At 47.7% G+C, this 60,948-nt stretch overlaps 2 protein-coding genes and 2 long non-coding RNA genes across 7 annotated transcripts; all 4 read right to left on the reverse strand.

Moving 5' to 3' along the window:
• Nucleotides 1-19,886: 19,886 nt before the first annotated feature.
• LOC115849895 (C-X-C chemokine receptor type 2) lies at nucleotides 19,887-28,838 on the reverse strand. 2 transcript variants are annotated; one of them, XM_070045847.1, is made up of 2 exons: nucleotides 28,783-28,838; nucleotides 19,887-23,541 (listed from the first exon to the last, which is right to left on the reverse strand). In XM_070045847.1, the coding sequence occupies exon 2, from the start codon at nucleotides 23,435-23,437 to the stop codon at nucleotides 22,562-22,564; it is 876 nt and encodes a 291-aa protein (XP_069901948.1). In that variant the 5' UTR covers nucleotides 23,438-23,541; nucleotides 28,783-28,838; the 3' UTR covers nucleotides 19,887-22,561. The 2 variants fall into 2 exon arrangements, with proteins under 2 accessions (XP_069901948.1, XP_030707465.1); XM_030851605.3 differs by lacking the exon at nucleotides 28,783-28,838 and having other exon boundaries at nucleotides 19,887-23,636.
• Nucleotides 28,839-31,008: 2,170 nt separating this feature from the next.
• LOC138842762 (uncharacterized) lies at nucleotides 31,009-31,872 on the reverse strand. The gene is made up of 3 exons (XR_011377597.1): nucleotides 31,809-31,872; nucleotides 31,535-31,617; nucleotides 31,009-31,251 (listed from the first exon to the last, which is right to left on the reverse strand). It is a non-coding gene; the product is annotated as an uncharacterized lncRNA (long non-coding RNA).
• Nucleotides 31,873-33,923: 2,051 nt separating this feature from the next.
• Nucleotides 33,924-35,465, reverse strand: LOC138842760 (uncharacterized). The gene is made up of 3 exons (XR_011377594.1): nucleotides 35,413-35,465; nucleotides 34,347-34,553; nucleotides 33,924-33,939 (listed from the first exon to the last, which is right to left on the reverse strand). It is a non-coding gene; the product is annotated as an uncharacterized lncRNA (long non-coding RNA).
• Nucleotides 35,466-36,429: 964 nt separating this feature from the next.
• RUFY4 (RUN and FYVE domain containing 4) lies at nucleotides 36,430-57,461 on the reverse strand. 3 transcript variants are annotated; one of them, XM_060301451.1, is made up of 13 exons: nucleotides 56,776-57,461; nucleotides 56,499-56,643; nucleotides 55,214-55,338; nucleotides 54,989-55,095; nucleotides 53,630-53,755; nucleotides 53,180-53,286; nucleotides 52,496-52,639; nucleotides 51,953-52,022; nucleotides 50,138-50,785; nucleotides 49,307-49,413; nucleotides 43,486-43,632; nucleotides 37,925-38,035; nucleotides 36,430-37,360 (listed from the first exon to the last, which is right to left on the reverse strand). In XM_060301451.1, exons 3-13 carry the CDS (start codon nucleotides 55,257-55,259, stop codon nucleotides 37,258-37,260), a joined length of 1,716 nt encoding a protein of 571 aa, XP_060157434.1. In that variant the 5' UTR covers nucleotides 55,260-55,338; nucleotides 56,499-56,643; nucleotides 56,776-57,461; the 3' UTR covers nucleotides 36,430-37,257. The 3 variants fall into 3 exon arrangements, with proteins under 3 accessions (XP_060157434.1, XP_060157435.1, XP_060157436.1); XM_060301452.1 differs by having other exon boundaries at nucleotides 56,499-56,670; XM_060301453.1 differs by lacking the exon at nucleotides 56,499-56,643.
• Between the last annotated feature and the right edge of the window lie 3,487 nt (nucleotides 57,462-60,948).

Consider the following 60,948-nt stretch of genomic DNA (forward strand, 5'->3'; position numbering starts at 1 on the left):
GTACTGCCAGGGAAGTCCCAATGCTTGCTGATTTTAAATTTTGAAAATTTGCTTTGTGGGCTTGGTTAAAATGTTCCAGCCTCCAAGTAATAACATTGAATTATACTATTTCCCCCTACACTGTTCCCCTTCTTAGCAACCACAGCCTCTTCACCACCCCTTGCCTCCCTATCAAGTGGCCTATTCTTAGTGGTTCCAGCAAAAATATTAATGGATAATCTGTATTTTATTCCATAGGGGTTTAAGATTGCTCCTTTCCCAGCAACTTGCATTTTAATTAGGGTCTTCCAGTGGCTGAAAAGACTCATAGATGCAGATGAAATAAATCGACCGTCTCCTCTTTGGTCTAAGGGTCTTCCCAGAGATATATTCCAAGAGATAACCATGAACCAAGAAATAATGAAGAGTTCAGGCATAACTTGGAGATATTACAAGTTTGGCTCCAGACCACCACAATAAAGCGAATATAGAAATGAAGTGAATCACCTGAATTTTGTTTTTTTCGGTTTCCCAGTGCATATAAAAGTTATGTTTATACTGTAGTCTATCAACTGTGCAATCGCATTATGTCTAAAAAATGTACATATCTTAATTAAAAATACTTTATTGCTAAAAAATGCAAACCATCATCTGAGCCTTCAGTGGGTCATAATCTTTTTGCAACTGTAACAGCAAAGATCACTAGTGAGCAAATGCTGTTGGAAAAATGGCACCAATAAACTTGCTCTGGGTAAGGGTTGCCACCAACCTTCAATTTGTGAAAAACGCAGTATCTGTGAAGAGCAAAAAAGCGAAGCACGGTGAAACGAGGAGGTATGCCTGTACAGCCTTTGCTATTTCTATGCAGAGGTTGGAGAGGCCAAAGATCTCTGGGTGTGACCCAGAAAGCCAAAAGTGGCTCACAGCTGAGCCCTCACCACGACTGTTTTTATCTATCCTGGTATTCTGTTTTTAAACTCAGGATTCTTCTTCCAAGCCTGAAGGTAGAAATGAATTAAAGAATTAAAAAAATGAAAATAAGCGGAATATGTTAATGCAAACTTTCTAAATTAGTTTTTCTTTTTTATCAAAGTATTTCACCTACATTGTTTAAAAAAGTGAAATAGCTTTATAAAGCTTATAATGAAAACCAGAAGCAGCCCTCCTGCCCCACTTCCCCCAGGCAAAGGCAACAACTTTCTTCCTGTAAAATAAATTTATTTATTTATTTTTGGTTGTGTTGGGTCTTCGTTGCTGCTCGCAGGCTTTCTCTAGTTGCAGCGAGCGGGGGCTACTCTTTGTTGCGATGTGTGGGTTTCTCATTGCAGTGGGCTTCTCTTGTTGAGGAGCATGGGCGCTTGGGCTTCAGTAGATGTGGCGCGCGGGCTCAGTAGTTGTGTCTCATGGGCTCTAGAGCGCACGCTCAGTAGTTATGGCGCATGATGGGCTTAGTTGCTCCACAGGACGTGGGATCTTCCTGGACCAGGGATCGAACCTGTGTCCCCTGCATTGGGAGGCAGATTCTTAACCACTGCGCCACCAGGGAAGTCCAAAGGCAACAAATTTCAACTCGCATAGCTGTTTCATTCAATAGAGGTCTACATATTTCTAAATATCGTGCTTATTCTGCTAGCTCTTGAGGTTTTTTTCTGAGTTTTAGATATCATCTATTGACTTTCAATTTTGGCTTATGAAGATTTAACACTCTCTCACACTCTCTCTTGCTTTTACTCCTGTCCAAGCAAACACAAATACTGCCTCTTCCTTTCTTCCAGGACATGGATAATACACTTTTTTGGTTAAATCAGCATTCAATGTTTTAGTTAAAATGACTATATAAAAAAACACTTCACAGTTGGGTGCAATGTTTACACTTCCTTTTTTTGTCCAAGTTTTGTTTTCCTTAGAATTAATGATAGGATTTGTCCATGTACTTTTCATTACATCACTCTCAAATGTCTCCCTCAATACATTCACAGTCATCAGATAATCAAGGTAATAAACATCAGATAATCTATAACTTTTTTTTCTTTCTTGGAGAGCCCTTGCCTAGAGCCCTTTATACCCCTGTTCCAATCTGGGCAGGTTACTATGCCTGCTCTTTTTTTCTAAAAAGCTTTAACTACATTTCCAGATAAATTTTAGAATCTGATTGCTAATTTCTATAAAATGTCCTGCTGGGATTTTGATCTGCATTATGTTGAATCTATAGATCAGTTTGGAAAAAGTTGACGTCTTAATAACATTCAGTCTTCCAATCCATGAGCATGGCAGCTTTCTCCAATTATTAGGTCTTTTCTATTTTGTCTTGGCTGTGTTTTGTAGTTTTCAGTACATAGATCTTGTACATATTTTGTTAGATTTATCTCTAAGTATTTTATGGTTGTTTAAATGCTATTATAAATGGTATTTAATTTTTAAAAATTTTCCAGGTTTTTCTTATTATAGAGAAATATAATTGAGTTATGCATATTGACCTTGTATTCTGGGATCTTGGTAAATTCACTTATTAGTTCCAGTAGTTTTATTTTTAAAGATTCTTTTGGATTTTGTGTGTACGCAATCATTTCACCTGAGAATAAAGACAGTCATTTCTTCCTTTTATTTATGCCTTTTATTTACTTTTCTTGCCTTATTTCACTGGCTAGGTCCTCCAGTACAATGCAGAATAGAAGTTGTAAGAGTTTGCCCTGTTCCTAGTCTTAGGGTAAAGCATTCAGTCTTTCTCTATTAGACATCATGTTAGCTAAAGATTTTTCATGGAGACCCTTTATCAGGTTGAGGAAGTTCCTTTCATGAGCGGGTGTTAAATCTTCCTCTTTCTTTAAGGGCATGGCCTCTGGAGCCAGACTACTGCTGCTTACATGCTTTGTGACTAAGGGCAGATCATTTAACCTCCCTCTACTACCTTGTAAAATGTGGATAATGATGATGTTCAGCTAATTCCTATGAGGATTAAATTAAATGACCACACACACACACACACACACACACACACACACACACCATTTAGAAGAATGTCTATTATACCATAGGTGCTATATAAATGTGAACTATCATAATTTTGGTTTACTCCTTTATTTTGTTGTACTACTGGATTTTTCTGAGAAAAGATATATAGTGGATAACTTTTTAGAAATCCTGAATTTTCAGAAAAGGCTTTATTCTACTCTCACATGTGATTGGTATTCTGGCTGAGTATTGAATTCAAGGATAGAATTCATTGTCATTCAGGCTTTTCTTAATTTCATTTTGCAGGCTTTTCTTAATCTCTTCTAGCTTGTAGGGTTGCTGTTGACACTTATGATGTTATTCTATTCCTAATCTATTTTATGTGACTGAATTTTCTCTTAGAAACTTTTAGGATATTCTCTTTATCTTTTCAGTATTAGAATGCAGGATGATGTGCCTTGCTGGGGGTTCTTTTCTCATTCATTTTGTTGGGCACCTGGTGAGTGCTTTTAATCTGGAAACTCAGGTTCTGTGAAATTTTCTTGTATTATTTCTTTGATATTTTCCCTCTCACATTTCCCATTCTCTTTTTTTCCCCAGGATTCCTTTTATTTTACTGTTGAACCCCCAAGGTTGATTTTCTAATATTTTTTCAATTTTTCCTGTTTTTTTAATCTTAATCTTTTCACTTTCCATGAAATTACCCTTAACTTTATTCCTCAGCTTTTTAATTGGAACTTAAAATTTCCACTATCATATTTTAAATTTCCAATAGGCTTTTTTTGTTCTCTAATGTTTCCTTTTATGGCACTTCTTTTTTGCCTCATGGATGTAATATTTCCTTTTATCTTTCTAAGAATATTATGGTTTTCGTGAAGATTTCTTTAACTCCCTTACTGTCTCTGTGTTTTTCTTTTGGTCTGATAACTCAGTTACAACTTGACTTCTACTTTCTGACTTCCATTAAAAAAATCTCTTATCTTTTATTTTCCTTCACGTTCTCTTTTTTCTTGTACTGTGTGAGAGTATGCCTTAAATAAAATCTCTTTAGTGTAATTTGTAGTGGATTTTTGAGAGGGAGCAGATATAAAAACATTTCTCCAGTCCTCCATTTTTGATATAATAAGTCCCCTGGATTTAAAAAACATACTTATTTTTAAGTCTCATACAGATTGTCTTATTTTAACTTTAGTTCCTCAGGTGTGAATTCTCCTTTTTGTTATGTTGGCTGACTGTTGATTGTAGTTTTTATTAGTTCTTTGTAATATTCGATTATGAGCTCATCTATCGAAGAGCACTTTTTTTTCCCATGGGAGTCTTGCATGTGTCTGGGATTATGAAGAAATCTACACAGGGGCAGTGTCATGGCTGTCCTTGCTGGGGCCCTACTGGGTCATATGGTTCATAGCATTTTTGGTAATTTTTATTGTTATTTCTTTGTCCTAGGTTTCCACATCATCCCAAAGGGCATATTTGGATCCTCACCATTTTCTACTCAGGACTTGTAAGTCTGGATTGTCCCTCAGGTGGCCATCTTTCCCCCATGTCTAGGGCAGGCTGCTCACTTTGGGGTCATGTCTCATAGCTGGCAAATGTTTTTCTATCCCCAGGCAAGGGTGGGTCAGCTCTTCTCTGGTTCCTGGCTTTTTGCAGGGAATCCAGTTCCAGTTCCCTGCTGTACCAGGGTCTGTAGACCACTGGTGTTAGCATTCTCATCCTTGAGATGCACAACCATTTCTAGCATCCTCTGGGTTCCTGTGGCTTCAACTCCTGCTTCTTGATTAAGTCTGTACATCTCTAAGTTCCCTTTTCATATCTGGCATTTAGAGAACCCCTTTTGCCTTTTTTTTTTTTTTTTTTTTTTTAGGTTTTTTGATGTGGATCCTTTTTAAAATCTTTTTTGAATTTGTTCCAATATTGCTTCTGTTTTATGTTTTGGTTTTTTGGCCTCAAGACATGTGGGATCTTAGCTCCCCAAACAGGGATTTAACCCACACCTCCTGCATTGGAAGGCAAAATTTTAACTACTGGACCACCTTGGAAGTCCCTCCCCCTTTGCTTTTGATCGCAGATATATATTTTAAAAATTTAAAATATATGTTATCTAACATTTCAATGTGTGTGTGTGTGTGTGTGTGTGTGTGTGTGTGTGTACTGTTGCTTCCCCTGCTCCTCAGAACAATATCATAATAGGATATCAGTAAAAATTCAAATAACACATAAAATCAATCAGTCTCTTCCCATTCATTATTTCCTTTCCTTAAAGATAAGTGTAGTTAAAACTTTCTCCCAGTGAATTTTAATGTCAGTCTGGAGGACACATTGACCAAATGTCTAGTTAACTCACAGCCTCTATGTATCTGCTGCATATGCCCCTGTGCATGTGTACGTATGTGTTGGAGGTGAATGACCCTGCAGTATCTCAGTATTATCATGCCCTTCTCTTAGCCAGGTTCAAATCAGCAGGGTGAAAGAAGTAAGATATAGAAGGTAAGTGGGGAGGTGCTTCTGGGGAAATCCAGTCACTTCCGACATGGGAAGAAATCGGATTGCCCAACAGAAACCTATGAGGCCACATCCGTACTTCTCTTGGTTCCCATGTTGTAAACAAGACTGTTTTCCCAAAAGAGCTGGCTTTGCTCCAACTTTGAGAGTGTTGAAGGTGGAAAGAGGCTAAACAAGTAAGGCCTAAGGGCCACACAGTGCAGGGCTCCCCACTTTGCCAGCGTCCTTGTACACTCCCCCTAGCTGGGATCCTGATGATATTCTGCAGGCACTGTCCCCTGTGCCCATTCGCCAAGATGTGATAGAAAAACATATGTTCATAAATAGGAATCAAATGGCCAGTTAGCTGATTATGTATCAAATGCCTATTATGCACCCAACTTTGTGCCAGACCCTTAAAATAAGGACAGGTACTGTAGAAATGAAACTTAGGGGACAAGGAAACTTGTGAATGGAGGATATGTGAGGAGTTCATGAAATTTCCTGTAGTGTCAAGGTGATCAGGACAAAGAGATCTGTCTGGGGGTTCTAGTGAGCCACAAGCTGAATCTGAAGATTTGGGAAAAAATGTTTCTAATTAAATAAAAGAAAGAAAAAAAAGACTTAGTCGTTGTGTGACCTAGAATATTCATTTAAACTTTCTGCTGGCACATAGGAGCTCAATAAATATTTGCTCTTTTAGGAGTAAAAAGAAACAAAAAATAAACAAACAAAAAACCTTTCTGAGCTCAGTTTCCTCTTCCATGAAATGAGGTTGAATTAGGTTTCTAGTTCTAAGACGAGATGCTCTATTGAAGAATCTATACCTCTACAGATGTGAACTTGATATGAAACTTCTATCCTTGCTCAGAACATGAACCTTAGTAATTAGGTGCTTCATAGAAGATCACTTCTTAGTGTATGCTTTCTGGGCAGCTGTTGACCAGGCTTGACATGAAAATTTCTAGAGAGGCCTCCTTCCTTCCCCCTCTCTTTCCTTATTCCTCCTTTCCCCCCGCAACTCACCCTCCAGCACCTTCCTCCCTCAACTGTCAGCAATTCATTCCTTTGTGCTTGGCAGGCCCCTTGGAAAAACAGCAAATACCCCTGGTGAGGGGAATACATTTCTTTCAGTTATTAAGCCTAGAAACATAATGGGTTTTTGAAATCATTCTCTTGCACAGAAGAGCCTCTCTTTCTGAGCCTTCAGGGTCATGAGCAAACTTGCACACTACAATCCAACACGTCAGCTTAGCCTCTTACTAACAGATGTGTCTGCTGGTAACTGCAGACCTAAGATGTGCCAGGCTCTGTGAAAAGCATTTTTTACATGAATTATTTCATTGAACGCTTACCAAGACCTTACGGTAGGAATTATTATTATCCTGTCTTATAGATGAGGAAAATAAGGCCCAAGGAGATTAAGTACCTTGTCCAAGGTAACACAGCAGCAGATAAGTGGTAAATTGGAGTTTAAATCAAGGATTAACTGCTTTCAGAGTCTGGGTTCTCAACTGCTCATGATACGTGAAGCACTGGTGGAGTGAGAGCCCCAGGGGGCTTTGAGTCAGGTTGGATCTTAGTCTGTCCTGAGTTGTATGGTCTTGAGCAATCACTTAACTTCTCTGACCCCTGGTTCCTTGAAGGCTCAGTAGCATTAGAAGCTTGTCAAGGTTCAAGGTAATGGATGCCAGGTTCTTGGAATAGACTAGGGCCTTGAAAAATGGCAGACATTATTATCAGAGCAGAGAGTCTTAGAGAGTTGTGTCAGTTGAGGAACAGGCAAGTAATCCCAAATCTAACTTTAAGGGTAGTGCTTCTGCATGATATCACAGGGTCAGGGGCTAATAGGAGAGATAGGATATACTGCTTTCAAAGACATCGGGCTGTTCTGAGATGAAAACACAGCTGGAAAGGGGACCAATGGTCTTCCTTCATGTTCTTCCAACATCCATTTTTTTCTTCTTCTCCCAGGTCATTGCCATTAACATACAAGCTCTCATCTTATAGTAACTCTTGTTGACCCCACAGCGCTATCAGCTATGGTCCTATTTCTCTGCTCCACTTTGCAGCTAAGCTCTGAGTCTCACTGCTCAAAGGCTGCTTTAAGCCTGTGAAGGGAGCTGAGGAACATTTAGCAGAGTCTCAGCTGGATCCTGACCTGGGCTGACTCTGGGGTTGGGATAAGTCCGGGCACAAATGAAAGGAATGAATGGTCAAGGGCCCTTTAGGGAATGAGCTCATCCCTAGGGGACAAGAATAAAACTCATGGGTCTGCAGAAGGCCATCACTCAGAACTGGGGGCAGTGGGAGTGGGTGCTGCAATTAAGACCAGCCCTGGCCTGTGGACTCTCGCCTGAATGTTAGGGAGGTGGGGCTGGGAGTGAACATGAGAAAAGCCGGGAGACTTTGGCAGTGCAAGCAACATACGTGGATAACCTGGCCCTGTTCCCTTCCAGGTGGCTGAGCTGGAATTGGCTGAGGGTGAAGGCCAGCTTGGCAACATGGCCCGGGAGCCTCAAGGGAGCAGGTGGGAAGAGGGTCCTGGAGAACTTTCCTGAGGTGCTGAATCACTGCATTCTCACTGGCTGTACACAGACAGGTGTAAACAAAGAAAGAGCTCAAAAAGAGAAAAGGAGTCAGATTTCTGTCCCATGAGGAGTGCAGAAGAGCATCACTGTTATTTCCCCACTCACCACACACTTCCTCCTTCTTAAAGTTCTGTTTTCTCTGGGCTCCTGCTTTCCTCCTGCATCTTTGCCTTCTTTTCAGTCTTTTTGGAAGACCCCTTTCCTCTTTCAGTCCTTTAAATGCTGACGTTCTTCCAAATCCTCTTCCTCCCCCTTTTCTGCCCTTTCCCTATTGTCTGCTTTCCCTGAATGACATCATCTACTTCTGTGGCTTGAATGATCTGCTGTCTCTGTGAGAATTATCTCCCCAAAATGTGGAGATTGTAGCCCACTTTCCCTGGGCTTCCAGAGCTGGATTCCAATGCACACTGACATGCCTCCTTGTACCCGCACCATAAATTCAAAGTTAAAGCAGCGTCTTCCCTCCAAAACCTGCTTCCTTCAAGCCGTTGGTCCAAGTTATAGGTTGAAGAATCCTTTTGACTCCCTCCTTCTCACTACCCCACCCCTATCCAATTCACAGCCAAGTCCTGTTTTTTTTTTTTGCGGTACGCGGGCCTCTCACTGTTGTGGCCTCTACCGTTGCAGAGCACAGGCTCCGGACGCGCAGGCTCACTGGCCACGGCTCACGGGCCCAGCTGCTCCGCGGCGTGTGGGATCTTCCCGGACCAGGGCCCGAACCCGTGTCCCCTGCATCGGCAGGCAGACTCTCAACCACTGCGCCACCAGGGAAGCCCAAGTCCTGTTGTTTTGCCCTTAAAGATCTCTTAAACTCAAGCCCTGATCTTCACCCCCTCTGTCATTACTTTGCCCAGACACTCACCATTTCTTCTTCCTAACTGGACTCCTGCCTTGATCCTCAACCCCTCTCGGTCTATCCATATACCACTCAGGGAGCAATCTGATTGCAGTGTTCATCTGCTTAAAGCTCCTGTTGCCTGTGGGATGAAGTTTCCACACTTTAGCACAGCACCAAGGCCCTCTGCCGTTAGGCCTTGCCTGCTGGCCCAGGTCTCGATATGGCATACCCACATCTGGTATAGCCTTTGCTTTGGCCATACTGGATTCCTTAAATTTCCCTGAATACCTCATATTGGCTGCCTTAGGCTAGATTTCTTTGGTTGTAAGTAGCAGAAATATGCTTTAAAGAGGCAGAAGCCTAAAGGGAATTTAGTGACAGGATCCCAAGGGTATCTGATGGACCCCAAGGGTCATGAGATTCTAAGAGGGACCAGTACTAGGAGAAGCAGGAAGGTGGCTCCTTACTTGGGATCTCTCTTTTTGATGAACACACTTCTTCATCTCTATTTCATTTAGCAGGTCTATTTCACTCCTCTTTCTAGGTACACCAGCTTTCTCTGCTGCTTTCTGTCCACAGCTATCCATGAATTTACATCACCCCAAATCAATTGAAAAGCTCAGGTAACATCCCAGTCTCCCATTTCCAGGAAAGCAACTCTGGTTAGCTCTGCTTTGGCCGGGGAGGTAGAACACACGTAGCTTGGAGAAGTGAGGCTTGGGTTAGAGACTTCTGTATGACCCATACAAAAGTCTCTAAACTGTAACATTGCTGAGCCTTTGCATATACTGTTCCCCTTTGCTGCATGTTCTTCCCTGCATCTCCAGTTGGCTAAATTCTATTCATCCCTCAAAAGGTAGGTCAAGAGTTAGACCTTCCAGAAAGCCTCCCCAGGCTGAGTTACGAGTCCCTCCATGTGTTCCCATAAGATCGTTGCATAACTTGTCTCTAACGCTTATCACATTTGGGTTGTGTTAATTGATTTCTGGTCTATCTCTCCACTACACCATGAGGTCACTGAACCTTTCACCTCTTTCCCTCTAGATTTGGAGGAATAGCTAGGTCTAAAATGGGGATAGGTTCAACTTTTAAATGAATGAGTGAAACAGCCCATTAGTCTCCATCCACCACATGCAGGTTTTTTGAGGGGCTGGATTCAGGCATAAGATGGGAAAAAAGAAAATACCACAGTTGGCTTATTCTGGTGGCAGCATGTTCCTCACTGTTCATCAGAGTTCCATGAATATCAGCCCTCGGGAAACTGCATAATTTAGGCTTAGTTTTCTACAAGTTTACAGGGTTGTGACTTCCTAGATGAAAAGTGCCTAATTTCACTTAGTAGCTGATGTAAATAAGTGAATGGCTAAAGGCAGAACACATCAGATTTTAGAACAGATTTGAAAAACATCACCGCCTTTATATGACAGGCAAGTGGATGGTGGCTGTGTACGTTTTGTATTAACACTATAGCTAGGAACTCATTTGAACTTTATATGAAAATTGCTATGCATAAAGTTTAGTCCAAATTACTACATCCATAAGTTGGAAAAAAATTAAAGATTTAAATAAGTATTAATAGCTAACTTTTTTTTTTTTTTCTGTCCTTGCTGTGTGGCTTGTGGGATCCCAGTTCCCTGACCAGAGATTGAACCCACGACCTCGGCAGTTAAAGCACCAAGTCCTAACCACTGGACCGCCAGGGAATTCCCTAAGAGCTAACATTTATTGAAAGCTTTCCATGGTCTATTATTGAGCTAAGTGCTTTATATGTAGTAAATAACTAATTTAATCACTAGACTACCCTATGGGGCTAGCTCTCGTTAATTACTTTTTAGCCCATTTTACAGAGGAGGAAACTGAGACACAAGAGTTTAACTAGAGTCGGGATATGCATGCAGGGATTTGACCCCAGGGCCTACCCCTTCAAGCACTCTGCTAAACCACCTCAAGGTACGGGTTGGTACCTTTCTTCCAATACTTACCTGTTAATGATGGTTACTTAATTATGCCTTGTTTCACCATGCTTTAGTTGAGTTTTTCTTTTGAAACGTCCTTTATGTTTATGCTTTTAGGTAAAAAAAAATCTCTCTGTGCCTTACAAAATCCATGTTTGGAATTTCAATTTCTCCCTTTTCTTCCTAACACTGGTATAATAAAAAAATTAACATTTTCTAATCTGCTGGATTGAAAAAATGCATCTCAAAGATGAATTAGTTATAGAGATCTGCTGTACAATATAGTGTCCATAATTAGCCATATGATATCGTGCACTTAAAATTTTGTTAAGAGAGTAGATCTCAAATATTGTGTTCTTATCACAAAAAGCAAACAAACAAAAAACAAAACCCAAAACAACAAAAAAGCAAAAGCACAGAGGGACACAAGGAAATTTTCTGAGGTGAGGGATACGTTTATTATCTTGATTATGGTGATGGTCATGGGTGTAATCATATGTCCAAACTCATCAAATTGTTTACATTAAACACCTGCAGCTTTTTTGGTATGTCAGTTACATCTCAAAGAAGCTGTTAAAAGAATGTAAAAAACCCCCTCTCTGTGTGGCTGTTAGGACTTCGTGGCATTAAAAACTCTTGCAAGAAGCTTTAATCATGTTAATGTTTACCACTAAATGAGCTCCAAACGTTTACCTGCTTCACGTGATGGTTGGGAATAAATGAATAAGTGACGGAGCAACTTTGGAACTACCCTCTGGGTCTCTCTCAAAACCAGGTCTTATTTCTCCCTGAATCTTTATCTACACGTGTGGAAGGAAAAGGTCATGGGCACAATGGCGAATCCAGCAATTTGTCCTGTAGGAATTAGGTTCCCCAGCGACTTGCGAGGAGGTGTCCCAGTACAGCAAAGAGGGGAATGAATGAGGAACCTGGAGACCTGGGTTCAGCACTGCTTCCATCACCTGTAGTTCAAGACCTTTGGCAAGTGTCCACCTGTTCTGGGCAACAAGTAGCTCACCTGTCAAAAGGGGAGGTCAGTCTATAAGTGAATTTTTTAAGCTCCCTTCCACCCAGACAGTCTATATTTAGGTAAAGCAGTTCAAGGCCACCACTCCCAGATGAGCAGGTTTGACACTGTACAGCCCTAGCAGGGTGCCATTTGCAGAGAGCACAATGTGACAAACACACTCATTACATGTATATGTCCGAAGCGGAATTAGTAGAATCTTCCCATAAACAGAGGTATTTTATGCAACCTTGACCCTGGTACCTGGGAGCTACTATGACACTGAGACCCTGGAAGCTTTCAGAAGCTCCCTGGGAGTCATTCTTATTCATTTTTGGCAGTTGACTTGGACACTTGGGCAAGGGAGTTAGGCAGGGGGTAGCAGAGGTGTCCAAGTACCATAGCCAACTGTATAGTCTAGTGAAGTAAATCCCTTAGCATAATGCTGGACCTCCAAGCAAGTCCTCTAGAAACGCCAGCTGGTATTATTGCTGTAGTGGGAATAGAGCACAAAACAGGACATCTTGTGGGAATCAAGAGTTTGACCCAAACTCTGGGTCAGCTTGGCACAGAGCCAGCTTTGCTAGGAAACCGGTGCTGCTGTTTATGGTCAGGGGAATGTGTCTGACGTCAGACTTTGCAAGGCTCTGTTGGGAAATCAGTGATGCGTCTGTCTTCTCCGGGAAGGTGCCTTGTGCATGTTTCTGAAGCTGCAGGGGGAGGGGACTTAGGTTGGGGCAGTGATGTCTGCACCTCCCCGCATCCCCTCCCCACCACCACATCTGCCCCAACTTGGGCAGATGGAATGGTCAGGAGGAGGCCCCATGCAAGGCCACCTTGCTTTTGGCTAGAGGTCAGCTAAGGGGAGTTGTGGGGGTCTTAGAGAGCGGGTGTATGTGGAGAGAGAGAGGAAGTAGAATACGTACCCGCAAGGGAAAGAATCATCCTCACAGACAGTTTTAATTCCAACAGGACATCTCTCATCTCCAGTTTGAAAAGCTTTGCCACCATTGCTTCTGAGTCAATGGGTTTTAAACTTGAGTTTTTGTTTTTAATAACATTGACTTTTTGAAAATTTATTTTTTATTGAAGTATAGTTGATTTACAATGTTGTGTTAATTTCTGCTGTACAGCAAAATGACTTAGTTTTACACATATATACATTTTTTTAATATTCTTTTCCATTATGGTTTATCCCAGGATATTGAATACAGTTCCCTGTGCTCTACAGTAGGAGCTTGTGGTTTATCCATTCTATATGTAATAGTTTCCATCTACTAACCCCAAACTCCCAGTCCATCCCTTTCCCCATACCCCCTCCACCTTGGCAGCCACAAGTCTGATCTCTAAGTCTGTAAGTCTGTTTCTGTTTTGTAGATAGGTGCATTTGTGTCACATTTTAGATTCCACGTATAAGTGATATCATATGGTATTTGCCTTTCTCTTTCTGACTTATTTCAGTTAGTATGATAATCTCTGGTTGCATCTATATTGCTGCAAATGGCATTATTTCATTCTTTTTAATGTCCAAGTAGTATTCCACTGTATATATGTACCACATCTTTATCCATTCATCTGTCAATGGACATTTAGGCTGTTTCCATGTCTTGGCTGTCGTGAATAGTGCAGCTGTGAACATAGGGTGCGTGTGTCTTTTTGAATTATAGTTTTGTCGGGGTATATGCCCAGGAGTGGGATTGCTGGATCATATGGTAGTTCTATTTTTAGTTTTCTGAGGAACCTCCGTACTGTTTTCCATAGTGGCTGCACCAACTTACATTCCCACCAAAATAAACTTGAGTCTTGATCAGACTCATCTTGGGCTCCAAATTTCCAAGGACCCACCCTCAGCCATTCAGATTCCTTGGGCCTGGGACTATCACCTGACCTTAACCTTAAGCTGGGCTGGTGAGTTGGGTACCTTCTGTTTGTTCTTCCGGATCCATTCTCTGCGTTTCTCTACCACGCTCTATGCCCTGGGCTGCTGACCAATATGGAAGGCCTTAGTGGATTCCCTGTCCTCTGGTTTCTCAGCTCAGCTGATAGGAGCCCTGGTCGGGTATCTGTGGGCAGAAGCTTCGAGTCAGGGCATTTGTTGTCCCAGCTTTGTCCCTGCTGGATGCTGGGATTGGCTCTTGTCAGCTAGGCCTTATCATACAGCTTTCCCTCTGGGCTCCTGCAATGGCTTCCCTACCTCACCCCTTAGGTCTAGGGATAGTAACAGCTCTCAGTCGTTACTGGCCTTGGGGTGCTGACCATTGCTCATTACTTTCCCCAAACCCTTCTCACACTTTTGTTAAAGGTCCCTTTATTCAAGTCTCATGAGTTTGATGAAACTCTCTCTCCTTGCCCAGCTCCACTATGCCACCTGGTTCTTGCCAGCACCCGAATCCATTCAGGGCTTACCCGTAAAGCTGCATTTTAAGCAAGGAGTCCATTTTAAACACGGATATAGAAATTATTATAGAAATATATTAGAAATACTGCTCCAATGGCCTTGAATGCTTCTTAGTTCTCTTTTGGGTCCCTAGTGCTTAACTTACTTGAGACTAAGGTGATGTTTTTCAAAAGCAACTTTACCAAGAAATGAAGTTTAAAAAAAAAAGGACTGATACTATTCAATGAGAAAATATAAAGGCATAGAAATGGGCATATCCACAAAGCCCAGCCTCCTCGTCCATAAGGAGACCTATATCCATGCTAGCCCACAGGTCCCATCCACAGACACCAGGTCTCAGTTCCCTTGTTTCTGGAAAAATTTTGCCCCAACCAAATAAATTGGAACAACGCAAAACTGCATGAATTAATCATGAATATTACTCTACCTTCCAGTTCTCTTTAACAATAACTCCTTTTAACAGTTTGGTATATATCCTCCCAGATATTTTTTGAACACTTATAAAACCATATATATTAAAAAAAAAAAAACACCATATATATTATAATGTTTTTACACAAATGGATAAGCCATTTACTACGTATTTTTTTTTGCGGTACGCGGGCCTCTCACTGCTGTGGCCTCTCCCGCCGCGGAGCACAGGCTCCGGACGCGCAGGCCCAGCGGCTATGGCCCACGGGCCCAGCCGCCCTGCGGCATGTGGCATCCTTCCGAACCGGGGCACGAACCCGCGGCCCCTACATCAGCAGGCGGACTCTCAACCACTGCGCCACCAGGGAAGCCCTCTACTTTCATTTTTCATTTAACATTATTTCTTGACGATCTACCCATGTCCTTTCATATACAACAAACCCTCAGTATCACAGGGTATTTGTTCTAGGACCCCCCGCCATGGGTACCAAACTCCATGGATGTTCAAGTCCCTTATATAAAATAGCATTGTACTTGCATATAATTTCTGCACATCCTCCTGTATACTTTAAATCATCTCCAGATACCTTATAATAGTTAAAACAATGTAAATGCTATGAAAATACTTGCTGATGGATAGCAAAGTCAAGTTTGGCTTTTTGAACCTTTCTAGAATGCTTTTTCCAAATATTTTCAATTCACGGTTGGTTGAATCCACAGATGCAGAACCCATGGATATGGAGGGCCGACTGTAACTACTTCATTATTTTTAAAAGATTTTTAAAAACAGTTTTATTGAAGTATAATTTACTTAATATAAAATTGACCGGCTTTAAGTACAAGATCTAATGATTTTTAGTAAATTCACAGAGTTATACAACTTTTACCACAATTCAGATTTAGAGTATTTCCATCACCCCTAATAGAACCCTAGTGCCTGTCTGCAGTCACGCCCTGCTCCCATACCCAGCCCCAGGCAGCCACTAATCTGCTTTCTGACGCTATAGATTTGCCTTTTCTGGGCATTTTAGTTTAATGGACTCATACATGTGGTCTTCTGTTCTGGCTTCTTCCACTTAGCATCATGGTTTTAACCTTATGTTTAAACCACTGCCTTCAATGTATTCCATGGTGTGGACGCACCTTCATAATTGAACTAGCCATTTCCCTATTGATGAGCGTTAGGTTGTTTCTAAGCTTTGCATTTTATAAATAAAGCTGCAACAAATAGCCTATATACATTTGTCCACTTATGCGGGTATTTCTATAGGGTACATTTCTAGAAGTGCAGTTCCTTGATCAGAGGGTGTGTGCACTAAGATAAGCGTGACCAAATTGCCTTCTCTAAAGGTTGCACCTATTTACTCTCCTAGAAGTCGTGCATGATGATATTGTCTTCTAATCTGCTGAATTCTGACCCCAGAACTATAGGATGTAGAAGCCTCTGCCCAACTCCCTGCCAGGGTTCCTTGAAATGATGGGAGTTGTCCCTTTGTGCTTTTGATAATTTTCTTCATAGTTTTCCCCTGTATTTTAATGATTAAAAGCATTTTTATTGTGAATAGCACACATACTACAGCTTGTAGAAAACTTATGTTTATAGCTTAAAGAATGAAAGTACAATGAACCCCAGATATCTGTGATCTAGGTAAAGAAAGAGAATATTATTAGGACCCTCAAAAGCCCCAGTGTGCTCCTCCCTGATGGACTGAAACCTTAAAAAAACATGATCCAAACTTTTGTGGTAAACATTCCTTTTTCTTTAGATTCCTTTTCATAGGTAACATATATCCGTGGGAAAGATATGTACGGAGTCCATTTAGTTCAGCTGGAGCTATGCTTCCCCCGATTCCCTTCCTTGCATAGCTCCAGGTTAGTGATGGCCAGAAGAGACTTTAGTGTGGGATGTGGAGGGCAGGGGTAGGGCAGAAGCTGCATTTTTTTATGCTCTGGAAGGTCAGCGCCGCTGTGACGTTGCTGTGCTTATCTGCTGGCTGCTTTTGCTGGCTTGGCTGGAAACGGGTCCACAGCCCCGCACACTCCTGAGCCGGGCGTGTGCTGATCTTTGTGATACAGGAACCAGCTTCTCCAGCAGGCAGGCCATCCTCAGCCTGAGCTTGGGGGCTGCGAGAGCCCCACACAACTTTCAGTCTGTCCTCGCTCTTCTCCACTTCCAGTGCATCTTTCCTTCTCAGCTGTCTGTCCTGCCACTTTTCAGGTCCCAGAACCAGAAGCAAAGTCAACAGCCTGCTCTAGACTATTTAACCAGCTCCCAGGACTTCCCTGGCGGTCCAGTGGTTAAGACTCCACACTTCCACTGCAGGGGACGTCGGTTTAATCCCTGGTCGGGGAATTAAGATCCTGCATGCCACGAGGTGCGGCCAAAAAATTAAAAAAAAAAAAAAAAAGAAATGCTGGAAACTCCTCACCATGTGACAAGACAGATCTATGAACCAGGAAGGGTGTTCTCACCAGACACCAAATCTGCCAGTGCTTTAATCTTGGACTTTCAGCCTCCAGAACCGTGAGAAATAAATTTCTGTTGTTTACAAACAACAAACAAACAACAACAAAAAAACAGCTCCCAATTGCAATAGTCAGACCCTGTAACAAATCCCTCCTTCTAGTGACTCTGCTTTTCTAAATCAACCTTGTGTGACAGAGCGTGTGTCTCAACACAGGGTTTAGTTTGGCCTGTCTTTGAACTTTGTGTTGGGCTCCGATTGCCTCTTAACTACCCTGCCTGCCAGCGCAGAATAGGGTAACCCCACCTGAGCCTGCTCCCACACCTGTGCCCCAAGCCTCAGCTGGCCCTTACCTCTAGCAGAAGATGATGGAGACTCCAAACCCCAGTGCCAACACAGATGAGTCTAGGCACTGAAGAGGTAGACTGGCCCTGCCGAGTGAGCAGAATGCTCTGAGAAGTTCAATCTATGTATTATCCATTCATTCATAAGATGTCTAAAAATTTACCATTAGAAAAGCAAAATATCTGAAGAAATGAACTAGGAATTTTTATTCCAGTTCCATTACTATTTAGCCAGGAGATTTTGGTCAAGTTGCTTTGCTTGGCCCTCAGTTTCCTCATTTATGTATTAAAAGAGTTGGCCTTGGGGGGGTTGCCTCTAGGTTTCCCCTGGCTTTGCTATTGTGTGATGATGTGGTCCTCCTTGTGGGCCTACATGTGATGCGTTTCAATGTGATGTGCAAACTGGAGGTACTTCTTCTCATCATCCAAGGGAGGCTGGTGGCTGTACTGATGTCATGAGAAAAGGGAGCCCATCCTGCAGAGTCTGGGGAGGGATTGTGGGGGAGGAAGATGTCATAAGCTTTGGGGACAGAGAAAAAAGACAGATGCTGTTAGTGTAAGTATAGGAACTGGAAGCAAGTGGGTCCAGCTCAGACTCAGCGGGCAGATCTAGGCAGAAAGCTGCTGGGCCCTGACACAGTGGAACTTAAGCCTGGAAAGATGGGAGGGAAGAAAGAAATCAGCAACTCAAAAGCATGCCCTGTCCTAGTGATGGCTTGGCTGGTCTATTATTTATGCCAAGACTGTCTTTTTGCGGAGCACAGGCTCCGGACGCGCAGGCTCAGCGGCCATGGCTCACGAGCCCAGCCGCTCTGCGGCACGTGGGATCTTCACGGACTGGGGCATGAACCCGTGTCCCCTGCATCGGCAGGCGGACTCTCAACCACTGTGCCACCAGGGAAGCCCCCAAGACTGTCTTTATATGTGTATGTGAGAGAGAGTGTAAGAGCCAGGGATAAATATTAATAGTTCACGTAAGTACAACTCAGCCTTTGCCTCATTGCTTCTGGGCTTATTTTATCCTCTTGTTTTCCTTGGAGAACCATGTTTCCTCTAGCCCTTGTTCAGGGAGGAAAGAGCTGAGTTCCTGGCACCAGAGTGGCCTCCTCCCACCGACAGTCATCTCAGCGAGCCGTCCTGTCCGTTTGCCTTGTCCTGTCAGGACACCATTGGTCCCTCTGGCAACTTGGGTGTTTTGTAAATACACATTCCCTTGCCTTTCCCTCCTGCTGAATCAGAAGCTGTTCTGAAGACTCAGCCAGAGCACCTAAGTCATGCTTGATCCTGAGTTTAGCCCAGTGCCTGACAGAGTGAGCTTGGAACAAGGGATTATTGTTGAATTAATCCTACTTGTTTTTTTTTTTTTGCGGTACACGGGCCTCTAACTGTTGTGGCCTCTCCCATTGTGGAGCACAGGCTCCGGATGCGCAGGCTCAGTGGCCATGGCTCACGGGCCCAACCGCTCTGTGGCATGTGGGATCTTCCCGGACAAGGGCACGAACCCGTGTCCCGTGCATCGGCAGGCGGACTCTCAACCAGTGTGCCACCAGGGAAGCCCAATCCTGCTTGTTGACTGCAAAAGGAAAAGCACTTTCGTGAGTTAAGGGTAGTGGTTACTGAAGCTCAGAGGTTTGCCTATGTCTGCCTGGAGAGGCCTCTTGTCTTAGCCACAGCTGCTGTCTCCTTGATTTAATGGTCAGAGCGTTATTAACGTGAAAGGGATTGGAACCTGGTAAAAGTTTGGTGACAGTGAAGTTCAGTTCCCCTTGTTTCCTTACTTCCTTAGTAGGCTGCTCAGAGCCAGAGCCCCTCCTGCCCAAGACCCTTCAGAAACAAGCCCTATGAACAGGGGCTGTGCCAGGGTGAGGCACTCTCTGTTTTGATTGTTTATATACCCAAAGCCCTGGAAGAGTAGGTTCTCAATACTGTTGAAGGAATGAGTCCAATTCTTTGTTTTGTCTAGGTGACATAGTCATTTTCCCATTCTGCATGAGTGCCCTTTTGTCAAACCTGAATGATGGGTGTGTGTGTGTGTGGGAGAGGGAGAGTGTGAAGGATGACTCAAAGTGAGAGTTGCTGGTCGAGCTCAGAAGAGCTCTCTGACTTCCAACTACCCAATCCAGCTGATTTGGTAGACTTTCTTGGCCGTTCTAAGTTCCACCCTTGACACTCTTGACTCCTGTTTCACCCAAGGGTACGAGAAGCACAAGATGATCCCAGGACATGTTTCCTTCCATAATACATGTTGAGCAGCAGGAGGCTTGGGTTGGGGAAGAAGGAAGAAATACCAGCCTCCATCTCGATTTTAGACCTTCTCTCTATGTACCCGCTAAACAACGAAGGGATTTATTTATTGTACAGACCCTCATTCAGGACCTCTGCTTACCCTTGCCCGACCTCTCTGTAGCACTTTGGATGTTTTTTGTTGCAAGTAATGAAATACCCAACTAAAAGTAGTTTATACAAAAAAAAGACATTTAATTATCTCACTTAAGAAGTTACAAGTAGGTGGTTCCAGTGGTTCAAGTTTGCCTTTTTGGAACTAGGTTTTTTGTTTTTAATTGTGGTAAAATATACATAACGTAAAATTTACCATTTTACCCATTTTAAAGTGTACGGTTTAGTGGTGTTAAGTACATTCACATTGTTGTACAATTGTCACCACTGTCCATCTCCAGAACCTTTTCATCATCCCAAACTGAATTATGTACCCATTAAACAATAACTCCCCATTTTCCCCTTTCCCCCCAGCCCCTAGTAAACACTATTTTATTTTCTGTCTCTATGAATGTCACTATTCTAGGTACTTCATATAAGTGGAATCATATAACATTTGTGTCTGGTTTATTTCACTTAGTATAATGTTTTCAAGGTTCATCCATGCTGTTGCATGTATCAGAATTTTATTCCCTTTTAAGACGGAATGATATTCCATTGTAGGGGTAGATCACAGTTTGTTTATCCATTCATCTGCTGATGGGTATTTGGGTTTGCTTTCACCTGTTGGCTACTGTGAATAATGCTGCTATGAACATTAGTGTACAAATATTTGTTTGAGTCTCTGCTTTCAGTTCTTTTGGGTGTACACCTAGAAGTAGAATTGCTGGATCATAAGGTAATTCTATGTTTAATTTTTTGATGAACCGTCACACTGTTTTCCACAGTGGCTACACCATCTTACATACCCACCATCAGTGCACAAGAGTTGTAGCTTCTCCGTATCTTTGCCAGTGCTTGGTATTTTCTTCTTTCTTTCATTCTTTTTTTTTTCTTTATAATTATCATCATAATATGTGTGAAGTGGTACCTCATTGTGGTTTTGATTTACATTTTCCTAATTATTAGTGATAAGCTCTTTGTTTATGTTCTTTGGAGAAATGTTTATTCTCTAATTCTTTTGCCTAGTTTTGAATTAGGTTGTTTGCTTGTTTGTTTGTGTTTTGCTGAGTTGTAGGAATTTTTTATAAGGATATTAACCCCTTATAGGGTATACGATGTCAAATGTTTTCTCCCATTCTGTGGTTTGCCTTTTCACTCTGTTGATAGTGTTCTTTGCTGCATAGAAGTTTTCAACTTTGATGCAGTCCAATTAAACTACTTTTTCTTTTGTTACCTGTGTTTTTGGTGTCATATCCAAGAAATCATTGCCAAATCCAATGACCTGAAGATTTCCCTCTGTGTTTTCTTCTAAGAGTTTTATAGTTTTAGCTCTAACGTTAGGTCTTTGATCTGTTTTGAGTTAATTTTTGTGTGTGGTGTAAGGTGAGGGTCCACTTTCATTCTGTGCATGTGGATATCTGATTTTCCCAGCACAATTTGGTGAAAGACTGTCATTTCCCCCATTGAATAGCCTTGGCACCCTTGTTGAAAATCGTTTAACTGTTTATGCTTAGGTTTATTCTGGGCTCTTTATTCTCAGGTTCTTTTTATTAAAAAATTAATTAATTTATTTATTTTTGGTGCATTGGGTCTTCGCTGCTGCTTGCGGGCTTTCTCTAGTTAGAGCAAGCGGGGGCTACTCTTCATTGCAGTGCGTGGGCTTCTCATTGCAGTGGCTTCTCTTGTTGTGGAGAACTGGCTCTAGATGCACGGGTTTCAGTAGTTGTGGCTTGCAGACTCTAGAGCGCAGGCTCAGTAGTTGTGGTGCATGGGCTTAGCTGCTCCGTGGCATGTGGGATCTTCCCGGACCAGGGCTTGAACCCGTGTCCCCTGCATTGGCAGGTGGATTCTTAACCACTGCGCCACCAGGGAAGTCCTCTCAGGTTCTTTATATCCTTTGGCTCCAACAGCTCGAGTGTGTTGGGCATACTTTTTGTCTCATTTCCACAAAGTGGCTGCCTTGGCACCACACAGCATATCCTATAACCATATTCAAAAGCAAGAACCAAAGGTATGTTTCCCTTTCTCTCTCTCTCTCTCTCACATCAGGAATACTTCCCAGGGGTTTCCTGGCCTCAGTAGACTTCGTAAGCAATGATGCACTGAAGCCAGTTCGTGTGTGCTTGTGAAAGCAGATTATTACATTTTCTAGATCTTGTGATCTCGTTGCTAAACACTGCCACCTTGAAATCGGTCATGGTGGGAGCATTTAGTTACACCACAGAACATGGTAAACGCTACAAATCAAGACTTTTTCCCCCAGGAAAGTGATTTACCAGCACACAATTTGCCTTTAATTCTTATTTATCAGAACCAGATGATATGGCCACTGCTGGCTTAAGGAAGTCTGAGAAAGTGAGTATCTGTCATTTTCAGCCTCTCTCAAGGGAGGTGGACTTCGTTAGCTGGCAAGGAAAGGGAGAGTTGGGGAAGCAACCAATGGTGTTTGACACTAATGTCTCCCAATGGTGGGAACTTTTTGTAATCACTTAAAAGAATATCTTCAAAGAATGCCAGAAGACAGAGTGCTGTGGTCTCAGTGGTAGGATGGACTGAGCTCTAGCAGTTGACATGGTAATTACGATAAGAGGTGGGGGCCAGGGCTTTCGAATCCATAGCTGGGGGCCTAGTAAGGATGCGGCCTCAGCAACTTCCTGTAACCACAATGGGGGGCTGCCTGGACACAAGGCTGTGAGCAGCCAGAGGACATGCGGCTTGGGGCGGATGCTGAAGGGAAGGGAGGAGCCCTGCGTGCGGTCTCAGAGGGTAGTAGAGGTGTTCCCTGAAGAAGAGCCAACGAAGGAAGGCCTGCCGTCCTTGGCCAAGAACTCCTTGCTGACCAGGCCATGGATGGCCATGATCCTGAGGAGTCCGTGGCGAAACTTCTGGCCAACGAAGACGTAGATGAGAGGATTGAGGCAGCTGTGGAGGAAGCCCAGGATCTCGGTGGCATCCAGGGCCCGGCCGATGTCATTGCGGCGCTCACAGGTCTCCGCGATCACCCGGACCCTCATGAGGGTGTCTGCAACCAGGACCAGGTTGTAGGGCAGCCAACAGAGCAGGAAGACGAGCACGACAGCAAAGATGACCCGCATGGCCCGGTGCTTCTGCCCCATGTGGGCCGCAAAGAGCGTGCGCAGGGTGAGTCCGTAGCAGATGAGCATGACCAGCAGGGGCAGCAGGAAGCCAAAGGTCTGGGGCAGGACCCGCATCACCATCCGCCACTTCGTTGTATTGGCACCCATGTCCTCGTAGCAGACTGGGCTGGAATAGGGTGGGTGGATGGCCCTTCGGAAGACGAAGATGGGCAGGGCCAGGATCAAGGACAGGACCCAGATGCCTAAACATATGAACCTGACCCAGTGCCGCTTCTGGGTCAGCATGCGTGTGGCATGGACAATGGCCAGGTAGCGGTCCACGCTGATGCAGGCCAGCAGTAGAATACCACTGTAGAAGTTGACTTCCTTCAGGAGTGAGACCACCTTGCACAGGGCTGTGCCAAAGATCCAGCCCTTTGCCTTGGAGGTGGCCCAGACAGGCAAGGTCAGGGCGAAGAGCAGGTCAGCCATGGCCAGGTTCAGCAGGTAGACATCGGTGACGGAGCGGCCCACCCGGCTGTATAAGATGACCAGCATCACCAGGGAGTTTCCCAGGAGGCTCAGCAGGAAGACCAGGGCATAGATGACGACCACGGCATACTTGTTGATAACCAGAGATTCCGGCTGGCATGGGGCAGAGTCTGGTAGAATAGAGGGCAGGTCAGTGTTGTAACTGTAATTACCAAAATCTTCGTCACTGTAGTTTTCCCAGTTAAATCCTTCCATATTTGAAGTAAACTTAATTTCTGGCCTAGAGAAGAGAGACGAGGGTTACCGCACAATACATCTCCCCAGATTCTAGTCTGTCTGCTCACAACATTTAGATAGGATTCTTTGTGTTAGCTTGTGTATTACATGGAAGTAACTTTCACTTCAAGGAATGGCCGGAGCACTAAGGTTTTGGAGACATATTTAGTAAAAAATGATACATTTCACAAAAAGTGTCTAGTTCCCTTCAACATCAGAGAGACGTTCTTATCACTTTCCATAACACTGCTATCACCCAAACCACTGTTGAAACGTCCCCTTGGATAATCCCTACAGAACATGTCTCGGATCCTCGGTGGTGGGCATCTCTGACTATTGAGGCTGATTTTAATGTCAGAAACATGAGGTACCACCCAGTTCTCAATCTGGGGGACTAAGCAGGCAATCCAATTGTGTTAGATCCCTAGGAAAAGATCATCAAGGCTTGACTATAAACCTAAGAGATGAGTCCCTTTGTCCAACTTTCTGAAAGGTGTTTTAAAAGAAGTGTTCTGGAAAAACAGTCTGAGTGATAGCAGCATGGAGTTTCAGGATGCTCGAGCTAAGAGAAAGTTGACTCCACTAGTACAGCCCAGCATTTTTCTGCTGAGATGCGTGGGGCCTGCTCTGGGCATACTGATGTAGTTTGAAAAAAATATATTAAAAATCATAAGCGGGTGGCTGACTGATTCTCCACATGGGTGGAAATGTAACAGATTATCTTGGGAGCTCTGAACAGGCATATTCTGCCATGTAGGGGTGAGCAGAGAAAGGCAGTATGTTCCCAGCCTAAGGAGGAGGGGCAGCAGGCAGCAGAGAAGGCAGGTGGAGACACACGATCCTTGTTTTGGTGGCTTTCGAGTCCTGCTGGGGACCCTTCCTGCCTTGCTAGTGAGTGCCTTCTTCCAGACCTGACTCTCCAGCACACCTAGCTAACCTCTGTGGGCTCTGCCCTTGTTATGGGGGTAGCAGAGAGCCTTCTTTTGGGGGAAGCTGCAGCCACCCTGAAAGATTAACCGAGTTTGCAAAGAGGAAGTAAAGTGACCAGCTACTGAATTAGCTTCCTTTTGAACCACAAAATATATCAGCATCATACCATTTCTTTATAACAAGATATGGCCATCCTGTTACCCTATGCCAGTCTGTAGCCCACCTCAACATGGAACCCAGTGTTAAAGTGAAGAACATAAAGTAAAAAGGCTCAGGACCTACCTCACACTCACTAGCATGATCATAATTTAAAAAGAAGGACTATGACGATGGTGATGAGGATGTGAAGAAGTTGAACCCCTCATACATTGCTGGTGGGAATGTAAAATGGCACAGTTGCTTTGGAAAACGGTTTGGCAGTTGTTAAGAAAGCTAAATGTAGAGTTACCATACGACCCCGTGATTCCACTCCTAGTGTACCCAAGAGAATAGAACACATACGTCTGCACAGAAACTTGTATGTGAATATTCTTAGCAGCATGCAGCGAAAAAGTGGAAGTAATCCAAATGTCCATCAGCTGATACACAGACAAGCACATTGTGGCATACACATACAAGGGAACGCTATTCGATCATAAAAATTAACGAAGGGCTTCCCTGGTGGCGCAGTGGTTGAGAGTCCGCCTGCTGATGTAGGGGACGCGGGTTTGTGCCCCAGTCCTGGAAGATCCCACATGCCGCGGAGCGGCTGGGCCCGTGAGCCATGGCCGCTGAGCCCGCGCGTCCGGAGCCTGTGCTCCGCAACGGGAGAGGCCACAGCAGTGAGAGGCCCACGTACCGGAAAAAAAAAAAAAAAAAAAAAATTAATGAAGTACTGATACAGGCTACAACATGGATAAACCTTGAAAACATTATTCTAAGTGAAAAAAGCCAGACAAAAAAGGCTTCATACTGTATGATTCCATGTATGTGAAATGTCCAGAAGAGGCAAATTGTTAGAGACAAAAAGTAGATTAGTAGTTGCCAGGGGCTGGGGGCGGGGGAGTGTTACTGAGTACAGGGTTTCTTTTTGGGGTGATGAAAGTGCTCTGGAATTAGACAGTGGCAATGATTATGTAGTTTTGTGAATATAGATCTTCCTCAACTTATGATGGGGTGATGTCCCAGTAAACCTATCATAAGTTGAAAATATCCTAAGTCGAAAATGCATTTAATACACCTAACCTACTGAACATCATCGAGTAGCCTAGCTTACCTTGTATGTGCTCAGAACACTTACATTAGCCTACAGTTGTGCAAAATCATCTAACACAAAACCTATTTTACAATAAAGTGTGGAATACCTCAAGTAATTTATTGAATACTATACTGAAAGTGAAAAATAGAATGGTTGCTTGTATGGGTAAAGAATGGCTGTAAGTGTATCGGTTGTTTATCCTCATGATTGCATGGCCGCTGCCCAGCATCATGAGAAAGTATCCTATTGTACATTGCTAGCCTGGGAAAAGATCAAAATTCAAAATTCGAAGTACAGCTTCTAGCTAAGGAGTATCACTTTTGCACCATCATAAAGTTGAAAAATTTTAAGTTGAACCATTGTAAATTGGGGACCATCTGTATACAAAACCCCACTGAATTGTATACTGTAAATTGGTGACTTTTTTTTCTAAAAATTTTTTTATTGAAGTATAGTTGATTTACAATGTTGTGTTAGTTTCAGGTGCACAGCAAAGTGACTCAGTTACACATACATATTACATTCTCCTTCAGATTCTTTTCCATTATAGGTTATCACAAGACACTGAATATAGTTCCCCATGCTATGCAATAGGTCCCTGTTGTTTATCCATTCTACACACAGTAGTGTGTATCCGTTAATCCCAAACTCCTAATCCATCCCTTTCCCCTCCATTTCCCCTTTGGTAACCATAAATTTGTTTTCAATGTCTGTGAGTCTCTTTCTGTTTTTTAAATAAGTTCATTTGTATCATTTTTTTAGATTCCACATATAAGTGATATCATGATATTTGTCTTTCTCTGTCTGACTTACTTCACTTAGTACGATAATTTCTAGGTCCATCCATGTTGCTGCAAATGACATTTTTTCATTCTTTTTTATGGATGAGTAGTATTCCTCTGTGTGTGTGTGTGTGTGTGTATGCACATAAAATGACTTTTATAGTATGTGAATTATATCTCAATTAAAAAAGATTAATCAAAGATATATAGGCTTGCAAAGGAAACACAAATATTAAAACAACAATATCATCATCATCATCAACAACAACAAAGGTCCTAGGAAGCTTTTCTCTTTAGCAGAAGAAACTGTTACTGTCAATCATACATAGCAAAAAAAAGCTAAGTGAGATTAGGGAAACTGGAGAAACAATGCCCCTTTTCCCTAGAGTGAGAGAATTCTTAGCCTTCACCTTCCTGAGAAGGTATTTCTCCCCTAAGTGATGGGAGCCAGATAAATTGCCTTCTCAGCACACGGGTACCACAGATAGAACAGATTAGATCAGTCTGTGAACCTAAACGATGTGATGATAAGGACGGGGCCCAGTCTGGCCAGGAGGCAGGGACGGTAGTGAGAGAGGTGGATAGTACAGCTGGCTCAGCCAGTGGTGCTGACAAAACCTGCGTGAAATCACTGACTCTGCAGCCCCAAGGTCAAGAGCAAGTTTGCTCAGAAGCCCAGGGTAATGTCTAATGAAGTCACAAGGTGGGTCACTTCTGGGAGCAGATGATCAGAGATGTTCTTAAGGGAACCCATGACCCAAGAGAAGACCACCTTTGCGAGTGGTTACAGAGCATGATGAGTGCAGAGAGCTTGTGCCCTTAGAGAGGAGAACCCCTCATTTACAAGCATTGGCCGCGAGAAGGCAGAGCTGCGGCAGCCGCAGAAGCTGCCTCTCAGAAGAAGCAGCAACAGCGAAGCATGTTTCACAGACAAGTCCTCATTCTGGATAATCCAGCGCTCGGCTGTGCCGGAGCTGGGCTGGAGGTGTGCGGGCGAACTCCCGCTCCCAGACGTGAAGGCTCAGCTTCAGGGTGCAGAGGGAGACCATGCAAGTTAGGACAGAAGGTAGAGAACTCAGAAACGGGAACCAGGCCAGGGCAATGACCTCCAGCCACTGGAGGGTGAGGGAGGGGAATGTTTCGTTGTTGTTTGTTTGGTTTTTAATTTACCAGTCTCTGGTGAGGATGTTTTGACGTTAAAGGGAGAAACTAAGGGAAGGGAGATACACATCTGAGACCCACTTTGTGCCTCACAGGTACATGGTCTCGTTCGGCAGTTATAAATAGACAGTCACAGCAAGGCTCAGAAACCAGCCTGTGGTCACAGAGTCCCTTAGTGCCGCAGCCCGGATTCCAACTAGGTGTGAATGGCTTCACACGCTATTTTCAGTCTACAGATCTACTTCTCACAAAAAAAAAAAAAATCACAGCTCATGTAACAAATATAGCTGTAAGCTAAGTTCTTGAGATATCATGAAGTTAACCTGGCTCTGGCTCGCTCCCACTGTTTGATGTTTTGTGCATTGCTTTCTTTGCTACTCCTTAGGTCCAGAACGAGAGAAACAGCCCTTACAGGAATCAGAAACCAAATGCCCTTGAACTGACTGGCCCCTGCTGACCACCCAGTCATGTTCTCGGTAACCGAGCAGGAGATCCCCTCAGTGAATGAAACTCCCAGCCCCTTAGTGACTCATGATAGTTCAAAAACTCATGGAAAGGATGATTCTAATTTACTTCATGAAAATGCTACATTGACAAAAGCCCAAACATTTAAGGCAATCTTTTTAACAACGGCAACACAATAATAACAACAACAAATTCAAGGTTATTTGTGTACAATTCCAGTGTCCTTTCTCTCTAGAAATATAATCCACATATATTTACATTTAATATAGGGGAAGAGGGCCTCAGTAGTATCTGGATCTTCCTCAGACCCAATCCTAGCCAAGGCAGGGAGAGCCGGCTGGGTCCGTAAGAGAAGGCGGTGGGCAGCCAGTTGCCCTAGGTGCTTGTTGGACAGAGGTGTAGGGAAGAGGGGCAGAACCTCTCCCTTTGGGGATAGGGAGGCCTAGAGAAAGAATGGAGAGACTGAGGAGTGTGGGGATAAATGGAGGGGATAAATGGAGGCTGGGTGTCAAGGGGGGACAGAGGACAGAGACATTCTGGAAGGGTGTTCCAAGACTTACCAGGATTCTGGGCTTGTCACCTGTGGGACACCTCCAGGAATGCAGATGTGCCTGACACAAAGGGCGGCGGTGGTGAGAACACAGTGGAGGAAGTGAGTGGTGGATTAGATTGCTCAACTCTGGGGTGGAGCCCCTGAGGGTGTGGGATGCCTTTGATAGCTTGAATAATTAATTCCCAGGTCAACTCTTTGATAACTAGTAGTCATTTTATTAACTGGCAGAGTTCACACTGGGAAGGGGCCTGTGGGGTTTTCTAGCCAATCTTTCCATTTCACAGATGAGGAAACTGAGGCCCACCCAAAGGAAGTAGTTGGCCCAGGACGGCACGGATTTCTCTTATCTTTGCCCTGAGCTCAGCAGCCCCTGGCTCTTTCAGCCACCCTGTCTGACTCTCCCCACAATCCAGCTGTCTCGGGCACCCCACGCTTACAACCCAGCAGCACTACTGCTCTTAAACATCTTTCCCATCTCAAAGGGGAACAGCTCTTTAAGGCAACAGAAACGGAACTAGCTTCTGGTGCATCTGGTGGCTTTCTTCCCTGGACTTAATGCCTCTTGTCTCCACCCCATTCACCCTGGGCATCCTTAAAGCCTCACAGATTCCTTCTCCATGCCACACCCCTTTGAGAACTCCCATCCCCAAATGGGGGCCCGGTTCCACCTCACCTGGTCTTTCACCTCCCTCCCCAACCATCTGCTCTGACCGCATGCCTCTCTTAGGGCATTGCTATTTTTTCTTAGCTTGTCCACTTGGAATTGGATCTGCAGTAGCTACTACCTTTGGAACCAAGACCATCTAATTTGGAAAGAAAGCCATTTGGTAAAAGTTAAAATCCCACCCAAGTTCAAATACATTTTTGAAAACAGTGTTGAGTGACACCAAGAATATATTTTGTCACATTTGCTGTTGATAATAATTGAAAGGATAAATCCAGGCACAGCAGTGAACACTAATTCACTGCTCCCTCCTAAGCCCCCACCCCAGTGATTGATGCCTCAGTCCCCTCCACTACTCCTTACCCTGACCTGTTGCTCCACGCATCCCAGGGCCCACACAGTGCTCAAAGCCTGTGGCAAACTCATCTAAGCTGCCTACCCCTAGGAAAGAGCCTTTGAGTCTAGCTATTTAGCAAACGTTCTTTGTCACCTTTCTCTTTTCCATTGTGGAGAACACAGTGACTCCTTGCCAGGTGATGCTAAACCCAGGCAAAGGCCCAGGACACACAGAGAGAGGCCATGAGAACAGCAGTTAAGAACTCTGCTAGCCTAGCAACTCTGGGCAAGCGACTTTTCCTTTCTGAGTCTCCGTTTACTCATCTGTAAAATGAGGCCAATGATAGAATCTAACTAACTGGGTTGTGCTGAGGATGAAACGGGGGATTACCTGTAAAGCCCTTAAGACACATATAAAGCACGATGTTAGCATTTATTGTTGTGATTATTATTACTGAAATAGTTAATTAACTAATAGCATGGGTTCTCTCACACTACATCCCCAAGCAAGAGAAAGCATCGGGTCTGCTTTCGGGGCTGACTTCCAGGTACATCTTAATTTGCTTTAACCTGACTAGCAATAGTCACATGAGCTCTAACGTTGAGTGCCTGCTAAGGCCTAGCTTCCAGGGAAAGTGCTTTGCAGAATCTGTATCATTTAATCCTCACAACAACCCCATGGAGTGTGCACTTTCTGAATGAGGAAACTAAGACTCCGGAGTTAGGCAACTTACCTAGCGTGACGCAGATGAACTGACTTTTAAGCAGTTTTTGAGACTTTTTTTTTTTTAATCTGACTTCAAATCTGCTATTGTGTCCACTGCTGTGTGGGGCTGAGCTCCACTAAGTACCTCTCTGTCCCAGACAACTGGGTGTGCAAAGGACAGCCCAGATTTGACATTTCCTAACCATCCTACTTCTTGATTTTCATTAGATCGATTTCATTTCCACTGAGCCCACAGCAGGCCTACCAATGGTGGGGTGAATACAGAACCGGCATCCAGTCCTGGTTCTGCTGTTAATGGTCAGGGTGAGCTTGGGCAGGTCATTTCTCTCTGTGCCTCAATGTGGTCCCCTGGAAAATGAGATTAGCCACATGTGGCTACTTAAATTTAATATGTTTGTAAATGCACTTCATATTTATATTTAAATGGCATTATACTGTGCACTTAAAAAAATTTATTTATTTTTGGCTGCGTTGGGTCTTCGTTGCTGCACGCAGGCTTTCTCTAGTTGTGGCTAGCGGAGGCTACTCTTCGTTGTTGTGTGCAGGCTTCTCAATGTGATGGCTTCTCTTGTTGCAGAGCTCAGGCTCTAGGCACGTGAGCTTCAGTAGTTGTGGCATGCAGGCTCAGTAGTTGTGGCACACGGGCTTAGTTGCTCTGCAGCATGTGGGATCTTCCTGGACCAGGGCTCGAACCCGTGTCCCCTGCATTGGCAGGCAGATTCTTAACCACTGCACCACCACGCAAGTCCCTTAAATTTAAATTGATTAAAATAAAATAAAAATTTAGTTTCTCATTTTAAGTGCTCAATAGCTACATGTGACTAGTGGCTACCATATTGGACAGTGCAGATACAGGACATTTCCATTACTGTAGAAAGTTCATTTGTACCGTGCTGTCTTGGTGCAGACTTATTTTGTTCCTGCAATTTACCACCTCAGTTCTCAGGGGACTCAAAGGAGGAGACTGAAGTTTCCAAATTCCTTCTATCAGAAATAGTCCCCAGCAGCCCGAAGACCGAACTGCTCACCTACCTGTTGTTGCTGCTACAGCTGCTGTGTTATTGGAGTGGCCACTGATGCCTCCTCTGTGACTCAGGGCTTGAGCGCTGTCACACCTGTTGGACAGGAAAAAAGCAAAGCAGCCTTTACGTGGAAAGTTCTGACCCAGGGCTGCTGAGGGGGAAATCCAGGAGGCCCACCAGGGGAGGTATTCCTGCAGAGGAGCAACGAGGTCTGTTCTGGGACTCTGACTGAAGGCCAAGCCTCCTCCTGGCAATTGTGTAATGAGAGCTGGGAATTTTCATACCTTCTTGTCTAATGGCTTCTGCAAGAGTCTGCCAGTCTGAAGGTGGAGGTTTACCTAGTCTACCTCTGTCTCGTTTTCAACGTACACTTCCTTCTTTACAAGGGAGATGCAGGCAACCCCAGCCCCCAGCTGACACGTAAGCCTGAATTTGTGTGTACACTTTCTTCCTTCCTTCTAGGAGCAGCGTGAGAAGTATCCTCCCTTCTCTTTCGGTCCTGCACCTGGCTGTGGGACCCCACTGCACCTCACGTCCTTGAAGGTCGTGCCTTGTGCACCCTCTGCTTCTCAACCACCTCTTTACCTGAACTTGCATATGTCTTTCTCTCCCTCCCTCTGTTCTAGAACTCCTTTAGCGACTACTCCCCCTGGGCCCTCCATTTCACAGGCAAGCTTCTTGAAAAAGCAGTGAGCAGTTGCCTTTTCCACTTTGCCAACTTCTTGTTCCCTGTTCAACCCACTGCAACCAGCTTCCTGCCCACTGTACTGAGGAAACAGCTTTTGCCAATGTTCCCAGTGACCTAGGGTTGCTAAATCCAGTAAACTCTTTTCTTAAATAAAGCTGTTTTAATATTATAAAAATAAACTGTGCGTATTGTAAAGAAAGCAGGTGGTAAAAAGCATATAAATTAAAATGTGATTCTCTTCCATCCTTCTGTTCACCTGTATCTTGTGAATATTTTTCCAGACTTCCCCCATGCACATACAAACATGTTTTTTCCTTCTTTAATAAAATACTATTTAACTAGTTATATTGTTCTGCACTTTAACAATGTATCATGTACCTATTTCACATCAGTACATATAGATCCATCTTACTCTTTTCAGTGATGACATAATGGCCCATGGCAAGGACATAACCTGACTTATTTGATAAGTACCTTATAGATGAATATTTAGGTTCTCACTATGAACATTTTTGGATATTGGTCTTTGGAAACTTGTACGAGTGTTTCAGTAGCTTAAGTATAATTTTGCTGGGTCATAACTGTGCATGTTGATATGTTGATAAATACTACTCATTGCACTTCAAAAAGACTGTTGCAGTGTATTCTCCTATTACCAGTTTATGAAAGGGCCTGTTACCCTGTCTACTCATACTGTCTCATACTTGTCAATCATGGTAAAATACCTTCTCCCAGCCTGCAGTATGCTTTTTAACTGTATTTACGGTGAAATGGATACCGTTCAAGCCTTATCTTATTTGATCTCTGAACCATTTAACCCCACTGATCCATTGTTTTCTTATTGCTCAGAGAACTTCTCTTGGTCTTATTTGTTACTTTTTTTCTCAATTCATTCCTCAAATAGGCATGTTCCTCAGAGTCTGCCTCGGTCCTCTTCTCTACCTGTTCTCCCTAGACTAGTCCTCCTGCCTCCTTGGCTTCAGCCCCAACCCAGTATGTGCCAGTGTCTCCTACACCTATAGTTCCCAGCTTCTCTTCTAAGCTTCTCTTTAAGCTCAAATTCTTACATTTAATCACTTCCTGAATCTCCCTTGAGGTCCCACAGATGCTGCAAACTCAACATGTAGAAAACCGGTCTCACGGAATTCCCTGACACGGGTGCCCCTCCTCCTTAACCCAGAAACAGGCGTGCCCCTCACGCTTGCCTTGCTCTTCCTCTCCACGAACGCCATCTCCTTAACATCTCTCTTGATTATCTCTTCCTCACCGTCTTCACTGATGGTGTTAGGTTCCGCTTTATTTTCTCTTGCCTAAACTACTGCGTTCGTCATGCGATGGCTGTGATTTCAGAGCTAGACTGTCTGTGTTAGGATCCCAGCAATGTCAGTGGTTGTAGACCTCAGGCAAGTTATTTCATCTCACGGGACTCAGTTTCATCATCTGTAAAATGGGGATAATGGGAGCACCCACTGCATAGAATTGTCATGTGGATTAAATGAGTCTATATTTATAAAGCAGTTACCATGGTGCTTGGCACTGTTGGTTGCTGCTGCTACTTCTACTACCAACACTACCAGACCACTATTTTCCTAAATGCTCTCTGTGTCAAGTCTTTCCTCCCTCAATCCATCCCCCACTCTCTACCAGAACCATCTTCCTAAAATGTGAATTTGAGGGAATTACCTGGTAGTCCAGCGCTTTCACTGTGGTGGGCCTGGGTTCGATCCCTGATTGGGGAAATAAGATCCCACAAGCCGCACGGTGTGGCCAAAAAAAAAAAGAAATGAATTTGATCACCCTCTTTCCCTCTTGCAATCCTTCAAAGACTCCCGTTGCCCTCAGACAGAGTCAAATTCCTGCTGTGGCACGTGGCGCCCCTGCATCTGACCCTGTGTGCTTCTCCAGCCTTATTTCAGGCCATGCCCTCTTGTATCCTTAACTCTGGCCACAGGGAACGACCTGCAGTTCCCCCTCAGAGCTGTTCTGGTTCCGCTTGGGCCTTGGCACTCATTTCCCTTTTCCTCATCCCCACCCTCTTGGGCCGGCCAGCTCTCTCTCCTGTCCAGTTCAGCCCAGTCATCACCTCCATGCACTGCCGCCGCCCTCTGTGCTCCTCTGCACCCCCCGGGCTTACCTCTACAATGGCACCAATTTCGGGGATTTACAATCATCAGTTTGGCTGCTTCCTCCTCCTTGATGTGAGGTTCTTGAAAGCAGGGATTTCATATATATAGATATAGATATAGATATAGATATGAAATTTTCGTCTCCGCAAACCAGACGCACACAGTGTTTGGCAAACCCTAGGTGCTTGATATCATTTTGTTGAGCACTGAATGAACTGACAAAGTGAGGAAACCAATGTACGTTAGTGCATCCGAGTGACATCTAATTTAAAGAAATAATTATGTCGCCCATATTTCCCAGGGCACCCCCAGCCTGTGAGCACAAATGAAGGCACATCAACAGCAATAACCCAGATTGCACTGTTTCAGACCCCGTGTGTTCATGCAGGGCTTACCCCCCCTGTAGAATACGCCCCAGGAATTTGGGAGAGTCTGTTGGAGGTGTCCCCCAGGGGCTCCTCTGGTACTGCTGGGCTAGACGTGTGCTCTGGACTCACCACTGGGGAACTGGTGCCCTTTCAGTGCCACGCTCTGGGATAGTCTATGGTGAGCCTTGTGGAACCTTCTGCCAGAGGGTCCCCAGAGCCTAATGAGCTTCCCAATATCTTTGTGGAGCTTCTGTGCTCTCCATTGGACCTGGTGGGGACTCCTTGGGGGGCAGTGTTGAGCTAGAGGCTGGTCTTCAGCATTGCCCTTCCATCCCTCCCAAACAGGGGGTGAAGGTCAAGCTCCCCCATTCCTGGCCCCTGATTTCCTCCTGAGTTCTTGTCCAGGAGCATCTTGCTACCTCGTAGAACATAGGCTTCAGCTACCTCCCCTCTCCCCCATCAGTTCCTCAGGTAAGTCTGAACTCCATGCTGGAGTTCCTACTAGAATATGATGTATTCTGCAGTAATAAGAACCTGCCCTAATAAAAGTGTCTGAGCAAGTCGAACCTCCAGAAAGGGACTGCTGTCCTCTAGGGCAGGGGTGATTCTATTGCCTTGATGGCTCCGGGAGCCCCAGCTCTGCCCCTTACTCCCTCCATCCCTGCCCCCCACCTCCTCACTGCCTTTGATAAGGAGAAGTTCTCACCAGCTCTCCAGGGCAGGAACTGCTGTTACAAAACTCTTCCTCTTGAGATGGTAATGGGATGCAACTTTGGGCGGCCTACCCCAAGGGGCGGTGCATGGGCTCTGGTCAGATTGACAGGGTTGCCCAACCTCTGCAGAGGCTTTGGCAGAGGCTTTGGCAGTCTGCGTGAGGCAGAGGGGACAGAGATAGCATGCATGCCTCTTGGGGACCACAAAGTCTGCCCTGGAGCCCAGCTAGGGCAGCTAATCGCCTTGTCATACAGTGGGGCCCACACTTCTTCTGGAACAGCGTTGTCAAAAGCACCACAACTGGGTGACCACTGAATGATCATAATTCATGTAAGACTTCTTGGGCAGTCAGGGGATATGATCTTGTACCATGGAGCTAAACGAGTCCTCATCAACTGTCTTTAATATTAAAGTCTACCTGAGTAAGCACTGCATAGAGAGTTGCCTAGATCAGCCCCTTCTTCTGGGTGCTCACAACTTGGGACCCATCAAGTCAGCATAGTGGTTGGAAGGGAAGGGCAGAGAGGCTCAAGCCTCCCCTCCTGCCCCCCAAACCAGACACCCTGGGGAGTAACTGGGACTCCCACACTCTCTTGGTGGGAAGGTACAACGTACAATCTCTTTGGGAAATAACTCAGCCATTTCTTTTTTTCTTTTTTGTGGTACGCGGGCCTCTCACTGTTGTGGCCTCTCCCGCTGCGGAGCACAGCCTCCGGAAGCGCAGGCTCAGAGGCCATGGCTCACGGGCCCAGCCGCTCCGCGGCATGTGGGATCTTCCCGGACCGGGGCACGAACCCGTGTCCCCTGCATCGGCAGGCGGACTCCCAACCGCTGCGCCATCAGGGAAGCCCTCAGCCATTTCTTAAAAGTTAAACATACACCTACCATACCACCTCGCCATTTCATTTCCTAGGCATTTACCCAAGAGGAATAAAGGTATATGTCTATACAAAGATTTGTACACAGGTGAAGATGGGAAACTTATTTGTAATAGCCTGGAATTAGAAACAACCCAAGTATCAACAACAGGTGAATGTGTAAATAAATTGGGATACATCCATGCAGTGGAATACTACTCAACAGTAAAAAGGAACTTGATATATGCTACAACACAGATGATAAAATAATTATGCCAAGTGAAAGAGGGCAGATAATAAGGAGTATATACTGTATGATTCCATTTATACAAAATTCTAGAAAATGCAAACTAGTCTCTAATGACAGAAAGCAAGTAAGTTGTTGCCAGGGGATGGGGAGAGGTGGGGGGAGGGAGAGATGACAAAGGGCACAAGGAAACGGGGCTGATGGGTGTCTATTATTTTGAATATGGTGATGGCTTCAGGGTGTATATTAAAGGCAAAACTCATCAGACTGTACTCATCAGGTTTATGTGAAGTGTATTATACATTAATAGTACCTAAAGAAAGCTGTTTAGAATGAAAGCAGACCTCCGAAGGAGACTACAGACAGGAAGCTCCCGTGTATCATGAAGGATGGGCTGGCTGAGAAGGGAGTGCAGAGGAGAAATGTCAGGGCCACCGGGCCTTATTCTTGGACAAGGACTTTGAGCCTGCAGGGACTTTAGAGAGGGTGGTGCCCACTCCCTCATGTTATGGAAAAAGTCTGACAGCTTTGCCAAAGTCACCCAGTGGGAGATGCAGGGTTAGAACCTCTTTCCTGACTGCCAGCCTGGCTCCTTCCATCCTCCACACCACGGTCTGTCCACTCAAGTGCTGTCCACGTTAGATGGCCAACTTCTAGAAAGCAGGACTGGTCAGACAAGAGGGCTGGGAAGGGCCGAGGGGACGGCCGATGAGGTGGGGTGGGTGGGTCTCAGTCAGAGGACTTGGGCTTCTCTCCTCTGGAAGCAGGGTGGGCAGTGGCACTCCTTCTTCTTAAAATCCACAGAGCAGGCATGGCAAACCAGGCCTCCGCAGAGCCTGGGAAGCAGAAGCGGAAGAGTGGGTATGTGTGGGTGCGTATGGGGGAGGGGGTCATGGGGTTCAAGCATCTTTGTGTCCACCTGTGTGTTTCCCATCTCCCAGCAGAATAGCCCTGGGTCTGTTTCAGGAGGCCTTCCCATTCCTAAAAGGGGTCCCAATGCCCCACCCCTCCAGGGTCCTCTAACTCCAAATGGTAGGTTCTCCTGACAGCCCACTGTCCTCTCTCTTGCTGTTTGTCCTGCCACTGTGTTTCCAGGGCAGGTACAGATTCCTCTGTACAGGAAATCTCTTCCCAGATGAGATTAGCTGATCGATTAATCAGTCTATTTGTGGAAGGGTTACCCAGTCCCATTTTCCAGATGCCATTCCTTGTCTGCCCCCTTTCCACTGTTCTTGTTCATGTCTCTGCAGTGTCGGGTAAAATGAGTAGCCAGCTTTAAGTGGCCTTTCATAAAGGCCTATTTCCTGTGTCCCTCCCTTCCCTGGAGTGGGCAGCGGGCTGTGGGCTGGTGGAAACTGGGTTGTCCCAGAGGAAGGATTCTGTACCCCCCCACCCATTACCTGCACAGGTACCGCCGAGACAGCCGACCAAAGATCTTGTTACAGACAACACAGCATCCAGGGGCCAAGGAAGAGAGATGCTGGACCTTCTGCCACAGGTTATCCTTCTCTCTGATGGGTGGGTGGAGGTGAACACACACACACACACACACACACACACACACAAGACAGAAATATGGAAATGCGCAGATGGAGAGATGGAGAGGGACAGAAAGAGATACACAGAAACAAAGAAGAGAGAGACAGAGAGGGAGTCACACAGAGATATACACATAAAGAGACCGAAAGAGATGAGAGACAGTGGAGCAGAAAGAGACACAGAAATGGAGAGGGAGACAAAGAGGGACGGAGAGACAGGCACTCAGAGAGAAAAAAGGAAGTCAGGGAGTTGGAGGAGACAGAGACACACAGAGAAGCAGACAGGGAGATCAATGTAGAGGGAGAGAGAAAGACACAGGGGAAAAGATGCAGAGACAGACAGGGACAGAGACACAGACAGAGAGGGAGACAAATATGGAGAAAGATGGAGACACCAAGAAAGAGACATAGTGATGGAGAAAGACATGTAACATATGTGGTTACATATATTTATGCTCCTGCAAAACTATCCTGTTGTTTTAAAGAATGTTTAAGAATATGGGTTGTTCAACATTTTTATCAAAATGACATACACACGTACGATTTAAAAATCGAACAGTATGGAAGGACTTATATCAAAAGGCAATAGATATACCTCCTTCCCATACTCAGTAGCAAACCACTTCCTACATGCTTTAGCTTTTTCTCCTTGATATTATTTCCATATTTAAGTAATATGCTCATATTCCTCCTCCGTGATTTATCAAGAAAGAACATCTTCCATAGAGCTCCTTGACATCACAAGGAGCACACCCTTAATTAACTTCCTAAGAAGGGCAGTGTGCGAGGTGAATTTTATGTAACCTGTCTATCTGAAAAAATGTCTTTCCTCTGTCACCTCCCCACTTGCTTCCTAGTTTGGCTGGATATAGAATTCTAGGGCAAAAGCCGGCTTTTCTCAGAACTTGAAAGCATTACACCATCAAGTCTTAACATTTGAGGATATGGGTTATTTATTACCATCCTCACTAACTCCTCCTCCTTCCTCCCAGTGCAGTTATATCCCCATTTTTGGTTCCTCTATTGGTTACTGTTGGAATTTTACAGAATATACTCACACATTTATTTCTCACTCATTCATTGACTATAGATAGCATCATACGACTGCCGTTCTGTACTACGATGGTGCCAGCATCCCTGCTCTTCAGCTTCCTCCTTCTCAACCTCCTAACTTATTTATTCCTGCAACATCCAATGTGGTACCCACTAGCCACACGTGGCTGTTTAGATGTATATTTAACTTTTTATTTTATTAATTTTTAAATTTAATGATTCTTTAAATTCTACAGTACTTTACAATTTTCAAAAGTTTCACACACATGATTTCATGTAATCCCATAATAACCCCCTTTAAAAAAAATCCCCTACCTCTATGTTGTCCCTTCCCCCTTTCCTTTCCTCACTGGTAACCACTAATTTGTTCTCTGTATCTGTTAGTCTGCTTCTTTTTGTTTAATTCACTAGTTTGTTGTATTTTTTAGATTCCACATATAAGTGATATCAGGTGTATATTTAACTTAATTAAAGTTAAATAAAGTTAAAACTTCAGTTGCACCAGCCATTGAGGTACTCAATCGCTACGTGGGACTAGTAGCTACCATATTGGACAGGGCAAAATCAGGACATCTCCATCTTCACAGAAATTCCTGTTGGATTCTGTTCTATACTTAATATTGTTTAGGTGGTAACATTTAGGTTTGTTCTATAATTATGATTGTTTTCTGTGCTTTGTCTTTAGGTTGATTCCAATACTGAAAAAAATCAATGAATAGTATTTACATTATCAGACAATATGTAAGCATACTGCATCAACTGAAGCTAAGATGTAACATTTCCCTTCTTGGAAATTTTCTGTTTTTCTAGGACTTTCTAATTGCCTTTCTTTGCTCTTTGCATGACTTGCCTTTAACATAGCCTAATCCCCCACGCCCCTAATTCTTCATCATATCAGATATTCTTCTAATGCTCTTCTCCCCTGAGACCTCCCTCCTGGGCCCTCAATACTTCTGCTATAACCTGAACTGACTGCTTCCTGGGCTTGCTGACCCCTTGTCATCTTGGGAATTCCCTTTTCTTCTCTCATGGGCTAGAGCTACTATTCCCTGAATTCTGCCTCTTCTCCATTCTTGGATTATTTCCTTGTTTTCTTGGAGCACATTCTTAATTAACTTCCTAAGAAAGGCTGTGTGGGAGGTGAATTTTATGTGACCTGTCTATCTGAAAAAATGTCTTTCCTCTATCACCTCCCCACTTACTCCCTAGTTTGGCTAGATACAGAATTCTAGGGCAAAAGCTAGTTTTTCTCAGAACTTGAAAGGATTACACCATTGAGTCTTAACATTTGTTGGGTTCTACTCCTTTTATAAGTGGACCTGTCTTTTAGGATATTCTCCTTATCTTTGTTTTACTGAAATTTCACAATGATGTATCTAGATGTAGTTTACCACCCACCCCTCTCCTTTATTGTGCTGGTCACTCAGTGAAATCTTTAAATCTGAAGATCTAGGTCCATCAGAGTTGGGAAAGTGTCTCATATTTCTATCTGATAATCACCTCCTTTTTATTCTTTTCTTTTTTGGAATTCCTGTCAGTTGGAGAAGATATTAGAACTCTTAGACTGATTCTCTATGTCTCTATTTCTCTCACGTCTTCATTTATCTGTGCTTTTATTCTACTTTCTGAGAAACTGTGTCATCTTTATCTTCTAATCCTAATGAATTAAAAATAATTTCAGTGATCATATTTTTGTCAAGAATGCTTCTCATCTTTTGATGGTCGCTTTTCACAGCATCATGGAAGATGGATCATTTTTGTTTGTTTGTTTATCTTTGTCACTCCCCTTTATTTTTTAGCCTCTCTTCAAATGTCTGGGGATCCTTGGTTGTCATTTCATGTTTAAGAAAGAGGCGATCGGGGGCTTCCCTGGTGGCGCAGTGGTTGAGAGTCCTCCTACCGATGCAGGGGACACAGGTTCGTGCCCCGGTCCGGGAAGATCCCACAGGACGCGGAGCGGCTGGGTCCGTGAGCCATGGCCGCTGAACCTGCACGTCTGGAGCCTGTGCTCCGCAACGGGAGAGGCCACAATGGTGAGAGGCTTGTGTACCGCGAAAGGAAAAAAAAAAAGAAAGAGGCAATAAAAGCTGCTAGAGCTCCAGGGAGTAGAAGGGGATGATTGGAGGGATTGGGTAGCGAGCTACCTGCCACTCCAGACTCTCAAATGCCAGAACGCTCTGCTCTTTTATTTGGGGCTTTCTTTAGAGAAAGACCTTTTAGTTATTTGCCTGGGTGATAGGCCCCTCACTGTTAGATGTTCTGCAGTGGAGGAGGCAGGCAGAAAGCACGGGTTGTACACTGCTCTTTCTAATGACTTTATCAGTTAATTTTCCTGATTTCTGCCCCTCATCTCACTTCTGCCATCTGTGTTCTTGGTGTCTCTGGGCCCTGAAGTTCTAACTTGGGCTAAATCCAGTATCCACTTTTCCATCTGTTTTCTGGCTTCTGGAAATTAGCTGAAATCTCTCATTTGTGGTTGGCTCCTTCACCTTTCTCTCTGTTTATGTTTTACTCTTTTACAATCATTTTAGTGAGATCTCAGGATGGAGACTGGATAACGTGTGGTCAGTCTACCATCTTGACACAGAAGTCAACCTTCATGCTCCATCTTTTTTTTTTTGCTTAAGGCCATATCTTCCACAACGCTTCTGGGAGGAACATTGTGTTATGTGGTTTGGGGCCTTGTGATGAATTTCTTTAGCACTAGGAAAAACATTTGTCCCTCCGGATGAACTGGTATTGCTCCTTTGAATGGACAGTGAAACTTTCTGTGTTTCCCTTTTCCATCCTGCTATCAAGATGTTCAGAGCTAAGTTCTAACCCTAAAACTTCAGGAGTATATATTTTTCATCTTTCATTAAATCTTCTGTTTTTCTTTAACTATATATGTGTGTGTGTGTGTGTGTGTGTGTTTGTGTGTGTGTGTGTGTGTGTGTCTGTATGTGTGTACGCGTGCACATATACACAATATATATGTCTTATTGTTAGCTACCTTAAATTCTTTTGTGAGATAAATAGCTAATTTTTTATTAGCTTCCTCCCGGTTGACAGCTCCTTAAATTTAAATTAAATTTAAATTAAATTCCTTAAATTCTTTCTTCTTTCCAGGCTGATCTCTCCCTTTTCTCATCTTTAATCACTTGGATTTTGTGCAAGAGGATTTAGTCCTAGATGATCCCTCAGTAACCTTCCGATTCTAATGGAACCTGAGTTCAATGGTCTCCTACTTCCTGAAGGAGGTGAATTATCTCCTCACTAGACTGAAGGGTAGAAAGCAGGTTTTACACATTTTATCCGTCCTGCAGTGAGCTTAGTGGTTTAGGATTAATCCTGGTGAGCTCATCCTCTGGAACCCAGGACAGCTGACCCAAGATGGGCCACAGGCCCAGTCGTCTGAGGAAGTCCAGTAGGCAGGCAGGTAGGTGTAGGACATGCGATTACTTCTCGGTTAACCTATGGGCTCCTTTCCCTTCTCCTAACCTTGGTTGGTGTGTGTGTATGTGGGGGTTGGAGGGTAGCTTGCCTTAGAGGCAGAGGACTCTATGCAACTTATATGCTGTGTGTCCTTGGTGGCCAAGCCAGCCTTTCTGGCCCTCGGTTTTCTCATCTATAACATGGGAATAGGGACTTCCCTGGTGGTGCAGTGGTTAAGAATCCGCCTGCCAATGCAGGGAACACGGGTTCGAGCCCTGGTCCAGGAAGATCCCACACGCCGCAGAGCAACTAAGCCCGTGCGTCACAACTGTTGAAGCCCGCGTGCCACAACTACTGAAGCCCGAGTGCCTAGAGCTCATGCTCTGCAACAAGAGAAGCCACCTGAATGAGAAGCCTGTGCACCACGACGAAGGGTAGCCCCCGCTCGCCGCAAATAGAGGAAGCCCGCACTCAGCAACGAAGACCCAATGCGGCCAAAAATAAATAAGTAAATAAAAGAAAAGAAACGACATGAAGGAAACTTAAATGCATATTCCTAAGTGAAAGAAGCCAATGTGATGCTGCGGAGCAACTAAGCCCGTGCGCCACAACCACTGAGCCTGCGCTCTGGAGCCCGCGAACCACAACTATTGAGCCCACGTGCTGCAACTATTGAAGCCTGTGTGCCTAGGGCCCGTGCTCTACAACAAGAGAAGCCACAGCAATGAGAAGCCCGTGCACTGCAACGAAGAGTAGCCCCTGCTCGTCACAAGTAAAGAAAGCCCGTGTGCAGCAACGAAGACCCAATGCAGCCAAAAATAAATAAATTTATAAAAAAAAAACAACAAAGAAGGGAATAACAGCAGGGGATGGCTGAAAGCAGAAAATGAGTTAGTACATACAAAAGGTCCAGAGCTGCTGTACCACGCCCCCCGTCCCCAGTGTCCCACCCTTACTGAATCAGCTCCAGCACCCGCCTCTTCATGGCCCGGACCAGGTCCCGCTGCCCGCCAAGCTCCTCCTCATACATGGCACCCTTCCTTTCAGCCTCCTGTTGCTTGTGCTCCAGCTCCGCCTGCAGCCGGGCCCTCTCTTCCTGACACCTGGGCGCAGAAGGAAGACTGAGTTGTGAAGGGAAAAGCGCAGCATGTGTGTCTGAGCTGGGCTGGGCCTCTGCCTGACAGGGAGCCCCACCGGGGAAGCTGGTGATGCCCCCTGCAGCTGAAGTGAGCACACACACACGCACACCACACACCATACATTCACAACACAGCACACACACACCACACCCAGCACACATTCACAACCCATACAGGCACACACACCACACTAGACACCACGCACGCACACCACACATACGACACAGCACACACACACTACACACACCACAACATATACCACATACCACACACATACCACACACACATCATAACACACATCACACACATGTACATAACACATACCCACCCACCCCCTCCACACACACACCACAGTGAACCAGGCACTGTGTGGCCTGACACCTATAGATTGTCTCTTCATCAACTGTTCAGAGCAGTGAAAACAGGGCCTCGCCTTGCATGTTCCGTTAGAGGGCAAAGCCAACATTTTCATTTGTTTTCCTTCTTTTTCTTTTTTTTTTTTAAACATTTCCACTTTAAAATGTAATTTCTGGAAGGCATGTTCACAGTCCTGGCAGCTCTCTGGGGGGAAGTGGGTGTCTGGGAACCCAGGCCAGACGGGCTGTGCCTGCCGAAAACATTTGTGGTGTTTGGGGAAAAGGAGTAAGTGGTGTACGATTTGAAGTGACTTTTTGGCTTTAAAATATTTTGAAAAATTTCATTACATTGTCTTTTCAATTTAAAAAAGTCATCGTAAACATATGGCTTTCTCAAACTTCCGTTTCAGTTTGGGCTTGGAAACTCTTCAGCTCTATTCTTGCCTCTTGCTTTTGTCTTTAGTGGCTTCCTAGAAGGTTCCAAGAAATGTAATGGACTGGAAATAAAAAGGTCCCAACCCCAGGTCCCAGGCTCTTACTCCGTGGCTCGGATGGGCGGGTGTTGCGACGGCGGTGCCCATCCTGTGATCTCTGGATGCTCTCTCTCTCTCTCTCTTTCTTGCGCTTGCGCGCGCGGGTGTATGTGTGTGTGTGTGTGTTTGTGTGTGTGTACCCGTGCCCCTGGCTGAGTGTGTTTGAGGGGAAGAGGCTTGACAAGGAATTGAGTTATAATTTAAAAAATTCAGCCATGTAGTATGCTGCAGGGAGGAAAGCTGAGTGGGCCATGACATCAAACCGACACGGCTAGCCACCAAAATTCCCAAAAGGCCAGTTCCCGCAGCCTTAGGGAGAAGTGACTTTTAACGAACATTCTAGTCTTCAGCCTCTTCCTTTCTTAGTATTAGGATTTCATTTTCCTAAGCTAGTTTACTTGCCCAGTGATCCCAGGGTCTCTGGTGTGGCCAGGCCCTAATGTGGCCACTGAGGTTAGTGTGTTTCTTTGTGATAGACCAGTAAGATAATTGTGTGACAGTGACAAAGGAGGGGCCAAGATGCAGAGTTGAGGGGATGCTCAGGAGGTCTTCTTAGACAAGGTGACATTTAAGCAGATCTGAAAGACGAGGAGGTAGCCGTGTAAAGCCAGCCAAGGGCACATGCAAAGTTCTGCAAGTTGGCAAGAACATGGCTTGTTTGAGGAAATGAAAGAAGGGGTAGTGACACTGTAGTTCCGTGAATGGCAGGGCTGGGGAGGCGCGAGGCAAGGTGGGAGGTAGGCAGGGTCCTTCAGGGGCCCCAGAAGGAGCGGAGTTTGATCACAGGGCAAAGGAAGCCACTGAAGCATTTTAAGTATTTAAAGTATTTATGGGGGTGACAGACACTCCTAGGGCAGGAGAGGACATGGAAGGAATTAAAGTCTACTGAGTACCTACTAGGTGCCCGGCACTGAGCTTAGTGCTTTATAGCCTTGTTTCATTGAATTTTCACAAATTTATGGGACAGGTGATATGATCATCATTTCACAGGAAAGAAAACAGAGCTTCAGAGAGGGAGTAACACTTGCCCAGGGTCACACAGCTTGATAAGTGAGGGGAGCAAAAATCTGAATGCAGGCCTGTCCAGCTCTAATCTCTTCTTGCCTCCCCACACCTGCATCCACGCAGGGCCCTGATCACCAGTGGTTTGTGGCACCAGGGCTGAGTGGGTAGCAGGTAGGAGAGAGGGGTGGATACTTATGGTCCTGTGGCATGCCTCCAGGGAGCTCAATGCTGCCACCCAAGGTGGGGGGAAGATTTGATGTTTGCCTAATTCCCCATCTGAGGACCTTCCACTTGTACCTGTCCTAATCTCTTTTGCTTTGAGGTCTAACCCAGAGGGCAGAGGAAACCCATTTGCTTGGAAAGATGGTCTCACAGATCATGTGAACTGGAAGAGGTCCAACCATCTCCTTTTGCAAATCAGGGACCTCAGGCCGAAGAGGGAAGGTCAGTGTCCTGGCGCCCCACAGCCAGACAGCTGGGGAGTGGGTAGCAGAAGCCCAAGTGTATTTTTATAGCCCCCAGCTGGTCTGCTCTGGGGCCTGCTGTGTCTCACCTTTGTGTCTTGCCTGGGGCTCTGCACCCCTGCACACCTTAAGTCTATTCTCCACACCACAGCCAGAGCAGTCCTTCAGAAACCCAAGTCAGACTACGAGAGCCCTCTGCTTCTCCACCACGTGGGAGCCTCTGCTCCAGCCACAGGCCTGCTTGTCCCCAAGCTCATGTCTCCTGGGCCTTTGCATCTGCCGGTCCCCGCTGCACTCCTCTCGAGATACCTGCATGGTTCAGCTCTTCCTGTGGTTGGGATTTCTGTTCAAATGTCATCTCCTCAGACAGGGCTTCCCTGACTCCAATTCTAGATGATTCTCCTGTCCCTCTCTCTCTCTCTAGTCCCCACAGGGCCCATGACCACCTGACAGCGTATTTCCATTTGTTGATCTATTGTCTGTCTCCCTACATCTCCCTAGGTGTGTGAGCGCAGACACTGCCTGTTCTGTTCCCTTCTGTCCCCCCACGTGGCCATAGCAGAGGCACAGTAAATACTGTTCATTAACCGCCTGGGCCCCCGTGTCCTTCTCTTCGCTGGTGGTGAGATGCCGTCACCAGCTCGAAGCCCACGGCCACTTTCCCAGGGGTGAGGGGTTTGTCTAAGTTCCCTGGATCCCAGGAGGCAGGGGACGCGTTCTTGTCCAGGCCTCAGGGGCTTCTGTAACTTACCACCGCATTCCGATGAGTCTCTCGTGGGTCCCCCGGCCCAGCCTCTCTCCCCAGCTCCACACTCAGCCGCCCACCCAAGGATCCACTTAGAGTCTAACAGGGGTCTTGAACTTAGCAGGCTCCTAACCCAATGCCTGAGCCTTCCCTGCCAACCTGCTCTGCCACACAGGGACTCTAGTTCTCCAGCCGGTCAGGCCGAAGACTGGGAGTCATTCTTGACTTCCTTCTTTCTCTCACACCCCACAGCCATCCCTCGGGAAGCCCGACCTCACATTGGATCCAGGATCCAGCGGCTCCTTCACGCCTCCAGTGCATCCCAGCTCCCCTTCGTCATCAGTCTCCTCGCTTCCACCCCTGCTAGCCTACAGACCAGCTCCACGGAGCAGCAGGCCTGAGTCCTTGAAGCACATGTCAGCCCAGAATAGGCACATCCACACAGACAGAAAGCAGATTGGCAGTTGCCTAGGGCTGGAGGGCTGGGGAGAGATGGGCAGTGACTGCTAATGAGTACAGGGTTTCTCTTTGGGGTGATAAAAATATTCTAAAATTGATGGTGGTGATGGACGCACAACTTTGTGAATACACTAAAAACCACTGAATTGTTTTTTCAAAGCAGAGAAACATATTTTTAACACGCAGACAGTCACATCATGTCCCTCCTCTGCTCAGGACTCTCAGTGGTTCAAAGTCAAGTCAAAGCCAGGGTCCTTTTGATGACCTGCTAGGGTCTCCTGTTACCCACCTGACCTTTTCCTACAGCCCTCCCCTCCTTCACTCCACTGGGGCCACAGTGGCGTCCTTGATGCCATGCCCATTCCCACTGCAGAGCCTTTGCCCTTGCTGTTCCCCCTGCCTGGAACATTCCTTGACCACATAGCCAAAGGCTCAGACCTCAGCTCCTTCAGGTCTTGACTCAAATGTCACCTTTCCAGGGAGGCCCCCTTGGCCATGCCACCTCATCTAAAAGGTCACCCCTGACACTTCCCATTCCCCTTCCCTGCTTTATTTTTTTCTTCTTAGAACTTATCCCAATCTGCATGCTATGCATTTTACTTGCTTGTATTTGTCATCTGCCTCCCCCACTGGCATGTAAGCTCCAAAAGGGCAGGCATTTTATCTGTTTTGTCTATGAGAGTATTTTCAGCACATAGAACAGGTCTAGCTCCGAGTGTCTGTGGAATGACTGAATGATGGACGGGATGATGGGGGCAGGGCAGGGGTCTGTGAAACAAGGGCTCCCCCAGCCTCAGGGAGCAGCCTGGGGCTGGGCAGTCTCCCTGGAGCCTCCTGGCTTCTCCCTCCAGCCTGCTTTGATTCCCAGAGATGGCCTTGAGTGGGCAAGGCCCCTGCACTCACTTAGGGCCTGAATCATGGGATTCTTTGCTGACCAAACCACAGGACTCAGCTGAGAGTCTGGTGGGAGGAGTCCCCGGGGGCCTTTTGGGGTTGGTTCCTGGGCCCCCGGGCCTCTCGCAGCATATTAAGCAGCCAGTAGACAGCTCTGTGATTCAGTCTTAATCACAGCTATGCAGGCTCCCCTGGGGGTCAGGGCAGGTGTCAGTCAAGTGGGAGAGACCAGGCAGGCGGGCAGACTGAGGCACGTGGAGACCAAGGGAGAGACACACAGAGAGACTGAGTCAGACCAAGGAAGATCTTTGCATGGTGTCATAATTTCTTTAAAAATAAATTATGGCAAAGAAACTGAGACACTGAGAGACTGAGGGGGAACGCAGAGACAAAACATGCACTTTGGACCCTTGAGGTGAAGGTGATGTTGGGAGGATGAAGATGCCAGATGCTGCGAGAGGCTGAGGGGAGAGACAGGAGACTGACACACCGGCACTGGGGACACTGGCTGATGGGGCAGCTTTTAGGCCCACTGGTTCTGGAGACAGTTGTAGGGTCTGGATCTCAGCTCCTCTACTAACTAGCTGATGTGGGGTGAGTTAGGCGGGTCTTTGAGCCTTAGCCGCCTCATCTATAAAGTGGGGGTCCTTGGAGGACCGATCTCCTGAGATTGTTACCGGGAAGCACCTGGAACAGTGCCAGGGACATAGTAAGTGCTCAGTGATGATAGTTATGATTACTGTAACCAAGAGGGTGAAAGAGCGACCGTACAATAGGGAACAGGAAAATAAGAGGCAAAGAGGGAGACTGAGAGAGATAGTGGGGCAGGAGTGTGGTGGGAGAGGGAGGCTGTGTGGACGGAAAAGAGAGAGGGGAGCCCAGAAGAGGCAACAGAAGGGCGCAAAGGTGAGTGTGGGAGGGAAGGGAGGGATGGGACGCATAGACCTCTCCTGGGGCTACTGAGGGAGGCCAGCGAGGGAGGGGGCTGGCAAAGGGGAGGGGAGGGGAGGGGGGCAGGAGCACCCTAAGGGTGGGAACAATTTCCTGTATGTACAGCATGCCAAAGCTCTGCCCGCACAGGGCCTGGTGCAACGCTTGCTGGCATGACCGTGAATGTGAGCCTCCTGCCCCCCTGGCCTCCTGGCTCCCATGCCCCGTGGCACTGGTGGTTGCCTAGGTTACCTGTTGAGCTGTTCCTGCAGTGCCTTCAGCTCCCCTTCCTGCTCCTTCAGCAGCTGTTCCTGGTGCTGGGCCTGCTCCTTGGTTTTCTGGAGCCCATGTCTGAGACTCTGAGGGCAGGGAGAGGGTAAAAGGAGGGGAAACGGAAGCTGAAGGAGGAGGACAGAGACCCCAGCCCGGGGCCTGACCTGACAAACACCCCCGTGAGACCCCAGGCCATGTGAAACAGCCCTTGGGTGGAGAGCAGGACTGGGGACAGCGCTGGGAGCTGTGGTGCTTGGCTCTGCCCCTGGGTGAGCCTGGAGCCACCATTTCTTCCTTCGCTAAAGGATGGAAGTTACAGACCTCAAGGATCTGGAAGACTCAGGCGAGGGAGGATGCCAAAGGAAGGCTTGAAAACAATTTGGGTGACCTTGAAGGGAAACATCTACAGGAGCAATTAGGTAGGGCCTGCAATAGCAGAGCCTAGATACTGGGAAGAAACCTGCCAATAATGAGGGCTATGGAACTTGAGAACAAGCAACTGCCCTGAAGAACTGTTGGGAAGGGATTACAAACTCAGATGCCTACAGGGGCTGGGCAGGATGAACAAAGTGGGCCTGGTGTGAGGCAATAGGGAGAGGTGGGTATTGTAGTAAACTGAAGAATGCGTGTTCTTCATGTGATGAACTGGAGAACTTCCAAAAGGCATCCTCAGATCATAATGATCCTGTGTGGCCCAATGCAAATTGGTCTGTGGGCTAGAATGGCCCTGGGCCATCCTTGAAGACACCCACCTGTGGGCTAGGTTAGAGATGGGGAGCAGAGACAGGTACAGAGCTCAACTGCTCTCACCTTGACCACATCCTGCAAGGCCATCTCTGCTTGTTCCTCTCTCCTGGTTGCACTGGTCACTCCTATTTGCTCTTGGGGCTTCTCTGTGGTGGAGCCTTCCTTTGTTTCCAGGCCCTGAAGGACCCAGAACTCCCTGGGGCTGCTGGGCACTTTCCCGCCCTGACGGCTCCCTGACATTGCATCCCTTATCATCTCTTTGGGGCTGGAGGCCAGCAGCCTATGGGTATGACTCCTCTCTGCTTCCCCTTCATAAGTCCCATCTATTGTTCTCTGGCCCTCTGCACTCAGCAAAACCCCCCTGCCCTCAGTATCTGTCCCTATCACCTCCTTCAGAGTCCCTTTGGCCCCCTTGCCCTGTCCCTGGATGCTAGGTGTTGAGTTCTCCAGGCACATCCCCGTCCTTGGAGCTCCTTTCTCCTGGTTTTGCTGAAGCTCCTCCCCCTCTAGTTCCCACATGCTCTGGGGAGGCCCAAGCCTCCTGGGATCTTCTTTCTTCTTTTCCAAAAAGAGGGGCTGATGCTTGTGTTGCTGGGACCTGGGGAGTCCAGCCAACCTGTCTTCCCTGGGTGCATCTCGCAGGGAACTGGCTTGCCTGGTATGTGGCTCCTCTGGGTGGCCTCCTGTGGGGTCTCCATATGTGGGTGAGATCTGCAGAGAAGCCGCAAACCCGTCATCCCTCTCAGCACCAATTCACCAACCTGGTGCCTGGGAGAGGCCACAGCCCTAATCCAGTGGGTTTGCTAGATATATGGATTTCTGGTCCTCCCACTGGAAATACTGATTCAGCAGATCTGGGGGAGGGCCCAGGAATCTGAATGTTGAAAAACACCCCAGGTGACCTGAGGCCCAGACTTTGATCTGAGCAGAGCGCTTCTCAACGCCCTTTCCTTCCTCACCTCTTGCTGGAATCCTTCTCCCTCCTTTACCTCCATCTTCTGCATCGATCTGATTTCCCCTTAGTTCTTCCCACCACTCTCCTCTGATCTTCCCCCCTGAACGTGACTTCTCTGTGTCTCCATTTTCTGGTCTGTAAAATGGGAATAATAATACTTCCTTATAGGGCTGTGGTGAAAGCTTAAATAGACCGACAGCCCCTAAAAGTCACCTCTGTCAAGAAGCCTCCTCTGTTCCCCCACGTTCCTGGGCGTGTCTGGTCACTACACTTAACTTGTGTTGCGGTGTGTTCCTTTAGGGTCTGTCTCCCCAGCAGACCTGGAACTCCTTTAGGTCAGAGACTGAGTCACAGTATCTGCACCTGGGGCCTGGAAGCTGGCGGGGGTGCAAAGCAAGCTTGTGGAAAGATGATAACCACAGGCTACCGCTTACTGGCCACGGAGCAGGAGCCTTGCTCTGTGCGGCACCTGGCCTGTCTCAGTGCGACCTCACGATCCCCCCGTGAGGCAGGACAAGTTATGCGCCCAAGGACCCTGGTTAGTAAGGCATGGAGCTGGGATATCAACCAGGCAATCTGGCTCTTCAATCGCTCCCTGAATTGAACTGGGATGTTTGCAAATTGTCCGGCAGAGGTTGTCTCCCTGGGCTGTTTCCTGGAAGCTTCTGGTCGCCCTCCCCAGCTTTCCTTCCTCCCAGGGGCCCCAGTGGCGCCTGCAGGTGCTGCCAGCGGTTCCCTGCTCTCCCTGACATCCTCACCACCTTACGAATATGAGCCTTGGCTTCTGTGGCTCCCTAGCCCCAGGTCCACATGTTGGCCTCTCCCTCTCTGTCCAGCTGGGTCAGGGCTCAGTTACTTCTCAACCTGGGGGTCCCAACAGAGATAGAGAAGAGGCAACTAGGCTGAAGGTTGGGAAGAGGCACCTCCTTAGGGGAATCTTTGATCTTTCTGGGTCTTCTTCCCGGGGTCCAGTTGGAATTGGAGCAGCGGGACCTGAAAGTGAAAGAAGCGGGGGGACCCTGGACCTCTCTCCAGCAGTGGTCTTGGTCCTCAGATGCAGGATACCCCATCTTTCCAACCACCCATTCATCCCACCACCCATCCCACTTTCCTGCCCTTCCACCCTCATGCATGCATCCTTCTCTCCATCCACCCACGCATCCTACCCTCCATCCATCCTTCCATTCCATTTCAACATCTCAACATCCATTCATCCTTCTAACTATCTACCCCAACCACCCAACAACTCTTTAATGAGTGTGTTCTCTGTGCAGCACCATGGGACATCCTAAGATGGCACTGGGAAAACAGAAGGCTAGGGAGGTGGAGAATCGGGAGTCAGGGAGTAAGAAGAGAGGGAGGAAAAGATGGGGCTGGGGGTTGAGGGCTTGGGGTTAGTTTTGGGGGGTGGTAGTAATGGGAGCAGGCATTGAAAAGAAGCTTCCCTCCACGCTGCCCCCACTCACTCTGAGAACATGGGCCAGGCTCCATCCAAGTCTGGCCGTTGCAGGTCCAAGTCGAAGGTCACCTCGTTGAGAGCATAGAGGGAGTCCAGGATGTCTTCCTGGAGTTCAGGGCACAGCAGAGGGCTCCGGGGGCCATACCACTCCCTGTGTTAAGAGGGAGCAGCACCCTTGGCCTTTGGCTCTGGTGCTATTGCCACCCCCAACCTCAGAGAATCTACCTCCACTGCACACCACAGTGGGATGGTTCCCCAGACAGGGTGGTCCTTGGGGACCAGGAGGCCGAGCATCATGGTGCTACCAGGACTGGGGCTCTAACCTTCCCTTAGCCCTTTCTTCCTTGGCTTTCCCTTTATGACCCTTATTTTAGTCATCTTTTTTTTTTTTTTTTTTTTTTTGTGGTACGCAGGCCTCTCACTGCTGTGGCCTCTCCCGTTGCGGAGCACAGGCTCCGGATGCGCAGGCTCAGTGGCCATGGCTCACGGGCCCAGCCGCTCTGCGGCATGTGGGATCCTCCTGGACCTGGGTACGAACCCGTGTCCCCTGCATCGGCAGGCGGACTCTCAACCACTGCGCCACCAGGGAAGCCCTATTTTAGTCATCTTTGATATCAAACCACCCTTCTAGGGGTAAAGAGGAATCTTCCCGAAGGAGGGCCACGGGCTCGGATGGTATCAGTAGCCCCACCTGGTTAGCTCTGGGTTCAGGAGGCAGAGCTGCAGGGACTCGGCCAGCTGTCCACGGGCGAGACAGAAGCGGATGAAGGCTCGGCCTTTTCCCAGCGGGGTCTTCAACTGCACAGCACACAGGGGAAAAGTGGGGGGATGGTGGTATTAGGACAGAGGGAACGCAGCCAGCACAGAGGGAGAAAAGCTAGAATGAGTGGTGCATGAGAAAGGGTGTCCTGGGACTTGAGGCTGTGGGAGGAAAGGGGGTGACCGGAGGGGTGTGAGGGCAGGGCTAACGACAGGTGAGGACCAGGTGAGGGGGGCTATGGTCAGTGGAGCTGGGATGGGTGAGAAAGGAGCCTCAGGCAGGCCGGTGTCCCCTCCAGCCACCGAGCCATCCTCGTCAAGGACCTGGGGGCAGGACCCCATCATATCGAGGCCAGCTCCCCTGCCACCTGGCCCTGGATACCTTGTCCTGTGAGTGGACAAAGTGGACTGGCTCCATGTCGCCCCGCTGCCGCCACAGGGCTGTGCAGAGGAAGTCCCAGTAATCCTTCCGAGGCCTCAGGAAGCTCTTCTGCTCTTTCTGGTCAAACTGGGAGCAAGATGAGGGAAAGGAAAGTGTGGAAATGTTCCCTCCCAGAACAGTCTGCGTTCCAGCACGCTGAGCAGTATAGCGGAAAGGGCTCATGCAGACAGGCCCACTTCAGGTCCTGGTCTGCCCCTGCTGGCTGTGTAACCGGGAGCAAGCTGCTTGACCTCTCTGAGCTTTCAGTGTTCTCATTCATTCATTCATTCCAGAAATACTTATTGAGCACTTACTATGTGCTGGGCCCTGTTTTAAGCCCTGGGGATACAACAATGAACAAACGGAATAAGCAAAACATATAGTATGTTAGATTGCGCTGACTGATAAGGAGAAAAATAAAGCGGGAAAGGGAGTGGAAAGCGCACGGTGTGTGCATGCATGTGTGAGATGTGTGTGCGGTGTGTGAGTGTGCGGTGTGTATGTGTGGTGTGTGTGTTAAAAAATGTAGATTAAGGTGTCTAGAGAAAGCCTCACTGAGGAGGCTCTGTTCAAGTCCAGATCTGAAGGAAACGAGAAAGGGTTCCATCCAAATTTCTGGGTGAAGAGCTTTCCAGGCAGAGGGAATAGCAAGTGCAAAGGCCCTGAGGTAGGTGCTTTTCTGCTTTAGGAAGATCAAGGAGGCCAGTGTGACTGTAGTGCAGCACATGAGGGGCAGACTGGCAGGAGACCACACAGGCACACAACATATACCACACACACACACACACACACACACACACCCCTCACACACATGCACACTCACACCACACATGTACATGCACATTGTCAGAGAAGTAGGAAGAGTATGTGTGTGTGGGGGGGGGATGGGCTGGTCATCAAGCACCTCAGTGGGTTAGAAGGAAAATTAAACAAGATGGGCATGTAAAGGGCTTAGCTGGGCACATAATACGTGCTCAATAAAAGCTAGTGATAGTGATGACTGGGGCTCTAACCAGAAGCGAGGAAGGCCAGCCCGAGGACACCTGTGCCTCTGAAACTTTTGTCTTTAGACAGCCCCACCTGACCCAGCCCCCCCTAACCCTGCCCCAGCCTTGTCCCACCTCACGTCCCAGGCTACAGTGACAGCCTCCAAGGGTGAGGTTAGATGTCAGGAAGGGTTTGCCGATTGACAGAGATGAGGTAGTGCGTGGTAATGAAGAGAGGCAGTGGCTCTTCCCTCAGGATCTGGGAAAGCCCATTCGGTTATTGGTTACTGGGACCTGGAGAGATGGGAGAGTGGGGGGGAGGGGAGGGCCCTACCTGCAGCACTTGCTCCAGGCAGCCACAGAGTCTGTGCAGTTCAGCACTGGTGTCTGTCACCGGCTGCTGCCCACCCCCATAGCCCTGGAGGATGGCAGAGATGACAGCTGTGGGGAGGATGGTGGACATCAGACCTCAGACGGTGAGGGCTCTGAAGGAAAGGCTCTCAAGACCCCTCACCTCTCCCCCAATTCGGCCCCAGAAACTCTCTCAGCACACACTCACCCTTCAGGTCACTGGTCATCTTGAAGACAGCCCCTTCTTCTGCCATGAGTATTTGAAAAGGACGTGATTCCTTGTGGGTCTAGAGGCCAAGAACGAGCTTCTGGCTTCAGCTGCCCAGCTCTCTCCTTATACAAAGGAGGAATCACAGCCAAGAGAAACAATGTGACGTCTCTAGGGTCACACAGCGAGTTCACTGGTAGGAGAAGACCCAGCTCTTTCTTGTAAGGCAGGGCGGGAGGATGATGGTGTGGTCCCCACCTATGGAGCCATTCCTGGGTGCCAGGCCCTGTGTCCTGTGCCTGACATCCTTGTATTATTCAGTCCCCATAATAACCCTGGGAGGTTATTGACTCCATTTTATAACAAGAAAGGGGGGCTTAGAGAGGGTAAGTGTTTTTTCCAATGTCACAAAGTTCTAAGTGGTGAAGCTAGAATTGGAACTCAGGTCCCTGTGCCTGCAGGGCTCATGCTCTCAACCCCGACTGGCTGTGAGCAACCCTGCTAGTGCTCATGTGTGTAAGCCATGTGGACGCTGGGCTGAGGGGCTGTCACTCCCTCCCCCACAAGGGCAGTCATCAGCCCTGGGACACACATTCATCCTTTCCTGGGCCCCAGCTGCATGGAAAATGCGTGTTTCCTGAGGAAAAGGAGGCAGAAGCAAGGCAAAGCCCCAGAGTCGGGCCTGAGCCAGAATGCTGGGGGTGTGTAGGGAACCGGGTTTTAATCCCACTGCTCTCTCCCCAGTGAATCTCAGCCTGTTCCCCCCACAGCGGGTCCCAGGGCTCAGAGAGGAATACTGTGGCCCCGGAGGGCCCGTGGGCTTGTTCTGAGAGCCGGAAGTAAAGACAGGCATGGAGTGGGAGACCCAGGTGTCCTGCCTCCCATGCTGTGGTGGCTGGAATTTGGAAGTGAGTGGGAGTGAAGGAGCGCTAGGACACAGAGGAGGGGAAGGGAGAAGGAAAGGAAGGTAAACGAGGGAGGGTGGGTGGGGAATGGCATTCAGGGAGCACAGTGCTGGGAGTCAAGAGACCTGGTTCTCCATCCTGGCCCTGCTGCTGGCTCACTGTGTGACCTGGGGCACATCCTTCGCCTTTCTCGGGCCTGGATTTCCCCATCTGTAGACCAAGGGGTTGGACTGAGGGTCTCTGCCGCTCCTTTTAGCTCAGATGATCTATGAACTCCACAGACACCTAGATGGACCTCCTCCCCTTCTTCACCTCTACCCAGGATTCCTCTGCCCTTGCTCCTGGCCGCCCCCAGACCCAGGGGTCTCCTTGCTACTCACCTGGGAAGGCCTGGCTGGTTGGGGCATGGAAAGCAGAGCACTACTCTGCACAGCCTTTTCCAGAGTTTGCTGCCAGGGAAGTGACTCACGCCCAGCCCAGCAGGCTGGAGGAGGGGGAAATCTTGCTCAGAGCAGAAGTGGAACACTGTGGGGCAGAAGTGGCAGAGGCAGGCTGGAGGGCACCGGGGCAGAATGGTGAGACGGGGGATGGTTCCTCTTAGGCATACCTGGGGTGGGTTCACTTGTTGGCCAAACACAGACTGGGACCCAGACTCACCGAGGAGGTAGTGGCAATTGTGGCTCTGCGAGTTCTCTCCCCTTCTCATCGCGGTCACTTGCTCTTGTCTTTCTTCCTTATCGCCACCAGGTGGCACAAAGAGGCTATGAGGCTGCCCCACCTTTACTGTCACTTGGTTGGAGTGCGGTGCAGGTGTGGAGGGGAGGACAAGGGTCCCACCTCATGTCTCCCTCCTCCGCCCCATCTCTTCTGAGGGGTCCCGGTGAGTGCTGATCACCAGTGCCATCCCCCCAGTTCTGGGGCTCACCGCTGAAAGTGAAAGCACTGGTGAGATGCTCTGTCCAGGAAGGGGCCCGGTGGCTTGCCCAGGCGGACTGTGGCCCTCCCACCCTGGCTGTGCTTTGTCTCCTTGAGGCTGGGGTCTTTCCACTGTTGGTTCCCAGGGGCTAGTATTAGGGGCAGAGAACAGAGGAGCAGGCATCTGCGAGGACTACCCGTTTCACAACCCCCCAGGAACCGCATGTAAACACTGGAGCACGCGGTACCCAAGCCTGGCTCTGTCCTACCGCGGGGACTGCCTGCCCGTCTGTCTCTCCTTCTCTGGGACTTGGTCTCCCGCGTGCAGAGGCTGCGTCCCCCCTCTCTGTGCCCCGTGTCCCCGTCTCTCCCTCATTATCTCTCTTTATCTGCTTCCTGCCTCTCCCGTCGCGTCCGCTGGCGCTCTCTCTCTCTCTCTGCCGGTCCGCCGCCTCGGTCGGTCCCGAGACCCCGCGCCGCCCCTCCCCGCGCCACCGCGCCCCTCCTCACTGGCTGCGTCCGGGCGTCCGCGCCCGTGTCACCGCCCCTTGGCGGGCTCCGTGCTCCCCCGCTTCCTGGAGCTGCGGGCCAAGGAGGCTCCGGGAGGGGACGGGCTGGGGGTGTCGCCGTCCCCCTCCCGACGTCGCAGGCTCCCTAGGCCGAGCGGACGCCAGGGCGAGGGGCTGGCTGGCGCCCCGGCCGGATGGGTTGCACCGTGAGCTTGGTGTGCTGCGAGGCGCTGGAGCCCGGGCCTCCCTGCAGCCCCCAGCCCCCGCGGAGCCCCCCGGCCCCCGCGCCGCCCAAGTGCCGGGAGCCCCGGGGCTCGGGCCGCGCAGAGAGCAGGCGGCTACTGCTTCAGGTAGGGCGCCGCGCGGGGTGGGTGGCGGGCAGAGCCCGGCTCACCTGAGAGGTAAAGAGCCCCGCTGGGAAAGCACCGCACAGCGGTCGGGGGGCTCTGGAGCCAAGACCAGGTGAAGTGGCAGCGAGTTAGGCCGAGGTCTCACCTGGCTGTCTTGTGTCCTTGGGAGAAGGGTGATGTAGGACCTGACTCTTAAAAGCACAAATAGTTCAGGTGAGGTTTTAGGAGCCACCCAGGAGGGGCAGGGCTGGGCTTGCTGGGAAAGGCACTGAAAAGAGTGAATTTCCCCCGACCTGGTCCAGGAGTTGACTGTGTGTCCCACAGGTAGCTGGGGCTATTGCTTCTGACCAGGGCTCTGTAGCCAGGAGGGAGGGGACCTTCTGAGTCAAGGAGGGCCCCGTTAGGGCCAGGACTGACCTGAAGCTGGTGGGGGAGCTAGACCCTCACCGCTACATTCTCTGTTCTGCGTAAGTCTTGGAGCCTTGCGAGTGGAAAGCTGATGCAAAGGGGTGGGAATAAGCCAGTGCGAGGAGGCAGGTGTTTGTTCCGGAGGAGGCACCTGTCTGTGAACCAGCACACCTGGTTTGCGTGTGGGCATTGGATTTCTCCAAGGAGGAGGAGTGGGGGGGATATTTGGGGTTACCAGGGACTAGGCAACACTGCTCTAGGCTCCCTGCGTAATCCCAACCTACCTTTCTGTTTGGGGGCTGTGAAGGCTGCAGCCTCCTAAGATTTGTTTGCTGTGTGGGGTTTGGATTATGCTGGAGTCTTACCTCCCTCCCCCTGGGGCTCACAGGGTTTGGGCAACTCAAAATGTATGGTGTGGCCACAGCCCCTTGCCCTTATCCCTGTGGCAGCCAGTGAAACCAAGTATGTGCGTGCACGTGTGCGTGGGTGTGCACACGCGTGTGTGTGTGCGCGCGTGCACCAAAGTGACCCCCTCCACCCCACTTGACTGGGTGTCCCTCCAGGTCATAGATTTGGCACATTCGTGGTTGTACTCCACAGTGCCAGGCATAGGGCTACACTTATGAAGCGAACTCTGTCCTTCCCAAGCTCTAGCTCCGGTCCTCACCACGATGACCGACCACGGTGAGGGACAGGCTTGGTGGGGTGTAGTTGTTGACTGATCCTCACAGTGGCTGGTGGCCCAGAGATGATCCTGTTGGAGGTTTGAGCTTAGCTTTGGGCCCTGGGGGAAGGGTGAGGCCCTGGGTGTGTCAGCTGGGCATCCCAGACTACCGCCTCTTGGTCCCGGCAAAGGGACAGAGAGTGAAGGTGACGTGGCGGAGCTCTCGGACTTTAGGGCCGTCCCCAGGGGTCATCAGGACTCCTCACCTGCCTCAGAGCCTCATGAACCCTCCTCTGACCTTGAAAGGTTTCAGGGGGAGGTGAGTTCACAGTCTCCCTCCCTTATCTGTTCCTATCTCAGACCCTTCCTGACTTTGCTCTCTGTTGGGGGATCTCTGGACTCCCCATCTCCCTACCTTCTCCGCGCTGCATGCGGCCAGCAGTGGGGTGGGTGCCAGGGGGGCCAGCTGAGGGTGGGCAGGGACAGGGACACGCAGGCAGGGCTGAGATGGAGGAAAGAGCCAGGGGCACTGGAGGTGGGAGATCAAGGAGCGGGGAGAAGGTGGAGGCGGGCCCGGTGCCTGCGTGGGCTTGTGACGGCCACGGGGACGGGCATGGGGACGAGTGTCTGTCTGCATTCGGATGAGCTGTTTTCTGAGCAGCCTCTTGAGAGACCCTGGCGCTTACGCATGACTCAGCCCGCCTTTAGCTGCAGGATGAAGCTCTGTCTCGGTCCCAGCTCCTGCCCGCGTCTCCTCTGGCTACCGCTCCAGCAGGGGACGCTGTTGGTGGTGCTTCCTCCTATCGCCAGGGCCCCGTTCACACCGCACCTCTCAGGAGACTTCAGGCACCCTGAAAAGGGCAGTCAGGCTGCCTATCACCTCACCACAGGAGGTGTTTTACCATGTTCTTGTGGTGGATAAACATCTCTCGGGCTCTCAGCCTCCCTCAGGAGTTAGGGCTTAGAAGCTACTCAAGCATCTGGGCTCCCAGCCAGGGCCACTCCTACTGACAGTCCTGCCCCTGAAACGCCACCATTCCTGCCACAGACCCTTCCATCCCCCATTCCGTAGGCCAGACTTCTCTCCTTGGGCCACAGCCTGTGCTCACATCACCTGTCTCCACCCGCAGCCTCACCCCTCCTCTCTCCCCTCTGGCAAGCCCCCTTCCTACCAGGCCGTCCTGTCCTCTTGCCCCTGCACGCTGTCCCCACTCATCCCCCTAAGCAGCCTGTCCTCTTCTCAGACCACAGTGCCCTCCTCGCTCTGGTGGCCTCTCTGTCCCCCCAGACCTCATTGCCCGCACCTCTCTCCTCCCCTGGCTGGAATCTGTGGCCTGTTCCTCCTCTTGGCTTTGAGGAAGATTGCCCGCCTTGGCTCCCATGACTCTGAGCCTCAGTTCTGGATTACTGGAGCCTGGAGGTAGAGGCCTTGCACGCTTCAGGTGGCCTCTTCAGGGTCCCATGACTGCCCTACACCCCGAGCCCTCGCTTGGTCCCACATAGCAGCCTGCCAGCCTCAGGAGAAGGGAAGGTGGGGCTTGGCATCCGTCCTGAGCATTCCCGCCAAGCCTCCTCTGACCTGGGCGCCAAGGGGCCTGGAGGGCATCTCCAGGTGCCAGCCTCGCCTCCGTGCTCTCTGCTGCATCCCAAGACAGGTGGGTGCTTGTCGGAAGGTGGTGGGTGCAGAGTGAGGAGAGACTCTGGGCTCCCTCTGCCTCCTGTCTCTGAAAGCCAACTCCTGGGGTCAGTTCATCCGGCTTCTCAATAGCCCAGAGCCCTACTGAGTTTTAGGAGATCCCCAGGGGTAAAGGTCCTGCAGCCTCCCCTGCATTCCTGTCATGGGGTCCTACATCTATAATGGAAGTTCTGGGGTCTAATCTAACTCCCTGTACTCTGGGTTGAACTACTTCCTCTTTCTCTTTCTCTAGTTATATATAGTCATAGACCCCAGAGCTAAAGGACCTTGGTGAGTGGTTCTGAACCT

The sequence above is a fragment of the Globicephala melas genome, chromosome 7 (genome assembly GCF_963455315.2).
Source record: "Globicephala melas chromosome 7, mGloMel1.2, whole genome shotgun sequence".
NCBI lineage: Eukaryota > Metazoa > Chordata > Mammalia > Artiodactyla > Delphinidae > Globicephala > Globicephala melas.

Excerpts from the sequence above, each read along its gene's own strand:
- RUFY4 (XM_060301453.1), bottom strand. The coding sequence starts at position 55,259 with ATGGCAGAAGAAGGGGCTGTCTTCAAGATGACCAGTGACCTGAAGG. Across the intron at positions 52,640-53,179 it reads CTGAACCCAGAGCTAACCAG|GGAGTGGTATGGCCCCCGGA; the intron begins GTGGGGCTACTG and ends CTCTTAACACAG. Across the intron at positions 49,414-50,137 it reads CCTTGCAGGATGTGGTCAAG|AGTCTCAGACATGGGCTCCA; the intron begins GTGAGAGCAGTT and ends CCCTGCCCTCAG.
- LOC115849895 (XM_030851605.3), bottom strand. The coding sequence starts at position 23,626 with ATGGAAGGATTTAACTGGGAAAACTACAGTGACGAAGATTTTGGTAAT.